This window comes from Chlamydotis macqueenii, chromosome 2, assembly GCF_036417535.1.
Source record: "Chlamydotis macqueenii isolate bChlMac1 chromosome 2, bChlMac1.mat, whole genome shotgun sequence".
Taxonomy (NCBI): domain Eukaryota; kingdom Metazoa; phylum Chordata; class Aves; order Otidiformes; family Otididae; genus Chlamydotis; species Chlamydotis macqueenii.
The window spans coordinates 123,668,140-123,740,228 of record NC_141557.1 but is presented as its reverse complement, the minus strand read 5'-3'; the positions used below and the strand labels follow the sequence as shown (position 1 = coordinate 123,740,228).

At 39.1% G+C, this 72,089-nt stretch overlaps 2 protein-coding genes across 2 annotated transcripts in view; one reads left to right on the top strand and one right to left on the bottom strand.

Moving 5' to 3' along the window:
• The first annotated feature begins 14,234 nt into the window (after positions 1-14,234).
• On the top strand, positions 14,235-59,349 carry NSMAF (neutral sphingomyelinase activation associated factor). Its single transcript, XM_086740849.1, is given in 32 exon segments — positions 14,235-14,349; positions 25,093-25,182; positions 25,281-25,359; positions 25,451-25,518; positions 25,608-25,644; positions 28,465-28,515; positions 31,560-31,631; positions 32,010-32,057; positions 32,182-32,234; positions 32,753-32,882; positions 33,860-33,931; positions 34,783-34,891; positions 38,308-38,484; positions 39,376-39,455; positions 42,357-42,447; positions 42,567-42,630; positions 42,760-42,811; positions 43,812-43,932; positions 44,229-44,360; positions 47,312-47,354; positions 47,786-47,949; positions 49,704-49,812; positions 51,204-51,262; positions 51,989-52,056; positions 53,712-53,738; positions 53,741-53,790; positions 54,013-54,136; positions 55,299-55,382; positions 56,236-56,386; positions 56,761-56,863; positions 57,867-57,976; positions 58,975-59,349. Coding segments are annotated over 32 exon segments (2,766 nt in total). The 5' UTR covers positions 14,235-14,296; the 3' UTR covers positions 59,070-59,349.
• A 3,038-nt stretch (positions 59,350-62,387) lies between these two features.
• The window catches only part of SDCBP (syndecan binding protein), a 22,560-nt gene continuing 12,858 nt past the window's right edge, over positions 62,388-72,089 (bottom strand). The window contains exons 3-9 of the mRNA XM_086742365.1: positions 70,751-70,829; positions 68,131-68,240; positions 67,649-67,807; positions 66,059-66,234; positions 64,603-64,774; positions 63,957-64,048; positions 62,388-63,114 (exon numbers count right to left, since the gene is read on the bottom strand). Of these exons, the coding sequence (XP_086598491.1) occupies positions 63,060-63,114; positions 63,957-64,048; positions 64,603-64,774; positions 66,059-66,234; positions 67,649-67,807; positions 68,131-68,240; positions 70,751-70,829 (843 nt within the window). The 3' untranslated portion in view covers positions 62,388-63,059. The remainder of the gene's footprint in view (positions 63,115-63,956; positions 64,049-64,602; positions 64,775-66,058; positions 66,235-67,648; positions 67,808-68,130; positions 68,241-70,750; positions 70,830-72,089) is intronic.

Here is a 72,089-nt window from a genome sequence, read left to right as displayed (position 1 = left end):
ATGTGATTCCAGCACATGTACAGGAAGCATAAAAGACTAAGACATGTAATAGTGGAAAAATGATACGACAGTCTGTGATATTAAAAGGAGGACTTCTTGAGCTTTTCTTCATTGCTCATGTTTCTCTGGCAGAATGTTTGCGAGTTTGAATTTAGGCTTGAGATCCTACACTTTCATTTGTCATGTAAAAACTACATCTGCGTCTAAAAACTAGACCTGCATCTATTATTTTTGAGAAGATTTTCATACGTATTTCTGTATTTTCATATATTTTTCAAATTCTGTTTGACTGGTACTGCATAGAACAGTGTGATTTTTCACATGGTTTATATTAGCTTAGCCCACATTTATCCAGCTTCATGAACAGATTGAGTTTGTTGTAGTTGGATTAAATTTAGTGAGTATATTATCAGATAAGCATGAAAACAAGGTGTTTTTAAGCCAAGAAAGCCAAATTTGTCCTCATTTACCTCCTGTGGGAAGCCATCAACTTTCAGGAGCAGAAGGGAGGGCAGAAACTGGCTTTGTATACTATGGAAGACACTGCAATGCTTTGGCCAACCCTTTTCCTCAAACTTAACACGGTTAAGGACATACGAGAATACAACCAAAATTTTGACAATGGATTCACTGGCTGGCAGTTTGCAAATATACCACTTAACTGAAGCCATTGTAAAGTCCACAAGACTCCCAGAAAACACCATACTTCTCTATAGTTGCAGAATCATTTAAGATAGGAAAGTATGAGGATATGAGAAACTGAAGTCCATCACGACTGTCTCTCTGTAGCAGTTAGTCAATGACAACATGAAAAAACCTGCAGATAAATGCTCTGGTGCTCCAGAAGTGGTGGTGAATTCAAGGAGGTTTTTTCCCTTTGGGACGAGTACCTTCCAGGTCTCCCATACTGCAAGTAGATGAAAATGTAATAGGTAATAAAAGAAGAATGTAAACACATTTAAAAATACCCTAACTGTAAATACTATCAAAAGAAAAAAAACCATTGCCTTAAGATACAATGACCACATTTCCTTCCCCTTACACTAGGAGAGACGCATGTGACGTCATGGGATTTCCCATGCTCAACTCTATGAAAGTCCCTCTGTGCACGCGCTGTTCCATTGGTCACAACTGTTCTTTCAGGAGGGCTGTGAGAAAGGGGGCAAGCGGCTGCAACCTGCAGCATCATTTCTAGAGCTGCCTGGGAATTTTGTGCCACAATTTGTTTTGTTTACTAATTCATTAAAATCTATTTATGGGAAAGGTTTGCATGCAATCCCTGTTTGAAAAAGAAAAAAAAAAATCCCCTCTCTGCCTTTTCAACTTGCTGAAATATCCTGCTTTAGATTTCCAAAATAAGAGATTGCCTATGGAGGTTGTAAAAAAAATATTTCAAAACTTCTGCAGGTTTTGAAATGTGAGTAACTTCCTGTTCAAAAAGTTGAAAGAGAAAAGGCATTATCAGAATAAAATATGTTCTTTGATCCAACTAAAGCATTTTTGATTACTGATCTGTGAAAATTTTCAAAAATTCGGGTTTTCTTCCCTTTGTAGGATGGGAAAATATTTTGAAAGCTCAAATAAAAATGTTCCCTTACTACTCTAATCACATCCTGAAAAGTTCACAGAAAGGCTCTATTTAGCTGAGGATTTTTCAGTTCACAAATTTCTAAGTACAAATAAAGATAATACAGACATTCTGCTGTACAGTTTGTGAGGAGGTGCCTTTACTGGGAGACATGGTGGACTGTAATCCCTTCTTCAGCCATCTATCACACCAGGAGCTTCCTATTATCCAACTGAGACCATCCAAGCAAAGCTCTCCCTGCTTTCACCTCTGCATTTACACAACGAATCCAAGATTTAGCCCTGAAACAGTCACAGTTTCCCTGTACATACTGAGACATGTAAAAGGCAAGGATGTCCACATGCTCTACCTGAGGTAGGTGGCCACCTGATGGCCACATATTTTGGTGGAAGCACCCCTGTCCAAAGTTTGCAGATATTTCTCGCAGATTTTAAGCTGGAAGGTTTGGTTTGGTCTTCAGTGTGCTATGTCGAAAACTGATTTTGTTTTGCTCAGAAATGCTATATATTCCATTATATCGTGGTATTTGTAGTATGTCATGAACTTCAACAAGACAGACAGAATACAGTCAGTCAGATTTCAAAATTGTTTCTTGGTTTTATGTTTGTTTATTTTAAAATTTATTTCATGTCTGAAATCTGCCCTCAACAAAACAAAGCACTTTCATCAGGCCAAGCCTTAAAAAAAAATGCACTGGCACAGAAATATCCTTATGCTATTGGTGATTAATATGTATACAGTGTTAGTTTAGTGCCATCAAGTGACCAAAAATGTGAAACAGCAATTCTATTTGGCTTTTTTTTTCAGATTTTTTTTTATCCTAAGAAAAGCTGACCTGTCATTCTTTTGATATAAGTACAGGGGAATAGCTTCACAGGCTTTTGATGGTCTACTTCTAGGGGATTTCTAATAAGAATCTCAAAGTTAGCTTCAACATTTCTTGTATTCATTGATAAGTCAAGGTCTCCTCTGTTTCCTCAGTTTATAAGACCTGAAGAACTTCACTCACCTATCTGGCTGAAATCTTTGCTGTGTAGAATTCAATAGCAGATCTCGCCTAGGTGAAAACTCACAACAATTTTTATCATTGTGGTGGAATCCTTAGGCTCTGATAGAGAGTTTTTTAAAGAAGGACATAAAAAACTGGGTGTAAAAATCCTTATTTTGGTTTCTGAAATGCAGAAGCTAGTTCTGTCAGAAACAAGCATCCTAAATGGACTGAAACAGATACATAAAGGAAAATATTTAGGTTTTAGTATGTCCACTTATTGTATGATCAAACATTGCATAAACAAGCATAAACTTCTAAGAAAACACTTCTACAAATTATTTTTCCAGATTTTATCTATGTAAAATACAGGTAAATTAATTTCAAAACACTCATTAACGTAATACCTAAATACAAATTAAATTTCTGATTTGTTAGAGGAGAATCAGTCTCAGCAGCATCCTTCTCTCTCTACAGTGAGTGAGTTTTCTTTTGAGTCTGTCATACTGATCTTCCACCAGCAGAAAGGGCTCTGTATCAGCCTTCAGGTAAATGTCAGCCCTAGAACTGGGAGAAAGGCAATACAAACACTTTACAAAACATGCTTGAGAGTGAAGGGAGAAGTTGCAAGGGCTGCGCACCAACACTAAATACAAGCATTTTAAGAATCCCGGGTCATGCCTTGGTGAGTAATAAGCAAGCTTCAATAATAGTGGTCTGCCAGGGCTTGCTGTGGTCGAGAGTAGAGTGAAGTATCACTACAAATCGTGCTTGTTACCTGGCAGTCACAAAAGTAGAATCATAGAATCATAGAATGGTTAGGGTTGGAAGGGACCTTTGAAGGTCATCATGTCCAACCCCCCTGCAAGAAGCAGGGACATCTCTGACTAGATCAGGTTGCTCAGAGCCTCATCCAACCTGGCCTTGGATGTTTCCAGAGATGGGGCATCCACCACCTTTCTGGGCAACCTATTCCAGTGTTGTACAACTCGCATTGTAAAAAAAATTTTCCTAATATCTTATCTACCTCCCTCTATTTTAAAACCATTGTCCTGTAACAACAGGCCCTACTGAACAGTGTCTCCCCATCTTTCCTGTAGGCCCCCTTTAGGTACTGGAAGACCGCTATCAGGTCTCCATGGAGCCTCCTCTTCTCCAGGCTGAACAGCCCCAACTCTCTCAGCCTGTCTTCATAGGAAAGGTGCTCCAGCCCTCTTATCATCTTTGTGGCCCTCCTCTGGACCTTCTCCAGCTGGTCCATGTCTTTCTTATGTTGGGGGCTCCAGAACTGGACACAGTACTCCAGGTGGGGTCTCACCAGGGCAGAGTAGAGGGGGAGAATCACCTCCCTCGACCTGCTGGCCATGCTCCTCTTGATGCAGCCCAGGATGCGGTTGGCCTTCTGGGCCGCAAGGGCGCATTGCCGGCTCATGTTGAGCTTCTTGTCCACCAGCACTCCCAAGAAATAATACTATAGGTGATTTTGTAAAACACTTTTCTTGATAGTTCACCATCTCTCTCCCTTTACAAATTAATTCTTATATCGTGTGTAGACAGCACTTGCAGTTACACCTTCTGATGAAATACACAGAAGAGCAAACCTTTGTGGTGTTGCTATTTCACAAGAGCCTGTGGTTTGCAGTTGGATCTATTTTGCGAAAAACCTGCAAGAATTGAAAGCTCTGCACATAGCCTCTAGCTTTTATAGTGGTTTCACGTGTTGGCCGAGAGTGTCTTAAGTGCACTGGGAGCCATGTAAACAATGTTCCTGTATTTAGACATTATCTAAATTTTAAATGTATACTTAAATGTGATAATTTCCTGTCTTTTCATTATACTTCCTCCTGCTTTGTTTCTCACTTTCCTATGAAGTTATAAACATCTATGATTTAAAAACTATTTGCTTCTTAATAACATTTCTAAGTCTTGCTAGAAAAAGGTTGTGCAGGAAAGAGCTGTTACATAGCTGGAGACGTGTTACAGTGACAAGAGCACAGCTAGCAGCAGAGATCAGCCAGAGAAACTTCTGCACCAGCTGCAAAGAGATGCCTATGCTGGCAAAAATTGAAAAACATTTCTGAGGAGACAAATTCACTTAAACATCACCCATAAATTATAAAGTTTCAAATTCTAGAAGAGTTTGGTAACTGCTCTAATGATTGACTGAGAAGCAGTGGTCAGAGTAGAGGAAAAGTTGAACATCAACCAAATGCTGTCACTAATTTACAGGTAGAATTTTACCTTGTCCATCATAACATTTCTGCTAATGACATCTGCTTATGGACTCATAACTTAATTTAGACTTTTGGGGTCTTGCTGGTTTCCTTAATTTTCTTATGGTCCACTTGCCATAATCACCAACTATTGTAGCTCTCTTGTTGTAAATGATTTAGTGTCATCGACCACAATATCCTGCTACATATTATACAAATGCAAAAAAGAAAAGATGCTCCCTTTCCCAAATAATTTACCCTTTAGTTACATAAAGAGGTAACAAATCCTTGCAGTCAGAGGAAGGAAAATAACCAGAGTCAAAATCATCCATCTCCCAGGTACAGCTGGCTAGAAAAACGCATCCCACTTGTTGGACATAGATGTGTGATCCATGTAGTGATGATAAACCATACTCGTGGCTTTTTTTCCTTCTGTTCCTCTCTTTCCAAACCACCACAGCTCATTGCTTAAGTTGTCAACCAAAGTACTGCAGCCTTTAGTGTCTGACCATTAGAGATGCTGAGCACACAGGCTCCTTTCAAGCAACAGATTTCAGGTTCAAAACCTCAGAAAACGAGTAGGTGCCTTTTGCTTTAGACTTTTAAAAATTCTTAGTTACTTACAGTATGCCATTGCAGCATATGAACTTTTTAATCTTTACCACCCAAGAATGTCAAGCCAAATACTGCTTCAGCATCTAAAACATCTCTCCAATATCCTTCTGAAAGAAGTGATCAGGTACCTTGAAGTTGGACAGCTTCTTCCATTAATGGTCTTTCCCTTTAGGAATTTTTTAAAAATGTTTAAATATTGGAAGGTATACAGCATGAGAAACTGTTCAATTTATTTTCTGCCTATTGCTGAGTGATGTAGTTCTAAGTAGCTTCTCAGACCCTGTTCTGTTCAAATTCTTTGAACAGAAGGCTATTGAAGTCAGGCTATTATAATGAGGCAGCAGTAGCAAATATTGAATTTTTCTCTTTCATATCATACCAAGTGGGAGCTCTAGATGTGATACTGTAGAAATTACCATATGCTTATAAGTACTGAACAGAAGCACTAGCTTAGTTTTGGAAATTTTTCAGAGCACACAAGATCCTAGAATTTCACCTCTGCTCCTGAATTACAAGCAGTCCTCTCAAAATGCAGAAGACTGCTTTTCCTCCCTCCTTCTAATCACTCAGCTGATAGCGGCTATGTTTCCACCACAATTAAAAGCACAACTTAAAAAGCAGCTGTAAGAGCACTGTGCTTCATGTCCAGTGAATTTCCCCTCCACAATGCTGCCCAGTAGGCAGCCTGTCCAAACCATGCCTGATCATTATAACTCAGGAGATCAGCGTGACTACAGAGATTTTGACAGGCTTAAAATGCGCTGGAAGTTACTGCTGCATGTGTGTGATGTGGCAACAGGTGAGTTAAACTTTTGGGGCAATTTTGAGGTGGTTGTTAGCAAATAATGTAACATAATCCATGACTTTTCTTTGAAAAGCACCTCCTGGCACATGGCTCATTTTACCCAGCTGTAGTTACCTTAAAATTGAATGTCTAATTTAAGATGATCATCTGGACTCTCTTCATAGGGAATGGAGATCCTATAAGAAACAATTCATTCTCCTTAGGTATGACACCTCAGGTAAGAATGGTGAACCACCCACCTTTCTCCATGATGTACAGTAGAAACACGCAAGACTATATCAGACTAGAGACTTAGCATATATTCTAAATTTAGGTGAGAAGAATCCATCTTTAGTGCCCCAAGTGCAATTATTTCCTGAAGAAATTCTGTTCTAAACAATTGCTCTGAATAGAAGTTGTTTGCATTCATTTGTCACTTCTCCAGCTGCTCTGAAATAAAATATAACTCTATTGACTGGTGACAGAGGAAACAACATTTTCCAGTTAAGAAAAATCCTGGTCTTACATTCAGAAATATGTTCATTGAACATCTGTATTAGACATCATACAGAATGTGTCAGATTTTCTAGATAGGAATGAAGAAGGAAGGGCCTTTATACATTTTTTTGTGTGTTCTTCAATATAGGGTAAGCAGTCTAATTCGTTTATTCAGGCTTTGGCTGAGCTGATCTTGTATCTCTCCAGTTCATCACACAGTATTAGCTTTTATACAGACCTTACGTTATCACAGGTTTGCTCTTTATCTTTACTGAACTGGGTTCTGATTTATTGAAAACAGGATACAGTCAACCAACAATTTAGAATATATATCAAAGAAATATTACATACTTGCTTGTATGTCTGAAAATTAATCTAAACTATGGATTTCTTTTACTGAACTAAAATGAAAGTGTGGATATTATTCTATCACAGCCCTTCTTTGCAGCAAGAATGCTGTTGGATACAGAGTAGAAGTACTTAATAAATAAATGGCCTAATATACCTGGGACTATTACCTATGGAAAAAATACAGACATTTAAAATATTCTTAGCTGACACCTTTTAAAAAGGTTTAAAGGCAACCTACCTAAGCAAATTAAACATTTTAGTCCTGCATCTCAGTTCTTCTTTTGCTTTCTTTTCCCTCCCCCACATCTAAGCAAACCACCGCCTGCCAGGGACGGTACTTCCTAGCAGAACGCTGAACTTGTTGGCCAAAAAGGGAGACTTGTGATTCTAGCATTTACAGAGTGGGATTTAAACTTCTCTTTGCCAGAGAGTTTTATACAGATATATTCTTAAACATAAAGACACCTACATTTGCTCACAAGGAAATAAATAAAACAATGTATGAATCTGCAAACTAACATTCTACCAACAAATCAACTTTGCCCATACAAAAACAGGGAAAACCCAACGACACTACAAGTTACTTTTAAAATTTCCATTTAAGTGATATATTATGGTCGTGGACAAAACAGAAATCAGAGTTTAATCTGCAAGGCTGTATTTCTACATTACTTTTGCATAAGGTATCTATCCTTCACAGATGCTCCTTCCCTCCTCGAGACTTTTTAGGTTTTCTCTCACCACCATAAATATCCATATTTATTTTCATTACTATTATATGAAATACAGCTTCATTGCCCTGTGGACTATATGTACCAAGTTTACTAAAAGGTTTTTCCTTAAAACACTGGCATCTAATGACATGAAGTACGTATGGGTGTCAGAGGGGAGCCAAGTCATCAGCTTCAGAAAGTAGCTGGGACACCAAAGGTGTGAGGAGGGTTCTTACTCAATGAACATAATCAGTAATTTTTTCCAGTATGGATAGCATGAGTTCTAAATCAGTTTTAATAAAGTAAATATACTCTTTTCTGTTAAAATTTTGTCTCTGATCTTTAAATCTTATATGCCTTTACAGAGAGTAAGTTAGCATTCCCCAGCAGCGTGGATATATAAAAGCACACCAGATTATTTCCGGATTACCTTATACCCTGCACTATTTTAAAAGTCCTCTTCACAACACTTGCAGGGATCTATCTGAGCAGCATATACCAAAACAGAGGCTGAGAACCCAGCCCTCAAATTCTACATGGCTTAACCTATGAAAAAGAGCTGTTAGTAATGTTAGAAAAGGAATAGAGAGACGTAATGGAGATGTATTAACTACCTAATCCTTCAATTAGTACTAAAATCAAAACAATTTATAGTTCAGTACGCCACTTAATCATGGGTGTAGTTCAGAGGGATTTCACTAGAAACATTACTTTTACACAAAATCACCAATTTAAATTGCTATGCAAAATAACAATACAAAATTATCTCTTCCTTGCCTTCATGGTTTTATTTACAGAACAGCTTTGAATGTTGACACTGCAAACCTGCCTGTAGGATTGTTTTGCTTCAGGTAAAATAGTAAGTTATGCATTTGTTCATTGACAAAAACTGTTTGAATTAAAATTGAATTTAAATCAGTTAAACACTTACAAACTTCTTTGTGTACACATATAAATTGATTTACAACTAGGTCAAAAAACCTTAGAAGCTGAGAGAGTTGGGGCTGTTCAGCCTGGAGAAGAGGAGGCTCCAGGGAGACCTTATAGTGGTCTTCCAGTACCTAAAGGGGGCCTACAGGAAAGATAGGGAGACATTGTTCAGTAGGGCGTGTTGTGACAGGACGAGGGGTAACGGTTTTAAAATAGAGGGAGGTAGATCTAGACTAGATATTAGGAAAAAAATTTTTACAATGAGGGTTGTGGAAAACTGGAACAGGTTGCCCAGAGAGGTGGTTGGATGCCCCATCCCTGGAAACATTCAAGGCCAGGCTGGATGAGGCTCTGAGCAACCTGATCTGTTTGGAAATGCCCCTGCTTCTTGCAGGGGGGTTGGATTAGATGGCTTTTGAAGGTCCCTTCCAACCCAAACCATTCTATGATTCTATTACAAACAAGTTTAAATGTCTTCACAACAGAACTTGCAATGGTATGACTTTATATGATAAACTTTATATGATTATTTATATGGTAAACTTTATATGATTATTTTTAAATTAGTAGAGTTTCTGCATGTACCTCCAAGTCATCAATTAGATCAGGGCAACAGGTAAGCCATGGCACATCTAATTATTGTTGCTGCTGATGTTGTTGATTCTATGCAAGATGTACCAGTTAAGGATCTATTATCCTAGGCTGTGAGTACACATACAATGAAAAGATAATGTATGCCACAAAGAACTGAGAGATAGCACTTGCTTTGTAGAATTTAGCCTGCCCTAAACTTTTACTGAAAGTAAAACTACTCATTTGTATCTTTTAAAAAATGCTAACTTCATAAAAGTGTGAATTGATTTTAAATAGTTTAAATGTCATTGAAAATCAGTGAGAGGTAGCTAGGGTATTTTCAATGAAAAAATGTGCCTCTGTTTTCTGACTAGTTCTAATAACAATAAGCTAAAATATTCTTTACTATTTTTGCTTTTGGTTAACGTCTCATGAGTTGGCCATTGACATACCCTGCAGACTAAATACATTATTGGATGAATCCTTGAAATACACTCAGGAGTCTTTTATGCTCCCAACAATTCAGTGGGAATTTCACCACTGACTTCAACAGCTGAGGTTAAGCCTATTCTGAACACGTCTAAAAATTCTCAACATAATAGAACAGACTGACATAGGACACTTGAGCATTGTACTTCGTGAAGCTTTTTAGGTACCTGAAAGGCAAAGCTTTACCTGATAAATACCCTGAAGATTATCTGCCAGAAACCCACTGTTGTAAAAACTCTCCCTAATAAAATTGTTGGCACAGTAAGTATAGCACCACACCTGAGATGTGAATCGTATATTCATAATGACATTAATGTATATATTGGGTGATATGTATATGTAATCACCTATTCCTGAAAAAAAAAAAAATATCTACGTACATCTTTAAGCTTGTGCTGATATGTGGGCATTGCCTGAATTGAACCCTTTATTTATTTAAGGTGGCACTACCAGTGTGAAAATATAATAATTCTAGGTCTTGTCATTCTGATTCTTTCAATTATTTGCTCTCCACCAGTTTCTTTAGGGAAAGGAAAGCGAGCAGGGGTGCTCACATGGAAAATACAAGCGAAGACAAGGACATCATTAGCAAGATGCTGGCACAAATCTAGAATGGAGGAAACGAGCTAGATCTACAGGATTATAGCAGCACTTTGACAGAAGAAAGACTAATACCTCTATGGGGAGGACTGAGTTTCGTCCACTCTGTGACAAATATTCGGTTTAAAGGCACAGTTTTGTGGATGGTTTCGCAGAGGGTCCGAACTCTTTGATCAAGGGGTATTGTTCCATAATATTGTTGGGAAGAAATGATGTCCATTCAACAAGGACAGGAAGGAGCATTTGAGGACAGTGACTCACAGGCTTGAGGAGGTGATCTTTTAACAACATTGGAAAGAGAGTTTGAAGAGGACAGTTACAAAGAGCTAGAAATAAGGAATCTGAGAGAGGAAGAGAGAAGAAAGAAGTAGGCATGAAGAGAGAAAAGAAAGTAACAAAAACCATCTTGGGATGTCTGAAGTCAAATGCCAAGAGTCTAGTGAATCTGTGGAAAAAATATGTTTTTAGTAGCATCCCAGAAATACAGTGGCGCACTTCAGTGACAGTTGTACATATGAATGCTAAGGAAAATAGGCACGGGAAAATTGGGGAGGATGATTCATTTTGTATCGAATTCAGAAAAAGACAAAAGATTTTCTTGGTGAAAATGAAAAGGAGGAAGTAAAAGTATGTCATGATTGCGGTCTATTTTTCATAATGGATTATAGTCATATTCAAAAGGAGGAAGTTGATGTATTTTCGGACTTATTGTGAGCAACTAATAAAGTTAATAAAAAAAAGCGCTTGCCCATAAGATAACAATGGATTTCAATTACTTCAATACCAGTTAGAAAAACAATATGGCAGGACATAAAAGGTCCATCAAGTTCCCGTAATATTTTAGAGATGATCTTTTACTTCATAGGACAGAGGAAGTTATAAGAGGCATTACCAGAATTGCATGACAAGTAGGGAGGAGCTCATTTTGATTTTAAGGGAACAAGGTAATGGGTCTTCTTTCATGGGTCACCCATTTTCACTGGGTGAAAGTGACATTTTACCAAAATAGGCTTCCTGACTCTAAGAGAAAGAGGAAGAAAAAGCACGCCTGCACTGCCAGCTATGGATTGCATTATTATCTAGAAATAGTTAAGTTAGCTTTAATCAAACTAGTCTGGGTACTAAAAGCAGGCTCATCATAACAGCATGCCATTCTACATGAGTTAATTAACCTCCTTTCTGTATGGTCTAGGCCTGAGCTCAGTCATTTAAAGCTAACCTAGATTTTCTACAGAGAACAATATACTAATTTTTAATTAAACATACAATAGCAAGCTATCTTGATGTGAACAAAAGGAAGCAGGGGAAGCTTAAGTAGACTGTGCTAACATCACATTAAGAGCTCCTCAAGGATTTGAAAAAAAAAATCACAATAAGGAGATATAACAGAAGAGTAACATAAAAGAATATGAATAAAAGAATAAAATCACAAAGCCTACAGTACAAAATGAGTGACAGGTAAAAAGGGGTATAAAGAGCAACAAGAAAATGTTCTGGAAATATATTAGAAGTGCCCAGATACCTAGTTAATTTTATCTTACTATAGAATTTAGAGAAGGAATGGGTTAAAAACTATTTAGATTATATGTATTCAAGTTCATAGAGCCCAAATAATTTTACTTAATTATATAGCAAAAAAAATCTCTGAATTGCTAAAAGACTATTTAGGTCCAAGGCTACTAGAAAAGCATAAAATATGTCTACCTAAGGAAAGCAGGTCCAAAGCTATCCAGATTAATTTTGATCCTGAGGGATATTCTAGAAAAAAATTCCATGATGAAGAGGTTAACATAAGTTTGTCAGGACTTAAGTTTGGTGGTTTTTACAATCAGTTTCACTGATTCAGTAGAAAAAGAGAAACAGTAAGAATCATAGATGTCCAGTTTAGTATAATTTAGACACTATCCCATTACAGTTTTCTTAAAAACAAAAACCAAAGGAAATACAGTTTTCATAAAACCACCAAGCAAGTGGCATGCTGCTTGCAAAAACTGAACTTGGAGAGCATTTGCGGTAAGATCCCATAAGGACCTCTTGTCATTTCAGTTCTATTCAATATTTCCATTAGTGATCTGCAAGATACAACAGAATATAGATATATTTTTAAAATCTTGGTTTTCACCAGCCTGGGAGCTAGAAGACAGAAACAGATTTTAAAACTGGTTTCATAACTTGGATAATTGTCTACAGTTAGCAGCATGACATCGTCAAGCCTAAGGCAAAATATTACACCTGAGACGAACTCAAAATTGCAAAATAAAATGGGGAGAACTAGGTGGCAATATGTTAGAAAAGGTTCTGAGCAGAAGTAAGTTTCTGTCACAAGAAAAAAAGCAAGTTATTTCTGGGATGTATTTATAGACATTCCTCCCATGTAATACATCAGACATAATTACTGCACTCTAGTGAGTGTTGGTGACTCAACCAGACAGCTATAAGGGGCCTTACACCTTAAGTTAAAGACAAAAGTCATACTGGAAAGAAGCCAGAGAAAAGCTGTAAGAATAAATAATTTATGAGTCTATGAGGAAAGTGAACAAAATTGTTTTGTCTATGAGAAGATGATATATAGGTATCTGCACATACAAAGAATTGTATAAATAAATATATATATTTACACACACATACTTATTAAAACATATGTGAACAACATAACAAATATTATCCATTTCCACTGGGAGCATGACAACAAGGAATGCAGCAAAGAAAATTCAGGTTGGATATTGGACAAATACATATTCATAAATGCAGTTAGACATTTGTACAAGCTACACACAAGTGGTGCAGACTTCCTTCAAATAGGTGCTTTTACAAATTGATTAGACAAATAGGTCTTGTGGATTATATAATTGGTTTTCAAACTGTGGTCTCTCACCTGCTCAGATTCTGTGAACTACACCTAAGAGGTCCCTGAGAGACAATTAGCAAAAGCAAACCTCTTAGTACACACAATTCTCACATTTATGTTTATAGGTCCACAAATAGGAAATGTTTGAGTAAGACTGATCAAAATATGCCTAACTCAGCCTCAGCACAGAGATTAGATTAGGCAATCTCTTAAGGCCTACAAGCCTGTAGTTCTTTTTATTCCTGTGTGAAAAATTGCATTCCCTCTGTGAATCATTTTAACTTACAGAAATGCAAATAGCAGTATTTTCCAACCTCACAAGAAACGGTGTCAGCAAACACATTGTAAATTGCTCAGATGCAATGGCAGTTATATGAACTAAAGTATTTTATACAAAGTCAGGAATTTTATTTACCTCTTCCTTCCACAGAGTTTTTTTTTTAGGTTTTGAACACCTGGCAGAACACCACCTCCTGCCTGGGCAGCATCTGTCACATCCAACAGGGGCTGAAGGAATCTCACTGCAATGGCACTGTGTTTACAATTTTTATTTAAATACGAGTAAATAAGCTCTTTCGCTATGTAACACTGCGCCGGTTCCCTCCGTGCGCACATGCAGACGATTTTGGGCGCAGGCATCAAGCTCCCAGCCCGCCCCAGGACGCGGCCGGGAGGCCGGGCCTTTCCACACCCAGCCCCCGCTGCCGTCTGCCCCCCCAACCCGTGCCAGCAACAGTAAAAATAAAATAGCAGAAGCTTTAAAGAAAGGGATGGAGGGAGGGGTGCGGGTGGGCGGCTGCGTTCCCGCTGTGAGAAGCTCCCCCGGGGCAGCCCATGGCCGCAGAGACGCCGCAGCCCGGGCGAGGGCGCAGAGCCCTCAGTCCCGGCAAGCTGCCTTCTCCGGCTGCTAGTGCCACCTTCCCCCGCCTCTCCGGCGGTATAAACGCGGCGGGCGCCCCCGACCGGGCCCGCCAGACCGGCTGGCTGCCTGCCTGCGGCCGCGGGCCGGCCCGCTCTCCCCGCCTCCCTGAGGCGCGGCCTAGCCTTAGCCTGGCCTGGCCTGGCCTGCTGTGGCGGCGGCCCCACCAGCAAGGCCGGGCGGTCCGATGGCTTTCATCCGCAAGCGGCGGCTGGAGCGGGAGCTGTACACCAAGGAGAGGTGAGCGGCCCTGCCCCGCCGACCCCCGCCTCCCCTGCTCCGCCTCGGTCCCCCCGGCAGAGGCGGGGAGCGGGGGCGCCACCCGCGGGGCAGCGCCGGCCTCGCCCGCTGCGTCTCCGGCGAGAGGGGCCCGGTGCGGCGGTGCCCCGGCCTACAGCAGCACCCCCCAACCCGGCCTGTCCCCTCTGCCGGGGCGGCGGAGGCCGAGGTCTGGCGGAGCACTGCGGGCGGCAGGGCAGCCTGCAGAGGGGCAGGGGGCCCCGGCGGGGCGCCGGGATCAGCTGCCGTGCTGGGCTTCGCCCTCCTTGTCACTGTTTTAATCAGGTGGCTAATGATTCCCGAGGGTTAAGGCTGACAAGGCTGTGGAACAGACCAGGGAAAATATGAATGCTGCTTGCCTTGCATAAACTGCATGAAAACAGCGTCTGTAGATTTTTATTTATTTGTTCTCAGTTGTGTTACTGGTATGAAGTTACAGCTCTGCATCAGTATAGATGGAGTTTTTTTGGTTTTTTTTTTTTTGGGTTTTTGTTTGTTTGTTTGTTTGGGTTTTTTTTTATACTGAACATTATAGTCGGTGTGTTGGCAGCCTTTAAATTACAGACGCTGTGACGGCTCTTCAAAGTGTTAAATTCAGTTTCCCCGTTCCTGCTCCCTGACTGTAATTTCTATTTGGTGTTCCTGTGGCTAACTGAACATACAAGAAAGGCTTATCACACGTGCTTGACTATATCCTGAATTTACTCTTGTGTTTTTAGCTAGTGTCTTGCTTGCTTTTATCTGGCTTGTCTGCATCTGGCTTGTCACAAAGTTTTACAACACTTTGCAATTTTGATATTGGTAAGGTGAGAGGAATAGGTCAGCGTGCGTCACGCAGAGGAGGGACATGGATATTTTTTTCTGGGGGAGCAGGGCTTCCCGTTTGTCTCCCGCCGCAGGGACCGAGGAGCCAGCAGGCACGGGGGCCAGACAGCAGGCTTGTCCCATGCGAGCCCTGGACAAATTCCTGATGCCTCTGATGCTGCTGGTTACACAGCACTGTTTATTGTTGGTGAGAAAACCGCATGACAAAGTGCTTGGCTCACTTTGTCCATATAAATTGTTATCCATAGCTATTCAGCCTGTAAAGATACCACAACTTTTCAAAGTATGACATGTTCTGGTTGACTTTTTGTCTTGTGTATCTTTTCCTTATTGCTTTTGTGGGTTGCTGTGGTTTCAGTTGTGTATGAGGGGCTGCAGGGAGAATGGACAAACTTCCTGTGTAGAAGCGAAACAGAAAATTTTTAATTTTTAAATAAAACATCTTAAGTGTAGGAAAAACTAGAAGAATTACTATATTAGCTGCATTAAGGGCTTAGTCTTTTGAGAAGCTCAGAAAAAGGCCAAAACTCATCAGGTTTGTCCTAAAGAACCCAAGTGGGATCTAAATCTCTTCTAAAAATCCCTGATAACAAACCAAGCATATCAATGTCGGTCAGCATAACTGACCTGCAGTTATTGAAAGTCTCTGATGAGAAATATTTGGAAGTATTTTAGGATCTTACTGAGTTTCTAATTTGAGCACTTAATGAAAGATGAGTCTTGTTCTCATTTGCACTGGTAGCTTTTCCTGTCTAAATATCTGCAAACTCATTTCTCTGTTTCTTCCCCTTGCCTGATAACTGATGTTTCTGTAAAATACAAGTAAATTTCTATCTATTTTGTACCCTATATCAGGTATTTCCCCCTCCATCTCTTCCTGTGCTTTTCTCAATTAGGAAATCTTAAAAACATTTGAGTGATTTAAAAGATACTGAGCTCTGAAATATCAAATGAGAAATACTGCATTTTGTCTCCTCTTTTCCATATAATCCTGCCTTAGAACAGCAGCAAAAAACCAGTTCTCTATCACTTAAGTGAAGCGATGGCCTCAGAGAGCTCTTCTTTTTGCCTTCCTAGTGGGTAATTGTTACAGAGACACCAGCTCCTGCGTCGAAGCTTCTCTTGATTTGCGTAATCTTGGTGTAAATATTTCCTAGTGAGATGACCAAGACTTTTTGAAACTTTGTGGCAAGTGCATTTCATGTGTGGTTTGGTTGTTCGGGTTTTTTGTTGTTGCTATTTGTACATTGCTTACTACAAAAATGTAAGCTGTAAAAGTTCTGGTTAAGGGTACTGTGAAACTTTAGTAGGTAAAAAGTTAATCTTCTTACGCAGTTGCTTTAGGGGGGAAGGAAGATCAGATTGGTTTTAAGTAATCTGGAAGAGTTATTTCCTCTTCAGTAATTAGTTGGACCACTTTAATATCCGGTTACATAAATGTATTTTTCTGACTCTACTCAGTTTTCTAGGAGAACACAAGACACTTCAGTATTCTTTTGTTTGTGCACACTGAGAACAAGGAGTGGGTTTTACTTCACATTTGATGAAACAAATCCCTGTCTGCTGAGCAGGGTTCATTCTGGCAGGAATTCATCTGTACTGTATCTCTTTCATCTGTGTTCACCTCTATTTTCATTTTGCTGAGATACTCAGAGTAAAGAAAGCTAAGATATTATACCTCTCTTTAATTAGTATTGTGTGCATGCTTACCCACTTTATTTAATCCCTAAAATGTTCAGCATACATGAACAGGAATCCTTTTTTACAAACAATTTTAGTTACAAAACTTCAAATTAAGTGGTGTGGTGTTTGGCACAGGTCGTTGCTCGCTTTATAAATTGAGTTCTTGGTTCTGTTGCTGGCGTGCCCAAAAGCAGGCAAGTTTAACACTTGGTACAGAAGCTTTTTAGAAAATAGTTCCACTGGTTTGTTTTGCATGCTGTTCAGCTTCCTGTTCGAGGGGTTGATCTCTTCTGTTGGGGACATCAGTCACGTGAAGCAACCTACTGGCAGCATGTTGGTCCTGCAGATGGATCTTTAGCTTGAAGATTGCTTGGGCATCTGGGTATTTTATTTTATTTTTTTTTTATCTGTAGCCTTATCTTATTCTATTGCAACAAAATATACATAATGAAGGCTTTTATTCAAGTGTCAGCAGATGAGTGCCACAGCTGGCCTATAGATACTTTTGCTCTTGTTAGAAGGAGGCTTAATTTTAGAACGGGTTTTGCATAGCTGTGGGCTGCTGCTGAATTGGGCTGGCCTGCTTTTTCATCCCTGGCAATGTGCTTCTGTCGTCAGGATTGTACTTTCAGTACTGGGTCAAGTGATTTTGCAAGATGTGTCCGATCAACCACTTGAAACCCTTGTATCTGAGTATATTTCCAGTTTGTACTTCTCTCATGAAGTGATAGAAATAGTATAAATTCAGTCACAGATTAAGAATTTAAAGCAGGATCAATGGGATACCTTTTCCTCTGGATGGTATAAGTGGGATTTTGCCAAGTCACTGATCCTTGCACATATGTTCCCGCGTCTGATGTGAACAAGGCCAGTACTTCAGTTGGTAGGTGACATTGGTATATGACATAAATTGTGGGTTTGTTGGGTTTTTGTTTTGTTTTTTTCCCCTTCTGTGTTGTCGGATCTCAGATGAGATCTTTTCAAACAGAGGTACACGGGGACATGAACATCAAGTAAAGTAACAGTGAACTAATTTTCAAGTAGACTAAGCCTGATACAATACACTCTTTGTTTGGAGCATATTTTATAGCGTCTTGGCAGGACTTGGAAACCCCAGGTTGTAGTTTGTAAAGTGTGATTTCCTTCTTTGTTACATACTCTGAACAATGCTAGGAATGTTTGGGTGCCATTTGGGTTCCCAAATGTCATCCCAATAGGGGATGACATCATATGAAGTGAAGTTTTGCAAGTGTATTCCTACTACTGCCTAGTTTTCCTGTGTGTCTTGGGTGTGTTCTTGACTCATATTCCTCAGACCTTTTCTGAGTGGCAGTAGGAGCTTTTGGGAAAGGCAAAAATAAACAAGACGCTTTCAACTTTGTATTTAGAAAACGGCAACCAGTGTTCTTCATGATTTTCTTAATTTAATAGCCTTACTTGTGGTAACCCTATGTTTCTGCTGCTGTACATTAAGTTCTGTTTTTCTTGGCAAGGTGCCTGCTTTGCTGCTTCTGCCCCCCCCCTCCCCCCCCCCAAGCTGCTTCTCAAGCCAATACTGGTTCTTTTCACAAGAAACTATCATCCACATCACTTTCTATATGAATTTTTCAGATTTTCTTAATACAACATTTCTGGGACAATACAAAGACAAGAATTTGAAATAAGTCTTCAAGCAAACTTATATTTTTACTTCTCACCTGAAGTGTAGGTGTTTGCTTTTTAGGCTCAAACAGCTCCGTCGTACACTACTGAAAGATTAACTCCACCAGGTTCTGTATACTTCTGACACTGGGTGGGAATTGAAGGTGCTCAAACATAGAAGCTTTTAGGGTACTCCATTAAAGTTATCTGAGGGATGGGTATGACTGTTATACTGATTATCCACAGCCTTTCCCCTGCCCCCCAACATACACCCCTAGAAGGACTGATGCAGCTGTGGCTGAATGGTCTTCTGTTTCAGACCTGGGAAAGTCCTTGTGTTCTTTAAAGTTGTCTGGTTTTTGAGTTCCCCTACCTAGCATGTTCTTCTTCCCTCCTCCCCTCAGCTTCTTCTGCTGTTGATTTCAGATACACAGTTTGTATTAAACCTGAGCTGTAACAGCTTAAGTACCCTTCCACCAACCCCAAAGCTCAAGGCTTTGCCCTGGTGGCAGTGGTGCTACCAATTCCCTTCATCCAGGAAAGTGAAACCTGCTTTCTCAGCCTTTCTGACTGCAGAGCTGCTGTGCAGGCTTGCTACCCTCCAAAGGTTAAGGTTTCATTCTTGGCCACCTTGTTCTTGCCTCCAGCCCTTTCACATTATAGTGACTCGTACTTGTTCCTTTCCATGGACTGATTCAGGTTACTAAACGTGTGCAGGACTATCCTGAGGAAATGCCACCGCTCTGAATGGAAGCTTGTATTCTGGTCTGTCTGCTAATGTGATAGCTTCTTCAGTTGGAAGTGGATTGTCTCCACAACTGTAAGGAGTTCTTGAGGCGTTACAAGTTGGTAGGCTCAGCTGGAATGGTGAACCTACTGAAGATTTTTGCTTAAGTTTTGATTTTCAAATTATCAAGTATATTAAGCAAATATCATCTTCTCAGAAGTTTTCTGAAATCTTCTTTGCTATTGGGAGACTTCAAGGATAAAGGCTGTGTTGTTAAGGAGCTATATTATACAGCATTGAACATCTTTCAGACTCACTCCTTACAGGTACTTTCATGGAGTTTGAGTTTTCTTCGAAAATCTTGTCTAATTTGTCTGTCTTTGTCATTTTCAAAATAATATATTGCTTTTTTAAAAAATAGTATGTCAGGTTCAATATACAAAAGAAAATGGTAGATGATCCTTGAAGACGTGACTGTGGCTTACTGACTTCATTAGTCTGTTGTGAGCCATTAAATAGCATGGTGACCACAAGATTTGTGAACGTGAACCTGTGAAATGTGTCTTTATTAAAAAGCCAGCATAAAAATATCCTGTCATACACTGTAAGGTGTGAGTTTTATTGCTTGATTTCAAAGGATTTTGATCATCAGGTGTTTGAGTTGCTTTCCAAGAGAAGATATAGCATTATCGTTCTCTAAGTAGATTTTTAATAAATGCTAATTAAATCATTTATACTTAGGAAGGTTCAAGTAACAATTGGGTTATACATTTTGAAAATTGATTAGAATAAGCCACTAGCTGATGCTAAGAAAAATATCAGAAACTTAATCCTTTTGTGTTTGCCTGGAACAATTTTTTTATATTCAATTATTACTGTATTACAGGAATACAAGATTTGAGAGCAGCCGGCACATATAAATCTCTTTGCTTTTTCATTAAAAACTACAAGTGTTTGCATTAGAACCAGAACTGTTTTTCCAGGTGCTTGTTCTTGCTGATAATTTAAAAGGACAAAATAAAAATCTCAACTTTTTCATTTTAGATATGATAGTGTTGTCATATATTGCCCAGTTAATACTTATGGCTTGCTTTTGGGGGTGAAAAAATGATATTTGTTTATAGGTTTATTCTCTGGTTCTGGTTTGGTTTTTTGGTTTTTTTTTTGTTTGGTTGGTTGTTTTTTTTTTGGGGGGGGGGGTGAACCAATTGCATTATTGAAGGTGTCTAGTCCTTCTCAGAACACCAGCCTGCCTGCCTAATTGCTGAGGTTGAGTTTTTTTTTATATCTTGTGGTCAGACTTGAAGGCAAGGGAGGATAGACTTACTTGACTTGACTTGACTTTGGCTTTGTGATCTCCCAGTTCTAGGATAAGTCATAGGCTTACAGTGTGTGCTGTTAATTACTTGACACAGGGAACAGTACAGCTACTCAATGGCTTGAGACTAAAATATGGTTCTCCACTGTTACAGATTTAATCAGTTTCTCATACAGGGCATCGTACATTGCTTTCCTACTGGCTGGTTTGTGTGGTTTTGGGTTTTTTCAGTTGTGCACAGAAGAATTAAATTACTATATTTAGATCTACACCAAGCATACTAGCTACTACGAAGAAAATTAACTCTATCCTAGCCAAATGTTATAGGACTATGCAGCAGTTAATATCATGTGAATATTGTGTGTCAGTCACCTTTATCAGAGGTGTCTTTTGAGTACCTTCTTTAGCTCCTTGAAAGACAAAATCTGAAGTGCAACTGCTTAGTTGCATGTTGAAGATCCCCATTGCTTTAATTGTATAGCTATTGTGATTGGTTTCCTATTTTTTCAGGCCTTCAGAGCATTGTGTTTTCCTACTGATGCGACATACCAGAGACTGATCTGTTCCCTTGCTATCTGTAAATACTTGTTAATCCTCCTGGCAAGCCTGAAGTATCATCCCCTGCAGTGATGGTTCTCACTAGAACTTGAAAACTTCTTTGTAGAATGAAAATGAAGAAAGACTATTGTCGCCAGCGATTGAAAGAGAACAGCAAGAGAAAAAGAAATGTGAAAAGCTCCAGGGAGCTGGAACACACTGGCAGTATCATGAAAAAGAGTGAAACATAGGCTTGATCTGGACTCCAGGAAAAAGATCAGCAATATTTCTCTTAGCTTACTATGGTTTTTTGCCCTGGTGAAGAAGCAGACAGTGATGTCATGTGGTTTGAGGGATACTGTATGGCCAAGAAGGGTGGAATTTTGAAAGGTACGGTTTTTGTGACAGAATCTTTGGACAGGCCGTAAGTTTGTAATGGTAATTGTAATGGGTGCTTGAGAAGATTAGAGGTTGATGATTGTATTTGTAGAGATTTGATGTCTGGCTCTGTCCACCTGCAGAAGTGACTCATTGCAGCCTGAAAATGTAGGAAAAAGAAGTTAGAGTAAATGGACTTGCAAGTAGGAGAGTAGCAACAAGCACAGAAATGCTTGGAAGAGGCTGCAGAACCACCTGGAAAGCTCTGTGGAGAGTGTGGAGGGAAAGACAAAATGTGGGAAATCCACTTTGGCCTATATGATGTACAATGTTGGGAGAAAAATGCTGTAACAGCTGCCGGCAGTACAGCCCTTTTGCAAGACAGCAAGGCTGACATCGGAAAGTAGGAGTGCGGTAACAGTGTAGGAAGTTGCTGGTGTCCAGCCAGGAGTCCTACAGCAATGCTGCCTCTGTGAAACTGGATAGTGAGTAGACATGTGGAAGAACTACAAAGAGACTAATAGCAAAATGGTAACCTGGATGCTGCTAGTAAATATTGTGTTTAGAAAGGAAGAAACCTAGAGTTTCCTACAGTACATAGTTAGGCTATATGAAGAGTTTACCTTGAGTTTTTGTGTGTACCTTGCGTGCATTATTTTTTTCATGAAGTCATCTGATTCAGCAGGAGTGAGGATTATGCCAGGGAAAGTGTACCTCAGATCTTTCCCAGTAGCCCACAGCTTCCAATTTTGGGAAGATGAATTGATGCCCAAGGTGTTGAGATACAAAGGTTCCTAGGGGATGGTTATCCTGAAACATTTGAAAGAGAACTCTCTTGGTTTATGTATTTTGGCTTATTTAAGCATGGTGTAGTTACTGTGAATAACAGGGCCAATGTTTTGATGTAAAAATATGGCTTATCTTGAATATATGAAGGATTCTTGCATTCACCAAAAACTTAAAAGAAAAGTCTATCAGTTACCAGTGCTACCAACAAGTAGGAGTATAAAAACATGGGGAGTTTGTCAGAAGAATAGGTGGAAACAAAGGAAAGAGCCCAAGAATTAAGAATTTCAGAAATTAGTTCTATCAGCCAGGGTTTACCATTTTTCTTGGAAGAAAAATTATGGGACTGTGAACATCGTATGTCAATAGTGTCTGTTCTCTGGTGAAAGAGAGTAGAATAAGATTTTTTTTTTTTTTTAAACAAATCTGGGTATTACCTTTGTTCTTAACTTTTAAAATTTAAATATTTTGGTTTGTGGATAATAAGCTGAATTTATATGCTTACATGTACTAGAAAGAGAAATATTCTGGTGGTGAATTACTCTTTATATATCTTAAGATAGCTTTATTAAAAAGCTTTCAATCAAAATGTAGTAGCACTTGCTAGATCTGAGTATCACAGAAATTTTAAGTTTGTCCCAGATAATTTCAACTGGATGATGTGTTGAAAGATGGCCTTCCAGTACTTAAAGGGGGCCTGTAAGAAGGGGGCAAACTTCTTAGCAGGGCCTGTAGTGACAGGACAAGAGGTAATGGTTTTAAACCAAAAGAGGGTAGAGATTTAGACTAGATATATGTTAAGGATGGTGAAGCACTGGAGCAGGTTGTCCAGAGAGGTGGTGGGTGCCCTGTCCCTGGAGGTGTTTAAGGTCAGGCTGGATGAGGCTCTGAGCAGCCTGATCTACTTGAAGGTGTCCCTGCTCACTGCAGGGGTGTGGACTAGTTGACCTTTAAAGGTCCCTTCGAACCCAAACCGTTCTATGATGAGATATAATGGTAACTGCTATGGTTTCATACTCCTTTTCCCCCTTAGCTTCTAGGCTGTTCCTAGTAGCCTTTTTTGTTCCCCTCAAAATGCAGAGCTAGACTTTTCTATTTTAGCTTCCTGGAGATGAGTGCTCAAAATAAATATGAAAAGAATGATTTGTCTCCTTCAAAGGCACCAAGGCCTCAGAAACCTGGAAATTCAGGTTATACCCATTGATAGGACATGCTGTCATGGGTGGCAGTAAGTCTGAAGAACAGACTTCTATGAGAAACAGAAGGCAACTGAAGTTGTGTCTTCTGAGAAATAATATATGAATGCAAAGCCCCTAAAACTGCATTGGAAACTGGAAATACTCAAGAACCACACAATAACAGCAACTGGGGTAGAGGCTGAAGAGATTTTGAGACTTGTGTTGAATTTTCTTAAGGGGTTTTCTGACATCAGTTGTTTCTTAATGGCATCATAAAAATATCTGTTTTCAAGAGAGGAAAGGTAACGATAATGCTGTTTTGAAAAAGCAGTAGAGCATTAGGACAAAGTGTCTTTGACACACAAGCGATTTTTGAGTACATGGACTCACTGTTACTTGTAGTTACAGTAAACCTTTATTGTTATGTTCTGTTTAATGTAACAAACACAACACAAATATCACGTGAACAAGATGTATTCTCCAATAATGCTGTTTTTACTATTATGAAATAGGCTTTCTTAACGAGCAGGCTCTTCAGTACATTCGGTTCATTTTGTGAACTCTTGACATCTTTACTGCTATTTGAATACTGCTCTGGGGACACTTGGCACTTATTAGCATTGTCACGGGCATTTCTCATGAAGCATGTCACAAACACAGTACAAAAAGCTTCAAAGTGAGGATGTAAATAAATACTAAATACTTCTCCAGTCTGGGCCAGCGCTGCACACAAACAAGCTGTTGTACTTCCAACTGAAGTGATGGAAGATGTTTCTGCTCCTCCTGCTGTGCCAATATCTATTGTTATTCCCCACAGGCGAAATGCATAGGTGACTGTACATTCACCCTGTTAGTAAAGTTGGTGATTTTTAATCACTTGCAGCAGTTTTTAAAGTTAGGCATTAGAGAATGCAATTTCATCTTGTATCTAATCTAGTCTATTTGCATTTACCTCATGCCAGCACTGGCATTACTATGATGCTGCAATTAAATACTTTAGAAAATTTCAATTTTTAAAATTTTTGTTGTTATTGAGGTTTGTTGTCTGTTGGATTAGTCCATAAACAGGCTTCCTGTGGAGTTGAACAGGCACTGGTACAGAGCAAGTGCAGAAATGTAGTTGGAGAGGAAGGTAATACTTCCTCAGAGAGTATCCATCGAGTGGTTCAGCCATGTTGTAAAAACTGTGGTTGCGTTTTCACTTAACACTTTAGACAATGTAATTTGGCTTTGCTTCAGAAAGATCTAACCTCTTCCATTCCAAGCAATTAGTTCCTGCCCCTGCTTTTGTCATTGCATGTTTTCACTGGCAGACCCTGATCAGGGCTAAATTAGTGTTTACTGGGAGGAGAGCCTGGCTGTGATAGGATAGTTCCCACCTGAGACGTATGAACAGAATGAAATATCGAATGTTATATATGTTGGAAGAGCATCAATCGATCTTCTTCACAGATTTTCCGCATGAGTTTGTTCCTTTAAAAAGTTAATTTAATTAATTAATTCTTGGAGTGTGGGGCACGGCACAGAAATTGGTGAAGACTTCTCAAGCACTCAATATATTTTATTAAGAATACTAACTGTTATGGTGTTTTCTTCTTTAATAAATGGGGTTTTTTTAAATTTATTTGTAGGTTTTCACTGCTGCTTCTTAACCTGGAAGAATATTACTTTGAACAGCACACAGCTAATCATATTATAAATAAAGGTTGCAGAGATGAAAGGTACAAAAATTTTATATACATTCATTTAATGGAGTCATTCTTAGTCTCATGTATCGCTAACACACAACTACTTTGGTTTTTTTTATTGTGCCTTTTAGAAAATTCAGAGGCTCTCTAAAAATCTGTTCAAAGTCAATCATCTTTGAACCTGATGACAATATCCAACCCATTATCAAGGTAAGCAGTGCAAACTTACAATTTCTTGTAACTTAAGATTCTCTTTAAAAAGCTTTCAAGAAGGAGTACGCATTTTTATAACTTGCTGCAGATACCACTGAGAGACTGCATTAATATAAAAGCCCCAGAAGATAATGAAGCAAATAACCCTTTCACACGGTACGTGAATTTGAGTTACTGTATATAGGTATTTAACTCCTTTTAAAGCTGAAATGCCCATCTCTTCAAATATCTTATTTACATTTTAGGGATACGTCTGGATGGATTTCTGTTTTATGTAATCAGGTAAGACCCGCATATAACAGATTCTTGATGTATAGATAGCAAGGTCACATTCTTTAATGATGTCTTTCTTGAAACTGGAGTCTTAGGATGGGGAGTTAACTGGAAAAAAAAAACCTAATTAGTGTCAAGAACTTGGCATTAATGTGAAGCTGTTGATGCGGGAAATTTCAAACTTTAATGACTTCATTAAGTCATTGATTTGATAAAGTGAACTTTTTGCACTGTGCATTTTATAATGGAGCTTAGGGCAATTTTAGAATTGAATGAAAAAGGGGAACAGACTGAAATTAAACTGGTTATTAATCATCTTTGTTTTGGTCTTGCTATATTGCTTTCTCCTACTTTCTGCTGCATGTAGTGGTAATGGCAAAGCCATCTTGAACCTTGCAATTCAGCTCTGTGAAAACATTGAACTCTGCTGTATGTCCACCAAATAATTTTCAGTAGCTGTCCTGAAATATTAGTTTCAAGTTTCAATCATCACTTGTGATTAACTTGGACATGTTCATACTTAATGTTAACCAAGGGATATACTTCAGGCTTTGATAACTTGCAGCTGATAGGTCTTCCAAGGCTGTAAAAGATTCCAAAACAGAAAAGAACAGAGATAAGGTGGGAATTAATCTTTTAAACATGCTAGCATTTTCTAAAGTCTGTCTTCAGCAATACCTAAAATTGATAGCTTTGCTCAGTTAAGTACTGCTGCAGTCAAAAATGAACTCAAGCATTTAATATTATCTATGCTGGAGAAGTTTGTGGACTATGTTAAAATAATCAGTTATTTAATTTCATCTTGAAACTACTTCTGTGGAGAGTATTGTGTAGTCAGTTTCTTGTGTTGGCAGGTTTTTTGTATATTGAGTGTTTTTTAAAAAAGGTATTTCTAATTGTTCCACCATATTTATTAGTATATGTTCTGAAGAACAAATGATTATAAAAACATCTTGTAGGAAAGGAGAATTAACTTTTAAAATTGCAAGTATGGTTAGCACCCCCCATTCCCTGCCTCTCCCATGTGTAGCTTGCCAGTCATCCTTATGTCTCTGAGGAAATCTTCTGAAATAGTTGGGTGCATGATAAACCTTGGTATTTTGTATAAAAGGCATAGGAACTTTTGAGTGTGAAGTACTCACTAGTTGTACTTAAGATAAATCATGACTAATTAGAAATATTTTTTTCAAAGTAGAATTTCTGCCTTGTAGGAAGCTGCAGGTAGTGAATAACTGGAACATCCTAAACATCTTTTCCTCTTCAGGCTCAAATAAAATTGTTAATGCATAGCTGGATAAGAAGCTTTCCTTTACGTAACAGGCAACATAGAAACTAATGACTATAAAATACAGCAAATGGAAATAATAATTGGAGATTACTTCAGTATTTTTTTTTCTCAAGATAAAATTGGGGAAAAATTCCTCCAAAACAGGAAATGAATACAGTACGCTAAAGTATTTGCTCTGTGTACTTTTTTTCCTTACTTATATTGTCTAGTTTTTCATGTAGTTTGGAGCTCTTGGTGTGGAAGAATGTTTAATTATCCTGCAGAAGAGCAATCTGAGTGTAAAGCAGGTGTTTCTTATTCTGATTTGTATTCTTCTGTGGCCTGATTCAGACCTGTACATGCTGATGTCAGATGAAAGGCAGTAATTGCCATTATTTTTTGATGTAGCGCTTAGAGAGGCATCCTGAGCTTGTAAGCTTCCAAGCAACCGCTCACTTTCTTCTGGCTGGACAGTGCTAGGAGTGGTCGTGTGGTGAAGGTTGGCTCCGTTGTCAGCCGGTAGGAAATGAGAAGGCTGTATGTGCCAGCCAGAAGGCTTTTGGCTAGAGAATGGTACAGCATCTGTTCTTGCAAGCTTAATATTGCTCTTGGTTTGAGTCTGCTGCCACAGTGCCTTAGAGTGTAGAACCGCAGGTGTGCTAGCTGTAGGAAGCAAGCTGAGGCACTGGAAAAGATCCGTTGATTGGCCAAGTTTCTAGGGCCATGGAGTGGAAGAAAGTTAGTAGTGCAGTCCGGCATGTTTTGTGCAGTTCAGAACCAATCCAGAGTATTACACTCAGGCCTGAGATTTAGCACGTTTGAGCCTTGCCTGCAAACAGAGCAAAACCACAACTTATTTCTGGCTTATCTTCTTTCAGACAGCAGATAGTAAGGCGTTATCTACAAACCAGTGTGCTAGCAGTCAAGTCTTTCTATAGGAGTTGTGAGAATGTTCTGAACAAGGAGAGTAGTTTCATGTGGGTTTTGAGGAGGGAAGATCCTCTCTGATGTGAGAGTACCATTAGAGAAATAAAACTGTTCAAAAGCATGCTGTTGGATGAGAGGAAACCTGATGTTCATGGTGGTTAGCACTGGAAGCAAAATGTTTGGCAGTGGAAGAAGGGATTCATTTGAGAAGGTTTACACAGTAGTTTACGTTATGAGTTGTCCTATGGGGAATTCCCATTGGGTCAGAATCCTAAGGGCATGAGTTACTAGAAGAAAAGAGGGGGAGTATCCTCCCACTGAGTGAGATGGCTGATGGCTGTGCTTATTGGCTTTAATCTTGCAACTCTTTGAAGGTCATATGATTAGAATAAGCCCCACTAATAAACTGCAGAAGTAAGTAAGCCTCTGAACTAAATTGGACACTCGCCTTTCTTGCAGTTAGCTGCTATAAAAGGTCATTGTTTTTCTGCAGTATATCTGTGGTTGCTAAAGCAGGATATTGCAAGCCACTGTTTTGCTTTCTTGAACAGTGTTCTTAGCTTTGTCTTTATCAGTACTTCTATTTAATTTATTATTTTTAAGGACTGAAACTGTAACCTCTCTTACTCTTTCAGGTTTTTCTCATTAAAGAAAGAAACATAATTGCACCCTATAAAACAGTAAGAGTAAGTATGTATATATATATTATTAATTTTTTTGCTATTCTTAGCAAACAAATGTTTTGCAAGGATTTATGTTGTCACTTCTGAAAGAGTAAGGTAATTATCATTTGAGGAATATGACAATAAAGCTTAAAAAAAAAGCTAATTGTTCATATTGATAAAACAAGTGTCTGATTTCTTCCATAATGTGTTTGTGATATTTCTTGGAGGACATACTGCAGACTTGACACTTGCTGTTTGCCTTGATGTGCAGCTCTGAAGGCTCAACAGGTCAGCTGGCTGCTAGAGTTCAGTAGATCCTGCATCCTGGCTAAATGGCTTCTTCTCAGTTCTCCTTGCACCTGAGATGAGAGGTTCCTAATTGATATTTCCCAGCTGAGTGCTTCACACTTCAAAGAAACAGCAGATAAGGCTGCTCACAACAGAAATCAGAGCTTACTTCTAATTGCTTTTTGCTAACGGGGTGGGTCTTCTCTGATTCTGAGCCTGGAGGCTTCAAGGCATAGAAGTAGGGCTCTTTCACCTAGAGTGCAAGACGGGTTAAGACACAAACACAAAATGAGACTGCAGAATCTTTAAACACCTTATTTGTCCAAGAATTGAAGCAGACAATTATATTTCTAAATATATTTGTTCACGTAAGAAATGTCAAGAATTATGGAGTCCATAAATTTGCGTTACTGTAATGAATAGCAAAGAGGCAAGAAATGGTCTCTGTTCTCTCAACAAATGCTTTGAGTTGGTTTTGTGATTAGATATGTCTAAACAAGGATTTTAAAATTTTCTTTGTTTGCTTTGTGCCATTAATTCTTCATGCTTTGAACCTGTTTTCTAGTACTTCTTTTTTTCTGTTTTGCTTCTATGTGCAAGATTTATTGAGTATCATACAAATACCTTATCACATTGCCAAGACAGTGAAAAATAAAAGAATCAAAAGGACCATTTGGAAGGCTTTTTTCTATATTTTCTCCTAAATCAAGATTCAGTCATACCTAAAACATTCCTAACAGTTAACCTTTAGTATTTACTTCACAAAAGCAGAGTTATGTTTCTGCATATTAAAACAAGAAATCTAATTTGCCTTCAGTCTCTCTCTCAGGATTTTTTCTATTGCTGCTAAATCTTTTCTGTGTGAATCACTGCCAGTTCCAGGTGTGTCACTGGGTGTCTGAATTTGGTAGTACATTTTATCTTCCATGTCTCACATTGATTGTTTCAGATCAATTACAAAATACTGAGCCATTGTGTTTACATATGGCTGGAGAGCTACAGAGAGGACTGCTCACAAAAGCTTTCACATTGTTGGCTGTAAGCAGTCCTTGTAGACCATCCACTAGCATTTTTGAAAGCCATGCTTTCTTTGTTGAAGGAAAATAGTGCTCTGGGTGAAATGTTAACAAGGCTTTTATCTAAATTGCTACTGAATTTCTTGTCTTCCTTTTACTCCAGCTCCATTTGCTTCCTGAAGCATGCTTTCCTCTATTCCCATTTCTGTCAGTTCAGCTCAAATCACGTACATTATACAGAGGATCATCTAGATTTCCATGTTTTCTTTCCTCCAGCTTTAAATAAATCCAGTTGTATCCATTAATCAATGTCTTGATGTAGTCTTTCTGATCAGTTTGTTGGTTGTGTTTTGGTTGGGTTTTTTTGGTTTTTTTTGTTTGTTTTTTTGTTTTTTTATTTAAAGCCTAGCCTGAGAAGTTAGAAAACCCCACAGAAATGTGTTGATACATTTTTATTCTACAGTCAGGGGTCATCAAGGGATCCCACCATCTTTGCTAAACAAGTTATAGAATCATAGAATCGTTAGGGTTGGAAGGGACCTTCAAAGGTCATCTAGTCCAACCCCCCTGCAAGGAGCAGGGACATCCCCAACTAGATCAGGTTGCTCAGAGCCTCATCCAACCTGGCCTTGAACGTTTCCAGGGATGGGGCCTCCACCACCTCTCTGGGCAACCTGTGCCAGTGTTCTATAACTCGCATTGTAAAAAATTTTTTTCCTAATTTCTAATCTAAATCTACCCCCCTCTATTTTAAAACCATTACCTCTCGTCCTATTGCAACAGGCCCTACTAAACAGCCTTTCCCCATCTTTCTTGTAGGCCCCCTTGAGGTACTGGAAGACCGCTATCAGGTCTCCCCGGAGCCTCCTCTTCTCCAGGCTGAACAGCCCCAACTCTCTCAGCCTGTCCTCATAAGAGAGGTGCTCCAGCCCTTTTATCATCTTCGTGGCCCTCCTCTGGACCTTCTCCAACTGGTCCATGTCCTTCTTGTGCTGGGGGCTCCAGAACTGGACACAGTACTCCAGGTGGGGTCTCACCAGGGCAGAGTAGAGGGGCAGAATCACCTCCCTCGACCTGCTGGCCATGCTCCTCTTGATGTGTAGGAGCTTATCAGTTGATCTGTGCACATACTTTTAATATACTTAATTCAAACCCAGAAATATGTAATGTGAAATAACACTTAAGAAAGCTGGGAAAACTTTGTAGAGGAAAAATGAGTATGCCACATATGCTGGGTGATGTGTTTTTATAAATGACTGGTCAAAACAGGTCTTGATTCTATTTGGGATCTTTTTAGCTCGAAACTCTTCATGCAGAGGAGAATGATAACTTTTATAGCCTAGGTCTTTTAAAGATTTGACGGGCTAGTATCTTTTGTCTAAAAGATATACAGTAGCTGTTTAACATGCCATTTACTAGTTCTGTATTTACATGTGTTTACTTGACACTAAAATAGAGCAGGTACTGTTTCTACGTTTACTGATGTCTACACTATATTAACTTGATCACTTCAAAGCTTTTACGTTGTGTTGTATTAAATAATGGACTAAATACTGCACAAAGAGCTTACCATAGGAAAGATGTATTTGTAAAGGAAAAAAAAAATCAGGTTTAAAATCTGACGCTGGAATGTTTCAGGTATGCTGCAACCTTTTAAGACATACTTTGACCAAGTTTTATAGTATTTTAATTTTAGTTTTAAGAGGTTTTTGTTGAGCTTGATTTTCAACTTGTTTGTAGTAAAAGTACTTTTGGTTTTAGGGTAGAACAGAACACTTATTCCAACTTGATGTTGCTGGGAAACTAGGAGATGTTGTGCAAACTCTACATCAGGTATGTGGTTATTTGGTATTGCTACACACTTCATGACAGCACCTTTTTTGGTATTTAATAGAGAGTTTTCTTTATTTATTTTCAAGGTGAAATTCTTGAAGTATCTATTTTTAAAATGTAGCAGTTGAACACAGCATCTAGTTCTGACAGCTGTCATAAGCTGCACTTATTAGCTTTTACTATGCAGTGTAGTAGTATATAGACAAAGTAATAACGTGACAGTAGCAATGAACAAAGATATCCTACTTTAAAAAGAAATAATAATAGCTCTTTTAGTATTCTGTCACCAAGAATGCTAAAGCCCTCTCAGTTTCTATGGACTTCTGAGCTGTGTGGGAGATCTCTGTGCAATTTCATTCAAAGCTCATTGTTCTTCAGCTTTACAGGGCTTCTTGTCTAGATAAGATGGGAGATCAAGCTGCCATGGTAAGTACTTGATTATTTCTGATATCACTGTTTAATAATGAAATTCTAGTATCACTGTTTAATAATAAAATTGTAATTGCATTTGAATCATAGACCATACTAACTTCTTTTCCCTCCACCTTAGATAACTGCTATACTGCAATCGCGCTTGGCTAGAACTTCATTTGATAAAAACAGGTATCTTTCTATTCACTTTCTACTGGGAAATGATTTTCAGCTTGTTGGTTGACTGGTCTACTGCATCAGTACTTAATAGGGGCTTGCTTGGGATAGCACAAGTTCTCTAATTCAAAGAGTTATCTTCTTTGTATTCTGAACCATCTGGAATGGAGAATGGGAAATTCTGTGTTGTGAAGATGAACATGTTATTTTTTTTATCTCTACAGCTGTTCTGTTTACCTGTAAATTTGTTGCAAACTGGGCATCAGTATATGCCAGATAAAGCTCTGTATAGAAAAGTCAGCTAGCTTACTGCTGTAAGACTGGTGCAGAATGTAGAAACTTTCCCTTCCAAAGTGCCTGTTAAAGTAGACATCTCAACAAAGAGTTTTCTTCATGTCTAAAATAGGCGTAGTGAAGTCCTCATTCTGATGTGCCAAGGTTATAGGCTAACCTAAAACCTTTCGAAAGGATTTAAGGGTAGCTCTACCTAAGTAAGAACTGGAGGTAAACTTACTCCCTTTCTTCACTCGTAGATTTCAAAGCATTTCTGAAACGCTGCATATGGAATGTAAAGCAGAAATGGTGACACCACTGGTGACTAATCCAGGGCATGTGTGTGTTACTGATGCTAACTTGTACTTCCAGCCTCTTAATGGATATCCTGTAAGTGCCTCATGGATGGTCTTGCATATGATGTGAGCACGCTGTTCCTCTGGTGGACAGTTTTCACTTTCTGTATTATTCCTGTTAAATGCACATGGAGCACATCTCCAAGAAGACTCTATTTTCAAGTTATAATCAGAAGCTCCTTGGTTTTCCTTTTATTTGTGCTGCTCTGTTGCATTCAGTGTATCTCTACTTCTGAGGCTTTATTCTGTGCTAACTTGCTTCAAGCTGACCTCCTATTGACAAAGCAGAAATGCCCTTTGCTAACTCTCCATTAATATTTAAAGGTCACTTTTTGTAACATTTCATTTAAGATAAATTTCTTGATCTGTGATGCTGTTCCTACCTAGTGAGAGCTTTTTGTATATTTAGTTTCTATTGGAAGATCTTAGCTAGGTTTTCTGTTAAACTTATCTTTTCTTTCTCTAGAGGAAGTCTGAATGCATGTTACATACAGATTACTGCTTTGGAATTTTGTCACAGAAATTGAAGCAATAGTCTTAGCAGGCCACTAATATGTTAAAAGTATGTCCAGACAAGGAAAATGTGTTTCACAGCTAAAGATGATAAAATGCCATTCAGTTTTCGTCCACCAGGTGGCACGATTGGCAAACAGTTTGCCCAGCAGCAATTCAACGGCTTTCTTATTTTTAATCTAGTTTCTTATTTTCTGCTCCTCTCTTGCATGATTATTATAACTGGCGACAGACTCGGGTGATAATAAACTATTCTTTCTTTATTCTTAAACTGCTTTGCTGCTCAGACAAGAACCAACAGCAAAGACAAGCTTCTTTTTAACATAACTGCTTAGCACCACTGCTCCACTGCTAAAATGACATGGATGGATATTGTATTCATATTGCTAGTATCTCTAGTCAGCAGAAACTTCAGATTGACTGGAGAGGTTAATGTAGAAGAACATACACCTTCTGGAATATCTCCATCTTTTCTTACCCCTCCCTTGCCCCCCACAGAAACCAGTAGTACAAATAACACTGCAAAATGTGCGTCGCATCTATAAAAGAAGACATGGGCTAATGCCACTGGTAAGCTCAAAGTTTTGTTTTTTTAAATGTCTTGCTGTATATATAATTTCTTAAAATGACCAGCTGAAACTGTGTTCATCATTAGGTACAACCTGTGTGTTTTCACAAGCTCTGGATTAAGTAGTGAACAGCACTCAAAGATCCTTTCTGTTTTTTAAGTGTTTTAGTTTACTGTGTTGTCAAAAAGATGAAAACAGGAAGAGTGAACTCTGTCAAGAATGAAAAATTTCTTTCATAAACAGTCAGTCTAGGGGAAGGAAGAAGGGAGTACCTCCAGGAAGCAATTCATTCCATTTATCTCAAACACCTATCTAGGGATAGAATGAACTGCTCTCCCATGGTGTATTTTCTCTCTAGATTGATTTAATGGAGGGAGCTTGATCACTGGCTCAAATTGAGACTAATGTGGAATGAGGAGTCCTGCTGTACGTGACTGAGGGATAATGAGGGTGCTGCAGTGGGACCTCAGTTGTATGCTTTCAGTGTATGCAGTCAAATTTCAGTCTTGAACAAAACTTTTGTCAAAAAAATGAATTTTAACTTAGTAGACATTTAACTCTGTGCCTCACTCCATTCACTTAGGAAAGAAAAATGTGCTTAATCAATCCAGATAGAGTCAATCTATGGGCAGCTATAAATCTATTTGCTCAGTTGGATGTAAACTGAATGCTTTTATGATTGGAAACAGGAAAGATCAAAATGTTAGACTTTGTGGGCAAAACTGTTACCCAGTTTAGAGTCTTAAGTTTTAGGTATTAATAACTAGAATATTCTGTTTTAAAAAAAAAATACTACAGCTTGTCAGTAACTGCTCTCATTTACTTTTTTTTCCCCCCTCTTTAACTTCTAAGGGACTTGAAGTATTTTGCACAGAAAATGATCTATGTTCTGACATCTACTTGAAATTCTACAACTATCAAGATCGAGATGAGCTCTATTTCCTTATTGCAACATATATAGGTTTGCAGTATTTATTTATTAATGGAGTCTGTAGTCCCTTGTGAAAGAAAGTTTGTCTGGGTTTTGCTCTCTTGATTCGTGGGAAGAATGAGAATAATAAACAGATGTATTAGCCCTATAAATTTTTTATAAAAGTAAACAAAGTTCAGAATGAATGTTGTGAAGTTGCGTATATTCTGTTTGTGCTTGAAGAGCTGAGTGTGAAAGCTGAGATAGCAATATCAAAGTGAAACTAATTATTTTTATTTGCAACTTGATATGTACTTGTTTTTTAAAAAACAAAACAAACCTCCCCCCAAAAACCAACAGAACAACACCCCCCCCAAAAAGGGTGAAAACATAAAAACAAATTAAACAAAAAAAAACCCCACAGAACACTTTATCTTCAAAGCAAGGAGTAGATAAGATCCACTTAGCTAAACTGTGTTTTGTTGAAAGAATGTAAACTGACTTGTGGGTGGATGCCCCTGGCCCCCAGTTAAGTCCAAGTAAAAATCCTATTAAGAAGGTTCCTGTAACGGATGGATTTCCAGTGCACGCACAAATATCTGAACTTTCTTCACTCTTAGAAGTAGTTAATGAAAATTACCATTCTAAGCCAGTTAAATTCTGATTTCTATTAAATCTAGAAGATTCATAGAATCGTAGTGTGGTTTGAGTTGGAAGAGATCTTTAAAGGTCATCTAGTCCACCCTGCCTGCAATGAGCAGGGACACTTTCAGCTAGATCAGAGCCCTGTCCAGCCTGACCTTGAATGCTTCCAGGGATGGGGCATCTACCACCTCTCTGGGCAATTTGTTCCAGTGTTCCACCACCCTCCTTGTAAAAAAATTTTCTTGCTTATGTCTAGTCTAAATCTACCCTCTTTTAGTTTAAAACCATTACCCCTTGTCCTATCACTACAGGCCCCGCTAAGAAGTTTGTTCCCCCTTTAAGTACTGAAAGTCCACAATAAAGTCTCCCTGGAGCTGTCTCTTCTCCAGGCTGAACATCCCCTAACTCTCTCAGCCTTTCTTCACAGGAGAGGTGCTCCAGTCCTTTGATTATTTTCATGGCCCTTGTCTGGACTTGCTCCTTATGTTGGGGGCTCCAGAGCTGGACACAGTACTCCAGGTGGAGTGTCACCAGAGTGGAATGGAGGGGAAGAATCACTTCCCTCAACCTGCTGGCCACTCTTCTTTTGATGCAGCCCAAGATGCAGTTGGCCTTCTGGGGTGCAAGCACGCATTCTCAGCACGTGTCCAGTTTTTCATCCTCCAGTACTCTCAAGTCCTTCTTGGCAGGGCTGCTCTCAGTCCCGTCATCCCCAAGTGTGTGTTGATACTAAGGGTTGCCTGGACCCAGGTGCAGGATGTTGCACTTATTGAACCTCATGAGGGTCACATGGGCCCACTTCCTGAGGTTGTCGAGATCCCTCTGGATGGCATCCTGTCCCTCAGGCACGTCAACCACATCACTCAGATTGATGTCATCTATAAACTTACTGGAGATGCACTTGGTCCTACTGTCTATGTCATTGATGAAGATACTAAGCAGTACTGGTCCCAATACAGATCCCTGAGGGACACCACTTGTCACCAGTCTCCATCAGGACATTGAGCTGTTGACTGCTACCTTCTGGATGTGACCATCCAACCAATTCCTCATCCACCAAACAGTCCACCCATCAAACTAATATCTCTACAATTTAAAGAGAAGGATGTTGTGGGAGACCGTGTCAAATTTTTTGCAGAAGTCCAGATAGGCATGATCTATACCTTTTCCCTTGTCCACTGATTTAGCCACTCCGTCATAGAAGGCTGCTAGGTTGGTCAGGCAGAACTTGCTCTTGGTGAAGCCATGCTAGCTGTCCTCCATGTGCCTTAGCATAGCTTCTAGGAGGTTCTTTTCTATGATCTTCCCAGGCCCAGAAGTGAGGCTGACGGATCGGCAGTTCCCAGGGTTCTCCTCTCTACCCTTTTTAAAAATTAGTGTAATGTTTCCATTTTTCCAGTCACCAGGGACTTCACCTGACTGACATGACTTTTCAGATATCATGGAGAAGGGCTTGGCAACTACATCAGACAATTCCCTCAGGACTCTGGAATGCATCTCATCAGGTCCCATAGACTTATGTACATTCAGGGTCCTCAGGTGGTCACAAACCTGATCTTCTCTTACAGTGGGAGGGACTTTGCTCCCCCAGTCCCCATCTTGTGGTCCATCCACTTGAGAGGTGTGGGAAGAGAGGTTGCCGGTGGAGACTTAGACAAAAAAAAGTTGTTGAGTACCTCAGCGTTCTCCTTGTCTTTTGTTAGCAGTTTGCCTGTCTTGCTCATCATCGGTGGTACACTTTATTTAACCTTCCTTTTCTGGCTGACATACCTGTAGAAGCCTTTCTTATTAGTCTTTGCATCCCTTGCCAAGTTCAGCTCCAGCTGCACCTCGGCCTTCCTAACCCCATCCCTACACAACCGGGCAGTGTCCCTATACGTTTTACTTTTCCCAGGATACCTGTCCCTGCTTGCACTGCCTGTGCTTTTCCTTCTTGGCCTTTAGCTTGACCAGCAGGTCTCCACTCAGCCATGCAGATCTCTTGTCTTCTTTTCCTGATTTCTTACACCTGAGGATCAAGAGCTCTTAGACTCTGTGGAAAGCATCCTTAAAGATCTGTCAGCTTTGTTCTGCTCCATTGTCCCTAAGGGCAGTTTCCCAGGGGGTCCTATTGACTAACTCCTTGAAGAGCTGGAAGTTAGCTTTCCTAAAATTCAGGGTCCTGACTTTACCCTTCACCTGACCCATAATCCCTCAGATCTGTGAACTCCACCAGTGCACCATCACTGCAGCCCAGGCTGCCTCCAATCTTGATGTTACCAATTAGCTCACTTGTGTTGGTGACCATCAGGTCCAGTATCGCATCCCCTCTGGTAGGGCTGTCTGTTACCTGGCTTAAGAGGTTATCCTCAAAGTATTTCAGGAGTCTTATGGATTGCCTACAGCTCACTGTGCTACTTTTCCAGTAGATGTTGGGGTGATTGAAGTGTCCCACCAGGATGAGAGCCTGCGAGCATGGTACTTCCTATAGCTGGAGAAAGAAGGCTTCATCAATAGGCTCCCCTTGAGCAGGCAGCCTGTAGTAGACACCAGCCACAAAGCTCTTTCCCATCCATTGTTTCTTTGTTTGGTTTCAGCACTCTTCCTGTGTGGTTTGGTTTTTTTCTGTTGTTGAATGCAATTTAGGCCTGTTTGAACACATCTCAAAAAATGTATGAAGTATGGTAGCTATTGAAACATGAAGTTACCACTTAATTCTGACTTGTTCTTTTAAACAACTATGCCCTTAATTATTTTATAGTACCTTGCATAATGTTAATAACAGTGTAATTTGGGGGTGGAACTCCAAACTTCAAAACTCTTACTGTTTTCTTTTATTTCAGAAAATCATATTACAGAGCATACAGCTGAAAGTTACATGTTGCAATGGCAACGAGGACATATATCAAATTACCAGTATCTTCTTCATCTCAACAATCTGGCTGATAGAAGCTGCAATGATCTCTCCCAGTATCCTGTGTTTCCCTGGATCATAGCAGACTACTCTAGTTCAGTATTAGGTATGTGTATCTGAAAAGACATATGTATGATGCATGTTAGTGCATCATGTCCAACCTGAAATGTCTCGAGGGGTTTTATACTGTGTAAAGTTCATGGTATGTCAAAATGAACCTGCCACTAGTGATCTTAGATGTCTTCTTGTGCGCTTACCCTTTCTCTGGGGTTTAGTCGACAAAATACCTCACCTTTTTCTGTTAAATATTTCACTCTTCACATGCAGAGTATATACCAAGCATCTGCTTGGTCACTTTGAAAATCTGCATTAGTCACCATTCAAATGCTTCCTGTGATTCTAATATATGCAAAGAACCAGTAAAATGGCTTTTTATGGAATAAGTTGGATGCATTGAAATGTATGGAATGCAGATGTTCTTTCACTGTTGTGCCTAAGCAGCCTCCTTGATTAAGGGTCTTGGTGGAATTTGTCTTGGAAGCTTGTCCTTTTGAGGATTGTGTCCCTCTACAATGAGTAGAGTAGGTGAATCTCATGGCATTCATCAGCACCTGCTGATTGCTTGGTGGAACTTAACTGTAGCCTGACAGAATAGTTAATGAGCAGAAAAAAGATGATACCAGCTGTTTTGTGCCTCAGGTAGCAGGACCTGTATTGACTAGGTGATGTTAGTTAGAAGAGCTGTCACATTTATGTAACTACTGGCTCGTAAGCAAGAGGTATGAGGTTACATCTGCTTGGAGGGGAGAAGATGAGTAGCCATCTATAGTAAGACTTTATTCTTTTGCAGTTAGGAAGCAGAGAAAATTACTGGAGGAGTTATATGTTGGTTTTTGTTTTGTTGCTGTTTGGGGTTTTTTGTTTGTTTTGTTTATTAATATTGATTAGAGTACATTCCTGTCTAGTAGAATCAATGCATGGAGTCTGTGTTTTTTAGATCTGACAAAGCCTGAAACATTCCGTGACCTTAGTAAACCAATTGGTGCCCTGAATAAGGAAAGGCTGGATAGATTACTGGTATGTATATCTTTGGTTTTGTGTACTAGAGATTTCTGGGCCTTGTACATGTTGGTAATAAAAGGAGCTTTGTCAAGCAAACTTTGGGAATTATGTAGATATCTAAAACTAACTATAAACCTTATCAGAAGCAAACTGACCTATGAACGTACTGCATTTATTTTCAGCTTGATTTCATCAGCGCTGATTTTCAGTACTAATTTAAAATTACTTGAATCTGTTTTTTCTCTCTTACTACTGTTTCATACGTATCTGCTTTTAAATGTTTTACTCACTTTTAAAATAAAATCCCCAAATCAATTTATCTTTTGTAACTGCATTTGTATAGCAGGCACTGAAATACTTTAAACATATATGGAAATATAAAACTTCAAGACCGATGGATTTAAATGCATAATGTAAAATATGTGTATGAATTAAAAAAGACAAAGTAGTAGAAATCTTAAGTATTTCCATTTAAGAAAAATGTTGAATTTGAGGGAGAGTACTTCAAAGGGAGGAAATCTCGATCCATGGAGATAAGAGCACCAACTTGAAATTTCCACATACAGATAATAGTGCACAAACTTTTTCCATTTCTTAAAGTAGGCAGGCTCTCTTTTCATAAGCAGTCAAACACATAGTTACAGTCTTAGGAGGTCCTCAGTTTCTTGGCTTTTCTGTATAAAATCATTGTCTCCTATGTAAGTTAATTATTCCAAAATAAGATCTTATAGCAGCCTTCCAATACCTAAAGGGGGCCTACAGGAAAGATGAGGAAAAACTCTTCAGTCGGGCCTGTTGCTGTAGGATGAAGGGTAATGGTTTTAAAATATAGGGAGTTAGATTCAGATTAGATATTAGGAAAAAATTTTTTACAATGAGGGTGGTAGGACAGTGGAACAAGTTGCCCAAAGAGATGGTGGTTGCCCCATCTCTGGAAACATTTGAGGTCAGGTTGGATGGGGCTTTGAGCAACCTCATCTAGTTGAAGATGTCCCTGCTCCTTCCAGGGGTCTTGGAACTATTCTATGATTCCATGAATTTACAGAACATAACTATATTTAACGTTTTGGAACCTTTATTAGTTCTTAATGAAACATTAGCAAAAAAGAAAAATATTGCCAGACTACCTGCATTATATTGACAAAAAAGACCAAATATTTCAAAATCATAAAGCTTCCTAATGTCATACGGTTGTGAAGGGTAAGAACATGATCAATAATATGCTTTCCATAACAGTAAATAAAGTTTTCTTTCTAAGATCTGTTTCCTTAAACTGTTAGCTGCCTCATACTTACTGCAGTAAAAGTCATTTTATTTAGATTATGATAGGTGTTGTAGTTTAGCCCCTCTTGGGACCAAGCTATGCAGTCTGTTGCTCATTCCTCCCGCCCTCCGGAGGAATAGGGAAGGATAACAAAAAGACTCGAGGTTTGAGATAAGGACAGGGAGAGATCGTTGAAGTTACCATTATGGCCAAAACAGACTTGACTTGGGGAAAACTATTTGTTTATTATTAAAACCAAAGCAGGATAATGAGGAAGAGTACAAAACCAACTTCCCCCTCACTCCTCTCTCTTCCCGTCCTTAACTTCATTTCAATTATCTCTACCTCCTTCCTCCCCCTCTGAGTGGCACAGGGGGGAACAGGGAAGGGGGGGGTTATGGTCAGTTCATCACTTGTTGCTTTATGCCGCTCCTTCCTCCTGGGGGAAGAACTCCTCACATTCCTCCCGTGCTCCAACATGGAGTCCCACCCACAGGCTGCAGTCCTTCACCAGCTGCTCCGGCATGGGTCATTTTTCCATGAGATGCAGTCCCTCAGGAGCTGGCTGTCCCAGCATGGGCCCTCCATGGGCCACAGCCTCCTTCAGGCATCCGCTTGCCCCAGCGTGGGGTCCTCCATGGGCTGCAGGGGAATCTCTGCTCCTCCGTGGGCCTCCATGGGCTGCAGGGGGACAGCCTGCTCCACCATGGGCTGCACCACGGGCTGCAGAGGAATCTGTGCTGGGAGCAACGTTACTCCTCCCCCTCCTTCTTCACTGATCTTGGCATCTGCAGCCGTTCCTCTCACAGAAAATTCTTCACAATCGGCAGGCAGATGCCTCTCAGGTTCTCATCACATCATCCATCTTGTCTCCTCTCCACTTCTTGCAGCCGGGCTGAGCTAAGTCGGGCCCAGTCAGCTGCCCAGCGGGAGGCCAGAGGGTGAGGCCTGCAAGGCCCATGAGGCTCGTGCCTCCCCCTCTCTGCTTCTGCTTCTGGGTCTTCGCATCTCTTTTTTTTTGTTTGTTTGGTATTTTTTTTTGTTGTTTAATTATTTTTCCCCTTCTTAAATACATTATCACAGAGGCGTTATCAGGGAACGTTCACTCGGCCCTGGCCAGTGGTGGGTCTGCCCTAGACCTGGCTGAGTCCACCAGACAATGGGGAAGCTTTTGGCAGCTTCTTGCAGAAGCTGCCACTGTAGCCCCCTCCACTAAATAAAACCAGCACAATAGATTTTTAGGGATAATAGGAGTTTAAGACAGGAAGGAATCCTTCAGGTTGAATTAAATCAATATGTTCTTCCATTTTCTCATTAAACTTCATGTGGAAAAGGAAGTCTGTGTTGGCACTCCTTTGAAGTTGAGTCACTGTAGTTAAATGTGAAAGTGAAAGAAGAAAAAAGGCTGAAAACTTGATAATTCTAGATAAGTTATGACAAATTTTTCACTCTATTGATTTACTGATCTGATTAAAGCTGCTAAGTTGTTAGAATTTAGAGTTTGTTTTATCATTATAAAAAAAAAATTGAAGGGTAGTCCTAATCTTTGTCTTAAAAAAAAAAAAAAAAAATTGTGAGTATGTGTTCAATATTGAAGGAAAGCAGGAGTGCTGGTTTTAAACAGAACTCTCTTTCTTCTTCATATGTTTCAGACACGGTATCAGGAAATGCCACAGCCTAAGTTCATGTATGGGAGCCATTATTCATCTCCGGGTTATGTTTTGTTTTATCTTGTTAGAGTTGGTAAGACAGCTTTTACATACTCTGAGCAGACAGTTACCTCCAAAGGGGACAAGGTTTGGAGCAAGCTGATTTTTTCTTTTTTTTTTTTTTTTTTTCTTTCTTTCTTTCTTTCTCCTTAGCTCCAGAATACATGCTCTGTCTGCAGAATGGAAAGTTTGATCATGCTGACAGAATGTTCAACAGGTTTGTTTACATTTTTTTCTAGAACTAGGTTGGTTTTCGTTTTCAAATATGCATCAAGGGAGTACAAAGCCTTAAAAAAATACATATATATATATTTTAACAAATGTGTGATTGATATGTGTTATCTAGTCTTGCAGAAACCTGGAAAAACTGTTTGGATGGTGCAACAGATTTCAAAGAGGTAAACGACTGGAGAATGGTTCAAGTCCTCCTTGGTATCTGTGCTAAGCTTTCTGTTCTTAGATGTCTCCTGTAGATTTCAGAGTTTTGAGGTGGGGTGTGTTTGGTTGGTTTTTTGTTTTGCTGTTTGTGGATTTTCATTGTGCAGGGGTTTTTTAAGGCTGTTGACTGCATTTTATTAATCCTTTAACATTTATAACTTCTTCCTTCTCTGTAATTCTGTGATTACTTGTCTGTGTCTGCTTTCTGGCTTTTAGTTTAACAGACATGTCCTTATGAATGTTATTGGAGTAAGTGGAAAATACCAGAGTGGATTAAGATGCAATTTTATTTATCATCTGCTGGAATCTTATAAGGATTTGGCTGTATTGCAACAGTACATCTTGAGAGGTTAAACTATAGAAGTTTTATATTAGTTTTTGAGTGTTATAGAAACCATAGCTTGTTGAATATGTCGAGGATGATTAGCTGTCAGATAGTGGGTGCTGTTAAATAATGTTTCTTCGATAAAGGAGTTTAGTATAGTGATACTTTGAAAACAAAAATAAAGTCTATAGTTAATGGTTAGCTATGGTGGTCTTTAAATAATTGACTTAACCTCTGAAACTTTTGTCATCATTCTAGTTTTATTCTATATTTTTGTCTTGATTCTTACCTGATGTCTTAAAAATTAGAAGGTAACTATGCAATGAGAGTTCTGAAGATAGTCTTAGATATCGTGGATTCATATGTCATACATTACATGTTAAAAATATTTATGCCACTCTGAATTTAGCTAAGAGAATTGCCTTGTAGGTAGTCAAGAAGCGTAAAAGTATTTGGAAGGATAGTGGAAAGAACTTTCCAGTGCTTCCTTACTGACAGAGAAGACAGCCTGGAAAATATACCACCCGACTTCAGGGCTTGACATATGAAACTTGATAACTTTCAGTTTTTACTGATTGTATTTTACTTACTAAGAGATCAAAGCTAAGCTAATCTCAAAAATTCTTTTCTTCCAGTTGATTCCAGAATTTTATGAAAATGATTCTAGTTTTCTAGTAAACAGTTTGAAGTTGGACTTGGGAAAAAGGCAGGGTGGAAAAATGGTTGAAGACGTAGAGCTTCCCCCTTGGGCATCAGGTAATAATAGTTGAACTTCTTGTGTTAGGAATTAATTCAAGATTACCTGGATTCCTAGGATGGTGGTTCTTATCTCAAAAATGTCCGTTCTGTTTTCTTCTGAAGGAATTTTTGCTTTAAAATATTGATATAATTAATAGCTACATTTAATTTTGTAGCAAATTTGAGATTTTATGTGGGCTGTTGGGAGTTGGGTGGTTTTGGTTTCATTGGTTTTTGAAGAAGCAAGAGCAAGAGAGATGGATACCAATACTGAATGGGATGTATTATCCTTTAATTAACCTTTCTCTTGCCAGGTCCTGATGACTTTCTTCAGAAGAGCCAGGAGGCTTTAGAAAGTCAGTATGTATCAGAACATCTTCATGAATGGATTGACATTATATTTGGCTACAAGCAGAAAGGAAGTGAAGCAATTGCAGCTCACAATGGTAAATATTCAGTTTCTAGAAACAGCAAAAAAAAAAAAAGGGGGTGCTTTAGTTAGGCAGGAGTGGTAAATAACAGCATATCTGTTTTAAGCGTTCATATCTTTGCTTTGAATGCTTGATCCTTAAAGGAAATGCAGTTGTTTGTTACTGGAAATAGTGTCTTCTCTAGTAAAATCCATTCCCTTCGTGGTGATTTGCATCTTTGAAGATGTTGCCAAGAAGCAACAGCATTCTACAGCGTTGCTGTTATTTGCTTGCAGAGCACAGTGTGGCAATGCAGTATGGAATTAGTGTTTCCCAGTTAAAAATGGGAGTCTGTAGGACCTCCACACAAACACATATTTAATTTTCCTACACTGTAATTGCAGTGTGACAATTTCAATGCAATTTTTCCCCCCTCTTCCTGAGAGAATTGGCAAGGTAAAGAAAGGGCTAATGGGCTATAGCTCTTTAGGAGCAAGAATGAAGGAAAAAGTGTGCAGGTGACTAGGTTTGTCCTTGCATACATACGTACTACTGCAGTAGTGTATATACTTTTTACTGTACGTGAAAGTTTCACTGTTTGCAATCTTATTCTAAGCATGGATGCAGCCATTGTAAATGCTTACAAAAGGGGATGTTGTTATGTGATTGTTGGTGTGTTTCATTTATCTAGACCTAATAATAATACCAATGATTTACTTATTCAGCAGTCTGATATTTAGCTATTTATGTTACTACCCAATAAGGAAATGTCCTCTTGGTAAAGGAAGATTAGCAGATCAGATTTTTAGGGTGTTTATTCCAGAAGCCCTGATCCTTTTGAAGGATTACAAGTAAAAGCCGATGTTGAGATAGTTTACACTTAGCACGATAGAGTAAGTTTTAAAAATAAAACCTTCTGCTCCCAATTAAACTCAATCCTTATCTCAAATTCCTCGAGCCCCACGTTGGGCGCCAAAATAACTGTCGTAGTTCAACCCCGATCAGGACCAGACTACGCAGTCTCTCTCTCGCTCCCCCCACCCTCCGAGAGAATAGGGGGAGATGATATAAGGAAAAACGGCTCTAGGCTTGAGATAAGGACAGGGAGAAATCCTTAAAGTTACCGTCACGGGCAAAACAGACTCAACTTGGGGAAAACTGTTCATTTATTACTACAAACAGCAGGATAATGAGACAGAGAACAAGATAACCTCCCCCTACCCCTCCCTCTTCCTGAGCTTAACATTATCTCTACTACCTTCCCCTCCCGAGCGGCATAGGGGGGAAGAGGGAATGGGGGATGCAGTCAGTTCATCATACGTTGTTTTACGCCGCTGCTTCATGTTTGGGGGAAGAACTCCTCACATTCCTCCCCTGCTCCAGCGTGGGGTCCCTCCCACGGGCCACAGTCCTTCGTGGAACTGCTCTGGCATGGGTCATCTCTTCCACGGGTGCAGTCCCTCTAGAACAGCTGTCCCAGCGGGCCCTCCACAGGCCACAGCTGCCTTCAGGCATCCACCTCCCCTGGTACGGGGTCCTTCACGGGCTCCAAGTGGATCTCTGCTCCTCCATGGACCTCCATGGGCTGCAGGGGGACAACCTGCTCCACCATGGTCGTCACCACAGGCTGCAGGGGAATCTTGGCCAGGAGCTGCATTACTCCTCCCCCTCCTTCTGAACTGACCTTGGCGTCTGCAGCCGTTCCTCACAACAGGCTGGTAGATGTCTCTCAGGATCTTTTTTTACATCTTATTCACTTCTCATCTCCTCTCCACTTCTTGCAGCCGGGCTGGACCGAGTCGGGCCCAGTCGGCTGCCTGGCGAGAGGCCAGAGGGTGAGGCCTGCAAGGCCCATGAGGCCTGCGCCTCCCCCTCTGCGCCTCTGCCCCCGCTCAGCTTCTTCACATCTTCTCTTCTCTCTCTTTTTTTTTCTGTTTTCCCATTCTTAAATACGTTATCGCAGAGGTGTTATCATGAGACATTCTGCTACCAATCGGCTCAGCCTTGGCCAGCAGTGGGTCCGCCCTAGGCCCGGCCAAGTCCACTGAACAAAGGGGAGCGACTTCTAGCAGTTTCCTACAGAAGCTACCACCGTAGCCCCCCCCCACTAACAAAACCACGACACCTTCCTACAACAATGGGGAGGGAAGGAATGTGCAGCTCTTCATTTTGGTAGTCAGTGCTTTCTACTTCCAGGATAAGATAGTATGATTTGTTTTGTGCAGAGTTTTTTTTGTTGGTTTTTTTTTTATTTTTGTTGTTGTTGGGCTTTTTTAATATGCTTCCCCACATGGCCTTAAATCATGATTGGTTATATTTTAGGTTTGCAGGATTTGTCATCCAGTCATACTGTGGCCATAGGTATCAATTACAGTGTGCCAGAGGCTTTGAATGTGGTAAATAATATCCAAATTATGGCACCTATCTTTTTACCTCTCAAATGAGAGCACTTCTTATACACAATGTGCTTCTGCTGCTACAACGTGGATTTTTATTAATGTAATGAATTGCAGACACTTGAGTAGATAAGAGACAGAAGAGACTTGTGTATGAATGAAGTTAGGTCAAAAGATTAAGTACATATTCTTATGCAGAGGCCCCAGAGTAGTTCACTATGTAACTGCTGTCCTTATAGCAAATGAACAGGTGAACAGGCAAACCTTTATGATCATTCTTTACTACATTTTGTTACCTGTCTAGAAAATAACTAGAGATCCAGTTATGCAACTGTGGTTTTTTTCTATATTCGGGGGAGTGGGGAAAGGGATTTCACGAAGCTTAAATAAATCATCCTTCCTTTATGAAAGAACTGATTTCTTCTTAAATTTTCTCTGAGTCTCTTAGGAATCCTAAACTTTTTAAAGTAAGAAACTCAAGATTAAAACACAAGATCTCAAACTCTATAACCTGCTGAAATATGACCAAGTTGAGTGAAAAATACAACTATATCTACATTATACAAATAAACTTTTTTTTTTTCCCCTCAGTGTTTCACCCATTAACTTATGAAGGAGGAGTGGATTTAAACAGGTAATTAACAATAATCCAAATGTTTTTGTTAAAGCAGTCAGATAAATTTCTCAGTATCCCTCCAAGTTCTCTGCTGGCTGTAAAAGTGCTCCACACGTGAATGGTGTAGCTCTTATGTTTTATACTCAGAAATATGCAGAGAACCAGCATCAAGTTCTCAGTTTTAGCATGCATTAGAATATTGTTACTTGAACACTACTTAAGTCTGGCTTTTGTGAAATTGCTTTTTTTTGTTTTAATTGAAGAGCATATTGTCATTGTACATAAGCAAAATTCTTATGCTCTCGTATGACTGTCTCTCACATCTGTGGTACGTTAGTTCTGTAATGCTGTAGTAACTGCATATGCAGGCCCATGCTTTCAGGGGAAAGGGGGAGGGGGGGGGAAGTACTTGCCTACTTGGCTTAATTAAATATCTTATTTTTCTAAAGTATTATGGACCCCAATGAAAAAGTAGCTCTGCTGACACAAATCTTGGAGTTTGGACAGACGCCAAAACAGCTGTTTACAACTCCTCATCCTCGAAGGATAGTACCGAAGTTGAAAAGCTTGTCTCGAACATCTAGTCACAGTGTTTCCATAACTGAGTCTCCAGGTAAATGTTTAATAGATAAACTGATGATGTAACGGATTTGTAATTTTGAGAAGTTCTGTATCTTTCTCCCACAGGATCTCATTATACAACTCTCTTGGCCACTTTCCCTGTAAGGTAACTCAAAAGGAATCCATGAACTAACTGTTAAACAAAAACTAGCAAGATCAGTTTCAAATTTGAAAATACAGGCATTCTCCTCTGGGACTGTTCAGCTTCTGCTGTTGAAGCTGTTGGAGGGCTATCATCCCTGGCCTTTCATGGTACTTCAAAACAAGCTGACACAACAGCAGCTTCAGTGACCGTATCTACAGGCATTGTAAATGATGTAAAGCCTTTTTCAGTTTTTCAATGGGAATCTCTTTGGGGAGATCATTTGGCTTGGTCTAAGTAACCCCTAATAACTTAAGTTAAGCATCCAATTTTTTTTTCCTTTTCCATGACTTGAATTAAAATCTGTAAAGAAATTACTTTGTTTTCCCTACATACTGTAGGGATTGTGTTGATTGAATAACTTTATTCAAGAAAAGGACATATAATGCCATCACAGGCTTCTGCGCAATGTGGAATTTACACCATTTCTCTGAAACTAAGATGCTGTGGTCCTCATCTTATTTATAGTGGTCTAACTATAAATTGGACTGAATGTTCAGACCAGTTACTGCACTGAAAGGTTTTTCTCAGTTAATTGTCTTCAATTCACTTACCATTTGATGGCTTTCATTTTTAAGCTGAGAAGTGAAGATCAGACGTGAATATGAATGCTGCTTAACATGGCAACCTGTAGCATCCAAATGGCAAGAGTGGCTTTGAAAGTTGTATACAGTGATAATATTGTTAATATGTGTTAAATAGATGTGGTGGTATGCTGCCTAAGTAATTAATTCACAGATCACAGGGTTTGGCCTTTTTATAGTAATTGACATCTAACTGTTTCAATTCTGTTGTGTTTTATCCCCAGCAGTCCAGTGAAATGATGTTGTGACATTCCTAACAGAATAATAAAAGCTCATGCTGTATTCATAGAATCCCAGAATGGTTAGGGTTGGAAGGGACCTTTAGAGGCCATCTAGTCCAACTGCCCTGCAAGGAGCAGGGACATCTCCAACCAGATCAGGTTGCTCAGAGTCCTGTCCAACCTGGCCTTGAATGTTTCCAGGGATGGGGCATCAACCACCTCCCTGGGCAGCCTGTTCCAGTGTTCTACCACCCTCATTGTAAAAAAAAATTTTCTAATGTCTAATCTGAATCTACCCCCCCTCTAGTTTAAAACCATTACACCTGGTCCTATTACAACATTGTAGCAGTAGATGGCTTTCCTGGTACTTTTCCGTTTCAAACGCTCTTGACATCTCAGTGTTACACCAAAACATCTCTGCAGAAAAGTTATTGTGGTGATTTTTTGGTGTGGGGTTTTTTGTTGTTGTTGTGTTGTGTTGTTTTGGTTTGGTTTTTTTCCATTTTGGTAATGTATTCTGTAAATTTTCAGTTTAAAAGCCCTGATTTTGGGAAAAAAAAATCATATTTGAGAAAAATCATATTTTTGACTCTATAAGCTTATGCAGTCGGGAAGAGGCTTGGAAAAAAGTTGGTGATTTTGTCACTCTCTGCATTAGCAAAAAAATTCTTATTCCTGGAGCTCTGCGTGATTTCTGTACTTTCATATTTATGTTTGCAACTTCAGCTACCTAGTTATTTGAAATCTATCTTTTTCTTTTCTATTTGTGATGAAACTTTATTGTAGCATTTTATTGCAGTTTCTCCAAATGAAGAATCATTTGAAGATTTGACAGAAGAAAGTATAACACTTGCTTGGAACAATATTGCCAAACTAAAATTAGATGAGCAATATAAAATTCACAAAGAGTAGGTACTATTCTTTTTTTTTCACAGTCAAAGTTGTTCCATGTAATTGGGAGGAGGAGTATTTGTGTGTCAATCTGAATGATGGGTTAGGGTTTAAGGTGAATACTTTTCTTTGTGAGACCATTCATTGATTTGATTACACAAAATGAGTTTGAGTATATGATGGGTTATCACTCCAGAAAAAATATTTTGTCAGCTTGATATTTTTTTGTTTGTTCCTTATACAGATCTAGAGCTGAGTTCATTGTCATGTTAGTACCCAAAGAAGATACTGATTACCCTTCTCTGAAACTGTAATAGCAGAAGCTAGATAAAGACTGCAATTTATTTATTTGTTTATAAGCCCAGGAGGACCTAACTTCATCTCATTTGATTTGAAAGGTTAAACCGCTTAAGTTCAGCTACTGTACACCTTGAGCTGCTGCTCTATGAACAGCTTGTCAAGTCTCCAGCTATAGCTTTTTAGATAATCCAGGTACCAAACTGCCATTCTGATGGATTCCTAGGGAGCCATGAGTCAGCACGGGCACTTTAGGTGAACTTTGAAAACACCTAACAATGAACAGCAGCAGCTATATTTTAAAGAACAGATTTTCCTTTGGCCCCATCCCTTGTCCCAGTGGCTGGACTAGTATGAGCATTTATTACTACCTTGAGTGTAGCTACTTTCTTGGTGACTGTAAGCCAATCTAGGAAAAAAAAACATTCTCTTGTCCAGAAAACAAGGTAATGTTTGTAGTGAGAAAGGGCCTATGTTACTAGATTGTTAGGGTTAGAGAAATCTTGATCCTGAAAACAGACTTGAATTTCAGCCTCTGATTCTTTTTCTTTTTTTTCTGATGACTGCTGAGAAAAAAATAGAAGCAGTTCTCTATGACAAAATTTTGACTGTGCAGAATGCTCTGTGCTTCCTAACAACTGACTCCCTGACATAAGCTATACGTCTAAATTCCTATACTTTGGCAACTTTTGACATTGGCAACTTTGCCAGTGTCAAATTTAAGGAGAAAAGGCAGGCAAGTTCTGATTCCTGACACTTAAGGTACCCAGTATCTGCTTGTAGGCAGGTTCCTGACTCTCTTTGTAGCTTATCGCCAGTTGTAAAGACTGAATGTGAAACTCTTTATCCTCTCACATGGGTATGTCCTTTCTGTGGACGCTGAAATTCTTGCAGAATAATATGGGGAACCTGTACTGGTGTTTCATATATTGTATCAAGGTATATTTTTGTCTCTAGGCATATAACACACCACTGTAGTGCTTTTAATCTTCTTGAATGTCTTAGCTCTTACAGAGATCAAATAACAGATTTCCACTATAGACAATTTACAGCCTGGTGTTTAAGTTTCAAAACCGATGAAATCACTGATAAACTTATTTGTATTAAACAGGGCAATTACTGGAATAGCAGTCACTTGCAATGGGTCTTCTGTTTTCACTACATCCCAGGGTAAGTATTATTGCAGAGGTATTTACTAGAACGTGCAGTGTAAATACAGGTTAATGTTTTATGAACAAAATAGCGTGAAACTGAAATGTAGTTTAGATTGAATCCCATTAATATCTTCACTGAGAGCAAAATGAAGACAACATTAAATGGGGTATTTCTGGAATCAGTGAGTTCTGTTTGTTTTTTTTTTTTTTAAAGTCATGAAAGGAGCAGCCCTAATCTTTGCCAAATGCGATATTCTTGTTTTCACTTCATGCTCGATTCCTTTTTACTGTTTGAGGTAATCTCAGTATTCATATGTGAAGGCTACTTCTGTTTGGCTTTTGGATTGTCACCTTTGCAAGTCACCTATTACAGAAATTAAGTTACATATATGTTTCCTGTAACTAAATAGCTTACATGAATTTGTTTAAGTTTTAGACCGCTTTGACTCAAGGATTTGAATATTATCTGTATCTAGGCTTTGGAAGGTGGTAATTTCTCTCTTTAGATACCAGAGTTCTCTTAAAGTTTGATGGACATGGGGGAGTCCATCTGTAACTGATGCAAAACAGGCTAGTTCCAGGCTCAAGTCACAAGCTTTATAACGTGTTTCTCAGACTATGAGAAAGCTGTACGTGCTTTTCATAGTAAGGTATTTGAATATTCAAACAGGAGCAAAATTACTAGCTTCCATAACATAAACCAGTCCTTTTACCTTCTGTCTATTTTGTCTGTTATCCACAGATTCAACTCTGAAGATGTTTTCCAAAGAATCAAAAACAATCCAGAGAAGTGTGTCCTTTTCAAACATGGTAAGTTGCTGTCAAAATGAAAACAAGATCATTGGGAATCTTCTGAAAGCTACTCAGAGAAATGGCTCTTAGCATACATCAATGCCTCTTTTCTTCTCCTGCCTACTCAATTGTATCGTGTTTGAATAATTTAGCAGAGTGAATTGAGATTCTGTCAGGCCTCCAGGGAGACAGAGTGCATTCTGCCAACATGGGAAGGGAGCATTAAATGGTTGCACTTTACTGCTATGCTAGCTCTGTTCTGAGTTGCCCTGCTGTCTAGGGAAGGGCTTGCGGTGGACAAAAATAGTCTGGCATAAACAGAGGAACCTTCCTGAACAATCTTGAACTGCCACTGGGACCGGAATCATAAAGCTTAAATTCTCCCCATGTGCTCACATCCAGCATTGCCTTACTGCTCCCAAGTGTTTGAAGGCTGTGAGTCAGCCAGCAGAGGAAAACCAAGCACAGGAAGTTGAATCTATGCTGGGTGAATTTGAGCCATCCTTCCTCAATGAGCTGTGATCTCGGCAATCTCTGAACAACATTTTTCCCCTGCTCTGAGAACAGCACTTGGAAAGATTCTGTATTTGATTTTCTGTGCTTGAGCACCGTGGCCAGACCTGCGTCATAGAGATTCACTCCCAATTGTCATGTTCAGAGTCCTTTACTGAGGCAAGACACTAGGATGTATCAGCGCTCTCTGTACCCTCACCTCTAGGGAGAACAAGAAGGCAAATGGGTTGCCCAGACAGAAGCCATAGCATGCTCTAACGGGTCCCCAGGTAAGCTGCAGGATCAAGACCCTCTGGCCTGCCCTGGCATATGCTAGCAGGTGAATCTGGATACAGCAATTCCTAATGCTTTAGCCAAGGCAAACTTAGGAATGTTGTTTTGTGGCACTGTAAAAAGGGAGCTGTGTGCTGAATCCTAGAGCAAAAGTCAGTTTTTCATTAGGAGGCCTTGTATACTTTTTTTTTTAATTATTCTCCTCTCTGTAGTTGTAATTCTGATCTGTTGCAGCAATGCTAGAAGCAGTAGTCTTTACAGTCCAGCAGCTTACTGTTTTTTAGAACAGATCTAAAACATGAGAGGTAGTGATCAGCACTAGGCTGATTTTTTTTTTTCTTTTTTCTTGCTGCTTTCAGAGATGATGATGTAACTGAGCTGCTGTCTGTAAAGAATGTTTCTTGTTGAGAATTATATAGTTACGTTTGTTGTTTGAAAGAACTGAGCTGATAAGTAGCTGTCATGGAGAACAAACATCAAATGAAACCTTCCTTTTTAGTTTCTGTTAGCCGTTTGCATCTAGAATTGACAGAAGCTTACAAGATGAAGAGCTGACCCAGTTTCTCCTGAGTGAGGGAATACATACAGTGTCCTTGAAATACCAGCATTTTGAAAAAGGGGATTCATCAGTTCTGCATGTGCTTCTGAACTTCAGTGTTACCTTTATATTTACCAGGGATTAAGTATTCTTGCTGTTCAGTGTCCAGCCTATAAGGTTTTTCTTGATTAGTGTTCATATAACACCTGTATGTTGTGTGTATAGATTAAAATGCTTCTTGTTTTCCAAAAGCATGTTAATATACTTCTATTTGATTTGGGGTAAGAAATTGAACATTATTACTTTTTCTTTTTTTTTTTTTTTTTTTTTTTTTTTCTTTTTATTACAGGCTTTGTCATCTTGCCTTTGTCATCTCCTGCCTTGCCAGGAGATACCACTGTCATAAGTTCTTCATGGGACAATCAAATGTGTGTATTTACTTCCTATTGAATTACATTGAGTTCCTTGGTCACTATGTTTATAGTTTTAGAGAATTATATAAAAATTCATTGTTATGCAGTGTCTATATTTCTACTTTTTCTTCAGTAGATTTCTGTTAGAAAATGTAGAAGCAAAGTTACTTTTGTCTTTTTGGAAAAAAAGTTTAAGTTTTCTGAAAATGTAATTCTTTTATAACCTTTTCCTCTTAGATATTTTTATTCAATTGCATTTGGAAGACAGCAAGATGTCTTAATAGGACATGATGATGCAGTCAGTAAGATCTGTTGGCGTGATGGGCGTTTGTACTCTGCATCTTGGGATTCCACTGTGAAGGTTTGTATATCAGGGCCACAAAGAGGATCAGAGGGCTGGAGCATCTCTCCTATGAGGACAGGCTGAGAGAGCTAGGCCTGTTCACTCCGAAGTCTCCAGGGCCACTTTATAGCAGCCTTCCAGCACCTAAATGGGGCTTATAGGAAAGACAGGGAGAAATTCTAAAGTAGGGCCTGTTGTGATAGGACGAGGGGTAATGGTTTTAAAATAGAAGGAGGTAGATTCAGATTAGACATTAAGAAAAAAATTTTTACAATGAGGGTGGTGGAACACTGGTGCAGGTTGCCCAGAGAGGTGGTTGATGCCTCATCTCTGGAAACATTCAAGGCCAGGTTGGACGGGACTCTGAGCAACCTGATCTGGTTGGAGATGTCCCTGGTCCTTGCAGGGGGGTTGGACTAGATGGCCTTTGAAGGTCCCTTACAACCCTAACTGTTCTATGGTTAGATGATTCTATGTAGGTTTTTTATACTTCAACAACTATTAATAGCTAGCAGTTTGTAATATTCAGCCAGCCAAAAACTTTGCAGTTTTTGTGCAGGTACTGGTTGTACTAGAATAAAAACTTAGCTAGTATCACAGTAAGTTTATTTCTAGCTTTATCTCCACTGTGTTTCAAAGCTGCAGTTGTACTTTAAAGACATTTCATCATTTCAAACTTACTCTCAATGTGGGGGTTTTGGTGGCAAACTGTATTTGTTGGAGGAACTGGCATGTTTTGTAACCTTGACTAGTGATTTTGTTTGCTGAGTGGAATAGGCTTCTAAAATGTTTATGCTCTTCATCTGAGTGGACCAGGAACTTGCTAATCTAAAGAGCATGCCTACAGTTAGGTGGAAAGATAATTTGGAAGTTAGAGACAGGAGAGAATTTCGCAAAGCCTTCTGTGTATGGCTTTTTGGTAAGTATACATTCAGTGCGCTGATGGACCCATATTTAGGTAGGCTTCTGTAAGCTGTCTGGAATCAGCAGTCATGTTTAATACATGGCTCTGCTTAGGGTAAACGAGTTTGGGTGCCGTTTGTCCTTGCTGTATTCTGCCACGTAGGCAAGACCTACAGTTAACACGAGCAGCCCTCCTTGTAATGTGAGAATTCAGTACAAGAACTCATCCAGAGTTACACTAATGCTTCCTTGAGCAAACTTAATATCTGTGTTGTAGGTGTGGCACTGTGTTCCTGGAGAGACCTTGAGCAATAAAAAACACCACTTTGAACTGCTTGCAGAGTTAGAACACGACGTTAGTGTAAGTACATGGGTAGAGATACAGTATCTCAGAATATTAAAATTACTTGCTTATTAAAACCAAAGTCAAGATCTAGTGGTAAAGCACAAGGATTGGGTTAGGGAGCTGAGAAGGGTGTGTTGTTTTGGGAAGTGGGTGTCTGTAGGGGTTTTTTGTTTAGTTTGGGGTTTTTTTTGTCTGATGTGTCCCCTGCTTACTTGATTGAAAGGTCCGCTTCTGGGGACTGAACAGTATCAACAGCGGTTTCTTCATTTGTCTTGCTCAGCTTGTATGCACAAAGTTACAGCTTCTTCTTAATGTATATTTGCCAAAGGCAAGCAAATGAAAAAGAATTCATCTGAGTTATTTACCATGCTAAAAATATATTAGTGAATTTCACTGTAAATATATAAACACATTGTGTGCAGTGAATCATAAATTAACAGGTCCCAACATAGGCAGATACTGAAACAGTTCCGATAACATCTAAGAACTATACCCAAGAGAATTGGAAACAACTGACGACTAGGAAGGTCTTTAAAAGTAAAGAAGAATGTTACCCTAAAGGGTAAGGTCTTGCATTTAGATTGAGAGTATGGGTACTAAAAGGAGTCTGAAATGTCAATTTGCATTTCTGATTCTGCAAAGAAAAATAATTTCAAAATAACATCAAAGGGACCTAGCTTTTACTTTTTGTAGGAAGGATTTTTAATAATTGTACTTAATTAAGGAGGTTGCAGAATTAAACCTAAAAGCTTTTTGTAAATAAAATATCATCTTACACATAATGGGCTTGCTTTGTGTATTTTTAAAACCTGTCTCAAGATGGCTCACGTGAAAGAATAGGAAAATCATGGGTTGTTTAACTTCCTAGGTAAATATAATCAACCTTAACGCTGCAAATACTGTACTAGCATCTGGAACCAAAGACGGTACCATTAGCGTTTGGGATGTTACTACAGCAACAGTGCTGCACCAGTTGCCGTGTCATTCTGGGACTGTGTTTGATGCTGCTTTTAGTCCTGGTATGTTGGATTTCAGTTTTTAGTATGTACCGTTGGGATTTTCAAAGGGAATTCTATTCCTGATATCATGTAATATACTCTTGTTATTGGAATTCCTACTTTAAGGGAGGTGGTGAGATTATAATGAGTTTATTAATTGTACACAAGGCCATACTAGACTGTAGACCAGTGGTCTAGACTCTAAGCCAGTTTTGTTTATCAGTGCTTGGCTAGAGACTTAGTTTACAGTGAATGATCTACAGTTTACAGTGAATCAGTAGGTCAGGCAATGTCACATCCAACGCGCTGTATCGCATACTGCTTTGGTGACTAGCACTGAATGTCTGAATGTGCTTTGTTGTTGTTGTTTCCGTTTCCTGTCTTCTTTTGCACAGACAGCAGACATCTACTCAGCACAGGAGAGGACTGCTGTTTTAAAGTAATAGATGTACAAACTGGAATGCTTATCTCTTCTGTAACCACTGATGAGCCACAGAGGTAATTCTGAGAACTTACAGATTAGGAAGCTGCGTAACCAGTTAGGTAACTGTGGAGATACTTGGTGGTTGGTGACAGCAGAATGGAAAGGGCAGTAATACCGGTAACTGTCTTTTATTGAATTGCTTTTCAAAGTGCAAAGGCTGACATTATAGCATGTTGCATACATTATGGTCAAGCTTTCCAAACTGGAACAAAATCAAATGAGTATCTAAGTAAATAACTCACATTTTTTCAACAACTTTAACTTCCGTAAAAGATAATGAGAGCTGTAGCTAAGCAGCTCTTCCAGCAGCTGAGCTACTGAAATTTTTTAAAAAGTAGACAGTTCTCTTACTTGATTCATCTGTCAATAATCTTGAATTTTTTTTAATATGTGTGGTTTTTTTGCAATGCTTCCTTTTTGTTTTGGTAATCTAAGAAAAAAATTGGCTATTATAATTAGAGTGATCACTTTTTTTCACAAACTAAAATGCATACAGCTCTATATGGTTTATCAGGTAAATGGGTGGAATGCTTGCTTAGTTACTGGAGTAAAAATACAGCAGCCATACACGGAGTACGCTTGTCGGTTTCTTGTGTGTGTATACCTAAATACACATGTATGTGCATGTGTATATTTTTTCTTCTATTTTATTTCCCTGAAAGTCCTCGTTGCACATCAAGTGATTGTTCCAGGAACATGAAGTGACAGAAGTGAAAGTGGTGGTTCCTGAGAGCAGTTGGGGTACCATACACGTGTACAGCTGACTGGGTCCTCTTCTGTTGCAGGAATAAGTTTCATCGGTCTGGCTGGGTCTAGGGCAGTCAGAGAAGCAAGTCTTGGACATGACCCTTTAAAATAATTTAGGAATAACCTTTCCAGAAGTATTGTGTTAAAGGGTAGAGTTTCCTTCAGTTTCGTACCTCCATTTTCAATTCTTTTTTGGCTCAGCCAGTTTGGAAGTGGTTGGCTGTCATTATAGAAAAGCTTGAAGTGAACTGATTTCAGACTTACTTGCAGATGCTTCAAATGGGATGGAAATACCATCTTATCGGGAAGTCAGTCTGGTGAATTACTGATCTGGGACCTTCTTGGAGGAAAAGTAACTGAAAGAATCAAAGGACATAGAGGTATGCCTGAACTATTCCTATTCTCAGATTGAATGGAAGATTCCTACTTTCCAGCTCTGTTAGTATTGAAAAGTTTGAGAGTCTTCTGCTCTGTCAGTGGGCTGTTCTTGATGTTTTTGTTATCTGAAACACCAGAACTAAAAGTAGGTCCACATGAGCCAGGCACAGTACTAGGGGGTCCACATGTCCATTTAATAACGATGGAGGAATATTGCTGTTTACAAGACTGACAAAAAGTAAATTACTTTGGATTTTTCTAATTCACAAAACATCACAAAAGTCAACATTTTTCTACCTCATACCCCTAATAAAGTGTGGTATAGACTGCACTGTATACTTTGTCAGAGTTGGTCCAGACCGTGAGTCTAACAACAAATTAAGTAAGTTCACTAGAGAAATTGTTTTGGATGTGGATTTATAGGCTTCTTAAATGTATAGTATTCAGTACATTGGCAACCAGGATTTGTGAAGGCAAAAAACTATCTCCATTTTATTTATTTTGGTTTTTAACGCTGCCTTCACGGGACAGTTATTTCAAACCTTCTCTTTGCTTGTATGCAGGAACTTGACCTGTATAGTGATCATTCTTTAGCTAGGGGAATCTTTAGAAGTGGGCTTCTAAATATATACTAGATGTGAATACACTTTTTATATAAGTCTAAATGCCAGAGTGAAAAAATCTCACTTTCCAGAGAAACCTCCTTCCCCTGTACCTGTGAATTCTTTAGCCAGGGTGCCATCCCCATTCTACACTGCCACTGACACTGTCCCTCTATTACCCGAAGTCAACTGAGGCAATGTAGCACGAGATCATTACTGTGAATAAGAAAGAACAGCCACGTAGCAGCCTGCTACAATTCTTCTTAGCGTTTGTGGTGTCAATGTAATCCAAAGTAACGATCAGATGATCCTAAACTCTCTTAAAAAGATCTGTCCCGTCATCTCAGTTCCACTTGTATTTGCATTTGGATTTACTTGTTTGTTTGTTTTTCCCCCAGGTGCCCTCACCTCCATGTGGATGAATGAACAGTGCAACAGTGTTATTACAGGAGGGGAAGACAAACAAATAATGTTCTGGAAACTGCAATATTAAGTGCCTTTCCCTCCAGACATTTAAATGAACTCTTATTTTAAGCCAAACCTTTTAAAGGAACTGAACTGTGTGCAGTGATGGCTGCTGAAGTTCAACCAGAGAGGAAGCTTTGTTCAACTACAACTTTGTACGTTACGGTGACTTCACTGAGAGCTCTTAACTTCCATAGTGTGTGTGTTTGTTTTTCATGGACTATCATACTGAAAATGCTTGTCTAAGATGATATCTGAGATGAAATTAAAGACCTATTTTTCTGTAATTAAAGAGCTCTTAACTGGCAGTCATTGTTTGATTTACATAGAATACATCATAGGATCCTGCTTGAACTGATTGCAAAAAAGCATTTGCATTCTTGGCTGAAGAAGGCTTTAATGATAGTTGCAACGTAATGCCATGTCTCATGACATAATGTATGCACCTCTTGTGCAGTCAACCTCTCTTCCTAGTGAAGATGCGTACAATGGTAAATTAAATACTACTTCAAAAACTTGACACTAAGGGAGCTGTTGTTTTGAGGAGGGATCAGTCTACTATTGCATCTCCCACTGTGACTCTCCGCAAAGGCACAGAGAAGAGTAAGAACACACTCTGTACTGCTTTTTCCTATTGGAAAGCAGCACTAATGTATTAGCCTGAAAGGAAACCACGCAAAAAAAAACCCTGATCCCCTAACAGAAAAGTTATACATACATGTAATGTGTAGATACAAATCTTCCCCTAGTACTGTGCCTGAAGTTACTACTGCCTTTCACCACTTCTGTTACTAGCCTTCTCCTAATAAGCTTCAGCATATTCCTGTTTTGGTTGATGGACTTTCAGTACACCATCTAAACAAAGCTACAGCTGCTGGCTTTATCTGGTCCCTTCTTGTCTTTAACCCAGTGACAAAGCAGTGGTGCACTAAGCTTACTTCCTCTGTAGGAGTTAAGGATGTGATTTGCTGCAAGGAGCCATTGTGAAGTTAAAGAAATAGTCTTTAAATGGCTTATTACTGCAGCAAGCTTCTGCAGTTGTGATTGTATTTTGTATTCTGTTCCTGCTAATGTGCAATTTTATAACTCAAGTTGTACTTCAGTATGCCTGAAAATCACAAAGGAAGTACCCGAGCAATAGGCTTCATGTTTGTTTTCTTGATGCCATCTTACCTAGGTTTTTGGGCACAGCTGTGCGCCTTTGTCACTAGGAGAGCCCCTACTGATTAAAACCAGAAGAAAATGACTTAAGTTTGTGATGCCCCTGACTTTTGACTTAAGACTGTCTTTTCTTTGAGATAGTTTAACTTTCTTTTGGTTAAATATGGATGCATACACGGCATAGCTCTTCAGTGCATCTGAGGTTTGCTTTCTGCTGTAAAGTATGTTCACAAAACAGAGCCCTCAGCCAGCTGTTCCATCCCCTAAAGCAGCCTTAACTTTTTAAGGTGGGGGAGGAGTGAAATCAAGTTAACTCTGTTACTAGGTTCTACCATCATGTTGTGATTGTTTTTTTTAAAATCAGATGTCTGCAAGGAATTATGTGTAAACCAGTATTTTCTTGTAGCATAACTCAAAGTTTACCTGTGTATATATACATAACCCCAGCTTACTCTTCAATGCAAGCTAGTTTCTGCATGAAAACAACAGGGGTTTTTTATTAGTTTTTTCACTTCTGGTTGTTACATGCTGTAGCTGAAGGAAAACACTAAATACTTGTACTGAAGTTCTAAGTCTCTATTATTTCCAGAGGATCTCCCCTGTAGTTACAGTTATCTGTTTGATAACAACAAAAAAAAAAAAAAAAAAAAAAAAAGTCTTTATCTTCCTCTGTGGGTATGTTCCTCCAACATGTTTTTGTCTCTGTTCACTTTTTTTTTTTTAAACTTTCAGGCAGACATGTACTCTGGCAGGAGTCACAAGGTCACCACAAACCCCACTGGTCAAGCTGTAATATGGTAATAGGTTTGTTGAAATAAGGAGTTTTAAAGCCTGAATAGGTATAAAACTGCCCCCTGCTGAATCATCTGCTCTTAAGTAAACATGGGTTAAAGGCAGAGATCAGCATTTCAATAATGCATTGGTTTGGGCTCCAGGGATTGCACAGCTAAGCAAACCAGCTTGCCAGGGAACTTAGAGATGACTGCCACAGGCCCCAGGTCCTATGCCAACACTACATGAAGTCACCAATTACTGCCAGTAAGCACTTGCCATGGTGGTTCCAGAGACATATCATTTAGTAACCAAGAAGTCCAATTAAAATGGATCCCGAGTGAATTTGATCACCAGTAAAGTGTAAAGGAGTGTAATGGTTTTTCCCTCAGATACCATAACTGGGAAATTCATTTGAGAAACAGGAGGCCAGAATACAGACTCTTCTTGACATGCACAACTTAACTAAACTACTCTGAAGTTCAGTAATTCTCAACTGCACATCCAAAATCTGGAACAGAGCATAAAAAAAAAAGAAAATTGCTCACCAAAACTGGTATTTAATTTCATATCACTTAACTTCTTAAAATCTCAGTTGAACATGCCCATGACCACAGCCAGCAGCTGAGCCCCCACTGAAGCAGGATGAGTAAGAGAATCAGAAGGGCAAAAGCTAGGAAAATTTGTGCGTTTACTAAGTGAAGAGGAAGGAAAAAAATTTTTTTTTAAAAGAGCGATGCAAAGGCAATCATTCACCACCTCCCATGAGCAGCAGACTGATGCCCAACCAGTCTCCAAGCAACAGCTACTTTGGAAAGACTCCCCTCCCTGCCAATTATTGCAGAGCATGATGTCAAATGGTGTGGAATTCTTCTTTGGTCAGTTTGGGTCAGCAGACCCAGCTGTGTCCCCTCTCAGCCTCTTGACCAACCCCAGCCTCATCACTGAGGGCAGAGTACAGAGTAAGCAGCAGAAGAGACCTTGACATTGCAAGCACGGCTCAGCAATAGTAAAAACGCTGGTGTGTCATCAGAACTGTTTGAATCGCGTGTCTCAAACACAGCACCATACCAGCTACTATGAAGAAAGTTAACTCCATCCCAACCAGACCCAGTGCACCCAGCAAGCTGCAAACAGTTTTAAAATGAACCTGCAGCTATGCAATTAGTACGTCCTGTAGAACAGATAGGCTGCTACTCCACATTAAGCCAAAGGTATGAAAAGAGTTCACCACATCTTGTCTAAAGTATCCCAGATCTACCCTTTTAAAACATTTCAACTGTGTAGTTCAAAAGCTGATTTAGAAAGCTATTTTAAACTGTATTTCCTATCTTGTCTTTCTTGTTGGTTGAAACAAACTTCAACTAAACAAGCCTATCTTAGCTCATCTTAAGAAGTACACATATACAATATCTAAAGTTTCAGTCATTTATTTGGTTATTTCTGAATCCTTAAGAACATGGTTAAGGCGAGAGATAAGCATATTAGTTACAATTTGTATAACAAGTAATAAAAAGATTGGAGTGTCTGTACACTACTTTTATTTAATACGCTTACTTACTGAATGATGCCTTCACAGCTCTACTCAGCTTAGCAGGCATTCTTGTGTAAACAGTATTTACTAGAACAAAAAGTTAACTAGTACTAGCCATACTCCTAATACGCTATTGCAGATCTACTCTTGCAAACAGAAAGCAGTAAAAATATTCATTTGTCTTAAACATACAAAGTACAGCATTGTTCTAAGTAACAACACGTAACTTTGCAAGTGATATCTGGTTCCTTTAGTTGCAATGGCTTATAGTAGTAGTAAACTAAATAAAAGACCTACGAAAAGAAGTCATAACACAATTGGAATTTCACATTGGTCAAGCATATAAGGCTACAGTTTTACAGTTTGTGAATAAACAAGATATGTTGAACTGTAACATTCCCAGCCATTATAGATGCAAATGCTTGATGCAGCATATCTTCTCTTAGCCTCCAGAAAGGCTCATGTGCAGAAGAAAAATCACTGAGTGTAATAGCCCAAGTTTAGTGGAATCATCATTATATATACGTACACACACACATACATGATGCAAGTTTAGACTTCAGGAACAGAATGATCCATCAGGCTTTTCATAATGCTAGTTGCCATCCTGAAGAAAAGGAAAAGGCATTCAGTTTTGTAAGGCAACTCTATAAGACCACTAAAGCTTCCAATTGCTGTATCTTTGTCATTAAATTGTATGAAAGGGCTAACAACAACTGGCCTTTTACTCTGCTATCTTTGACAACAAATATGTTGCTATAGAAAAGCTGCACCAAACTGCACACACAGAAGAGAAGCCCAGGATACTCAACATTTTTGTTAGTAACTGAGCTGTGTTACCAACATCTTTCAGGATGCGGGCATGTGTGCAAGCGGAGTACACAAGTGGGAGGGAAGGGGGGCAGGGGGAAAGGCGGCTGTTAGAACTGGTTTGTAGAAACAGCATACCAACTGGAATAAAAAAAAGACTCAATTATACTTGAAGGATTATTAGTATCTAGCAACTTCAAAAACATATTTTTGCAGGGAGATTTAGCTGTAGAAAGCCAGTGCTGCCAAAGGATTAGAAAAAGCCAACAGTATCCTGCCAAGAATCATGTTTACATCACCAGAATTAGTTGCACTAAAACCAACATTTTAGTTACAAGGTAACACATACTTGTGTTGTCCATGTAGTTGAAAGTTCTTGGAGACTTAAGTTTAGTAAAATTAGAAAAAAGGTTTTTCAAGAAAAGAAAAGGCAAAGGAGCATCAATAACATACGATTAGTTTAAAACTAGATCCAAACCACGTTGTTTGGACCAAAACATCAGATTAAGCAACTTTTCCCCCTACTCCCTATCCAGCCTTCATGTTAAGTTTGTAATTAGGTCTTATCACAAGTACGTTGTATTTAGCCTACAAACAACAGTCACTGTCAACACCATGGCTGCTTTGTTTATTACCTACCTCTTTATTATATACTCATAAATACTGGAAGGCATGATGGTAATGGTCACTACATTTCCAGCTGTTGCCAAGATGTCTGCAATCTGGGAGTCCTGTTATTCAACAAGAAATCATATGAGCAACATTACTCAAGCTGACTAATAAAAAGGCAGTTCAAGAGCTTTTTTCTAGACACATTGCACGCAGTTTCAGAGACACACAGCTCCTCGCTTAGAGTATTTAACCTTCAGGGCAAGTCACTGATCGTGCAGTGTTTGGTTATCAGCATCTTGCACGAGGTGACTAGAGAGGGGATATAGATGTTATACACAGAATTCCTACTAGAATTTGACACAGGCTGGCAGAAGGAAGTTTATTCTTTGTTTTGCCAGCAAAGTTCAACTAAAGATAAAATCTGAGGGTCAGCCTAGCCAGGTATAAGCAGAGAGGAAGAGAATAAGTTGCCCTGCCCACAGATACAAAATCATAAAGAAGCCTCAGAACACACGTCCCTCCCATCAAGTTTAGTTACCTCTCATCACTTACTTTCTTATTTTATGCACATTAAACCATACATTGCAGTCCTTTTATCTCTCCAAAACACAATTGCTGTACACACACAAGAAGCTCGCAGCTCTCCACAGCCACCACACACTACTTATTTTACCTTCAGTCCGATTACATTCTGGCCATTAATTTCACAGATGTTGTGCTCCGTAAGAAGTCCATTTCTCGCAGCAGAGCTGTCTTTCACTATTGAGGTTATTTTTCCATTCTTGAATATGAAACCAACGTGCCCTGTGCTGTCCTTATGCATAGTAATAATGCGTTCAAAAGGCCTGTAAGACATTTAACATGCAAAAGGAGGTTTCCAGTCTATTAAACCACAGAGAGAACCACCCAGTATTTCAGCATCTTTGACTTACAGAAAGTAATTTTACTCTGAAAGACTCATACATCAACTACAATTAAAAGTAGTTGGGTTTAACTTCATTTAGTTAATGTTATTACATAATATACACTTGTTTATAGACCTTACATGTTTTCCCTGCTTTACAGACATTTCACTATCTGAATTAAAAATAATACAAAAATCCCATACAACTTCCATCCACCCACAGCCACAGCCAACTAAACACAAGTGTCCATTACAAATTTAAGTTTGCTCTACAAAAGTTACACAGTAGGCAAAATACCATAGGCAGTTTTAACAACTGTACTCCAGAATCCTGCAGTCTACCTACAAGGCTTCCCTAACAACATTTCTACTGCTTTACAGAAAATAAAGCTTTAAATTGTGTCTTAAAAAGCTGGTAAATCCAGGAAGGAGGTGGGGAGTTGCGCACAGAAGTCAAAACAGAGCAGGGAATCTAGTACCACAGTATTTTGATTCAACACACAATAGAAGCAGCTGCCCTCCTAGACGCAGCATGCTCTCCATGGGGTCAAACTTGGTTCTTGAAGAAAGAACATTGAAAAAGCTTCAAGACATACACCTAGTCATATCACATATCATCTGTCTTCTCATAGCCTACAGACCTTATGTTGACTCTGACCTATTATTACTATATACACTTAGCTATATGCTAATTATCCAACAGATTTTTTTTTTTTTTAAATATCAGTATTGGTTCAAATATACTTTTAATGAAATTGGCATTAATTCATATGTAAGCAATGACGTTCCCAAGAAAACTATCATGCTAAATAAAAATGCAAGTGAAAATTTTAAACTCCTTAATGTAAGTGAATATTTTGGTACTGTCTTCTACTGCTTTTTTTTCAGTTAGTATAAGCAAAAGTCAAGTTGCATTAGAAAAAGGCACAAAACTCTTCAATTTACAGTTTGAGTCTGACTTGCGCTACCACTCATTCGTTTACCTTTAAAGTGCTATGCCTTATCATACCCAGGCAAGGGGTGTGCACTGGAAGTTTGCAAGTCAACTATTTTGACTGTTCCCCACAGGAGGGAGCACTTCTGACGATCTTTACTATTAAAGTACATGTACGAAGATTTTTATTTTTTTTTAATGCCTGCAGTGCTGCTCAAGTGAATGGAGATCCAAACCCACATAATCACACTGAGACGGACAACGACAATCTGTATCTGCAGCAGGCTTTACCTGTCCCGAATGATCATCGAAATCCTCTCTCCAGAAGCCTGTTTCAGAACTTTATGCGCTTTATCAGAACTCCATCCTGCACAGTTTTCACTGTTGATCTGCAGAACTTGGTCCCCAAACCGCAGACCAGCAAGGGATGCTGGAGAGTTTGCCTGAACTAACTGGACAAATATACCCTACAAAAGAAAAGTGGGGAAAAAGATGAAAGATGAAGACCAATAACAGAACACACAACACTTTAAAGCTTCCCATTCTCTATGTAATACCAACCAAATGGACAAAAGGACTTGCTAATTATCTCTCCTCAGGAGGCACTTGTGAAACGTCGGTCTGTTTCAAGACGTCTTCAAGAGGCTGACAGATAATTCATACTAGCATAAAGTTAGGAAGTAGGCAAATCTGTTCTTTCTAGACTTCTAGAAATAAAAAAAAACCCCACAACAAAAAACCAAGCATAAAAGCCTTACTTGAGAGGGTAAATACCATTCTGTTTTAACAAGAAATCTGAAAAACTGAATCAAGACAGACTAGTGGTAAACTTGCATATCTCCTTGTACATTTGACTAGTAATTCCTTTGCAAGACATCAGAGTATTTCTCCAACTGCATATAGATCAGCAACGCCAAGAACTCTATGGGAGATTTTTCCTTCTTTCACAACCCCGTTAGTTTTCAACTTTTTATCAATTATGACTTGCTACAACCTTAGGTTAAAAAAAAAAATCAAGGTGTTAAAAAAACTACTTCTAGCCAAAGTACCTCTAAAACTCAAGTTCAGCATATCAAGGAAAACTGTAGATAATACTTTTTGGGGCAGGGGAGCTGGGGGGGTGAAATTTAAAAAATAAAATGAAACATGCTACTCTGAGAAAACCCCAGCATTTCCTGAGTTAGAATTATAAGCACTAAAAGCACTTTAACCCTATATGAAACCTTGAGTACATTTTTTTTTTAAATCCTACACCACAAAACCAAAACAACAAGTAGAATAACATTTTCCATGCTAAGAACCAAAGTGTACTGAAACAGAAGATCCAGAGCAGGTTTAAGGATCTTCTTGCAGCTATGTTCATGTTAAGGGAAACTTGAAAAAGCTTCCTCCAAAATTACGCTTTACATGTAGGTAAGATGACGCCCTCACTATCCTTACTTTTCTCACCAGCAACACACTGCAAGAATCTATAAAAAGAGGAACTGCTTCTAAGCAATAGGCACTTCTCTGCATACTGCTGAACTTTAAGTACTGCCCAGTGTTTGCACAAACCCAGAGGAAAAAAAAAGGTCTTGAATTACTAGCAAGTATCACAGCAGCTCTGCAAGGACAATTTCATGCTCTAAAGTGAAAAAAAAAAGAAGTTACAAGTATTTTTCAGGTGTTATAAAACATATGGAAGTAAATCGCTGCTGTAAATTTAGATCCTAGTCCAGACAGCTGGAAAGCTAGTTACTGATTTAACGAAGGATTTTAAAATTCTGAATAATGGATAAGCAAGCATTATAGAGAAGACAATTTGTGACCGTACACTAACTTCGCTCCTAATTTAATCCAGCAGTTAGATCTCTATAGGCAAAAGCAAGCTTCTGTACTTACGTTGTCAACAGACTTCAGGCGAAGTCCAATTTTGCCATCTTGATCTTTACATAAAATTGCTTCACGGATGCCTTGCTTAATTTCTGCTCTGCGAATTCCAATGTCATTTCCAGTCACTGGAGCTACCATGTAATTAGTAGAAGGCCGTGTTACCAGTTGCTGATTAAAACAAAACAGCCAGACAATTTAGTTTCAGTTTTTTAAAATAGCTATACACATTAATTTATATCAAGTGCTATCAAAAAAAAAATAAAAATAAAAACATACCCACACAAATTACACCAGCTCTTCCCCACCCTCGTAACATTGGAAATACACGGCTCAGTTTAAGATCAGAGAAAAATAGGTACTATTACTCAAAACAATTCATTTATCAGTCAAGTATGGTACTTAAGACAAATAGCAGTCTACTATCTAGAATGCTAGATATACATTTTGTCCTTATACTTTTGCTTTCTAAAATATGCTTGACTGATACCTACACCCTGTGGCTCAGCAGCTGCTGCCACTGCTAAGTTTCTCTGCACCTCTTCCTCGTTGAGGCTCAGGCCCATATACTGAGAAAGTTCTGGATACAGTCTGGGGTATAAGCCTATAGGAAAAAAAAACAAAACAAAAAAACATTAGTACAATTGTTGGTTTAACAGAACAGTTTCTGCTTTCTTAAATACAACTGCTTCAATATATTTCATGCTATTGTGATGTATTTTAATTTTAAAATTAGGATGGAAGACTCCCTTGAGTCAGGATTGTTATTCTATCCCAGCTTAGAAAAACCAAACAAGCAGCACTTCTGAGATAAAGAGCTTACAGATAACTTTTACTTTCAGTTACTCCATTCATCATTTACAGCACAAGCAACATTTGACACACAGTGACAGGTTCCAAAAACAATGTTGTGCTGCAGTCCATCAAGACATGCCCTTGCTCCAAATCTTTTGGGCAATTAGTGAGGAACTACTCTCCCTCTCACTCCATGACAGCCTCCTGGCTGTAAGGTTCACAGTGAAGTCTGCTTTAATAGTCTTCACAAGAAATTAGCTGTCATTTTCTCACAGCTTCAAAATGAAGTCCTTTTAGACATGCTTCTCGGTAAGACAAAACAAACACAGTCCTTAAAATATCCAGCAGGAGATTCCTCTATGTCTGAGAGGAGCTGGGTACAAGGAGTGGGAGGAAAGGAAGTTAAAGTGACAGACTTGTCAGACCTTGAGTCAAACCATTCTGGAAATAAGCTTGATGTTGCTCTTGACATTCCACAGATAATTAACTGGTAAGATTTAACAAGTGGCAGTTATGAGAACTGTCCATTAAAGTCCACTCGCTGTTCTCACCAAATGGGTGGCGACAGAAAATGCTGCTCGGAAAGCGAGGTGGTGCAAGGGACAGCCTTGGAAGCAAGCAGGCTCTCCAGTTCACAAAGCTTAGGTTTCTAGTGTTCCTTTATGGGTACATGTGTACAATCAGCTATTATAAGAACCCACATTTGACCAGAAACTTAAAGTAACTTTTCTGGGAAGGAACACAAGGGTCACTGCAAGGCGAACTCCAGCGTAACAGAGACTTTTTTGCTCTTTAATACTTTTGCTGGTGATGTTTGCATGCTGTTTCACATGAGAGCTGTCCTGTTTGATCTTATTTCTAGACGGAACCATCAGCTTGCAGTTTAACCAACACTGATGAATAAGCTTTTACTGATTATTTCTTCTACAGCTGTCTTTTGCTTTCATTTTCAAGCCCCTAGGATTATACACAATTAACATTGCACAAGACTTCTGCAGCTACTCTATTATTCTCTTTTGTTCTTCAAAGACCACAACACAGGATGCATCTTTGCTGGCTATATTACAATTCTCATTCAAAACAGACACAGGTTCAAATAACAGAAAACATCCAGAGCTCTTGACATTGTATATTCTCCTGCCTCTGCCAGGACAGAGGTAGTCCCAGCAGGTTTGGCACATCCTAGACAGGGTGTAGGCCTCCCTTTCATCGGGATACATTAAGTGATTAATCACTCTTTAGCCACACACAGCTCCTGAGCAATTCACACACAAGGTGATGTCAAAATTATGTCATTTGGCCAGCAGGCACAAAAAAATTCAAACTCTGGGCAGCAGAAAGAATGCTGCCAAGAAGGGACTGCCGAAGCAAACATAAATTAAATCTGGTCTGTGACATTAAGCCAGGTAACTACCTATTCCAGAAAGGATCTACAAGAGGTGGCTCTCTGGTGAGCTATGTAAACTCCTGCCTTAAAGTCATCTTAGACAGACAAGTGCCAAGAGGAGAACTGGAGACAAAGTTACTTCGACCAAGCTCTAGTATCTGATCCATCGGCATTCTTGACAGCTGTTCCAGCGCTGCTGTGGCCATGCTGGTTGGAGGTTTTAGGCCTTTTAGACCAAGAAAAACTTACTAGCCCAGAGCTCTGAACTCAAACATACCTGTGCACCTTGTGGATGTACACATGCATGGGAAAAAAGGAGGAGAAAGGGGTACAAGTCATTCAGCTTTAGGTCTGATGGATTTCCCAACAGATATTTGATCTCAAAATCTGCTGGAAGCTTTATGTTGATAGCCTGATAAGACTACATTTAATCTTCCTGGGTATTTCTCTATTGACAAATATTTGTGTGTTTGTTACCAAGCAAGCTCACATGGAGAGGAAAGGCACTCAGACTCATACTGCTCTCTAAAGTTTACAAAAATACATTTACTAAATAAGGACAACTATGTTTTTGAGGTAAGAGTTAAAAAGAGCTCAAATGGTACCAACAGCAGACCCTGTTATGTTAGGCTCACAGGGAAAAGGATTTGAAAAGTTAGGTGAAGGGTTTGTGTTTGCCACAACTTCATTTTACAGGTAAACACTGTTTTGGTGTTTGGTTGGGTTTTTTTTTTGTTTTGGGGTTTTTTTACTCCTATAGCACCCCTATCAAGGTGGTTTGGGGCAGTTTTGGGAGTGCTGGCCTTTCTAAAAAGGCACGGTCTCACTCTTAGTAAACAGAATTACATAGTTTATAGGTATTTTTCACTCTACTGTAGGCTTTCGTAACTGCTTTCCACAACGTTAGGATACTATACAGTACATGAGCTTACCTCCATCATGAGGAATAGGAGCAGAAGCTTCAGACAAGATTGCTGGATTAGCTGGATTTGACGAAAAGGCAGTCTGAGCCTAAAAGCAAAGAAACTCACATCTGTTATCTTGCACAAGAAAAATCTATGATAGCTTTATTATGCAGCCAGGAGACTAAGTATTTTCTTTGTTCTTGTACATGCTAGTTACTATTCATCTTGAAGCTCTGAAGTTAATCTTTTTCTTTGTAATAAATAACTTCAGTACAACATGCTGTAGTTCGGTAGATCAACTTGTTTCTTCCTCAGAGATAAGGCTACAGTAACAATACAGAAAGGCTTTACTGTTCTGGTTTTGTCATTAAGCAAGTTAAAGAGCATAAGATCTCCTTAAAGACACATTAAAGTTAGCTGACAAAGCTTTATAACTTTAAGTTTTAAGGTATGACCTCGGGCAGAGTGTTTTGCAATTATTTTTTTTCAGCTGGATAGCAGCCATTTTTCTCTCTTCACCATTTACAGACAGTATTCATGAGTTCTGCCACAGTCCCTTATAGGCTGCAAGTTAAGTTCCACACAGTCCAATGCTACTAGTTTAATACCTTCTGAGAGAAATAGACCTTCTAAGATGATTTTTCTACAGAAGTTGCCACTACAGTGAACTCACTAAGCTTAGTTTCTATATCGCTTACTGACTTACAAATATAAGAGACAGTATTAAAGTAAGCCAGTCTCCTTCCTTCTCAATACCTCAGCTACCGCTTTTTTAGCCTTGTGTAATCATGACCAGTGAAAACCACGGCCTTAGAGGCCTGTCAAGTGAGATGGAAATAGCTATCCCAGTAGCATTCCTGAGGTTGAACGCCAAAGGTGGGGGGGAACTACTAAATGCATAGTGAAACATTATGCTGAACATGACATATAAATCACTAACACAATATGACAGTCACATTACTTAATGTTTTTAAGGAAATCATGCTCAAAAATAGAAGAGTAGTCCTGCACTCTCCAGGAAGTTGTTTTTAGAAAAAAGTTTCAGAGCAAGAATGACTCACTATTTTTCAGTATCAGATATATTTAGAAGAATAGTCTCCAACTGAAATGCTGCACAAGAAGAACAGGTTAGAATATTTCATGTAACAAGTCCGTTTGTTTTAATCAGCAGTCATTTCAATCTCACTCACTTGCAGACACAGACTTTGTCTTTCAGCACTGACCCCTTTTCTCCTGAGAGTGCTCTCAGACATATTTAAAAACACAGCATTTTTATAAAGTACTTTTGGGGAGAGGCAAACAATTTAGCCTTTGCTACCAAAAATATCAGGGAAAGTGATAATAACTGTATTTAGAAAAAACACTG